At 35.9% G+C, this 71,654-nt stretch overlaps 4 protein-coding genes and 6 non-coding genes across 11 annotated transcripts; 3 read left to right on the forward strand and 7 right to left on the reverse strand.

Annotated features, from left to right (window-relative positions):
- The first annotated feature begins 25,096 nt into the window (after positions 1-25,096).
- Positions 25,097-32,034, forward strand: LOC130976320 (uncharacterized). Its single transcript, XM_057901157.1, has 7 exons — positions 25,097-25,473; positions 25,591-25,667; positions 25,775-25,909; positions 27,053-27,107; positions 27,273-27,360; positions 31,419-31,517; positions 31,622-32,034. Exons 1-7 carry the CDS (start codon positions 25,169-25,171, stop codon positions 31,736-31,738), a joined length of 876 nt encoding a protein of 291 aa, XP_057757140.1. The 5' UTR covers positions 25,097-25,168; the 3' UTR covers positions 31,739-32,034.
- On the reverse strand, positions 28,113-28,184 carry TRNAP-UGG (transfer RNA proline (anticodon UGG)). The gene has a single exon. It is a non-coding gene; the product is annotated as a tRNA-Pro (tRNA).
- Positions 28,608-28,679, reverse strand: TRNAP-UGG (transfer RNA proline (anticodon UGG)). Its single transcript has one exon. It is a non-coding gene; the product is annotated as a tRNA-Pro (tRNA).
- TRNAP-UGG (transfer RNA proline (anticodon UGG)) lies at positions 29,098-29,169 on the reverse strand. The gene has a single exon. It is a non-coding gene; the product is annotated as a tRNA-Pro (tRNA).
- On the reverse strand, positions 29,583-29,654 carry TRNAP-UGG (transfer RNA proline (anticodon UGG)). The gene has a single exon. It is a non-coding gene; the product is annotated as a tRNA-Pro (tRNA).
- On the reverse strand, positions 30,607-30,678 carry TRNAP-UGG (transfer RNA proline (anticodon UGG)). The gene has a single exon. It is a non-coding gene; the product is annotated as a tRNA-Pro (tRNA).
- On the reverse strand, positions 31,127-31,198 carry TRNAP-UGG (transfer RNA proline (anticodon UGG)). Its single transcript has one exon. It is a non-coding gene; the product is annotated as a tRNA-Pro (tRNA).
- Positions 32,035-35,052: 3,018 nt separating the features above from the next.
- Positions 35,053-37,831, forward strand: LOC130976510 (DNA-damage-repair/toleration protein DRT111, chloroplastic). Its single transcript, XM_057901388.1, has 2 exons — positions 35,053-36,078; positions 37,258-37,831. The coding sequence occupies exons 1-2, from the start codon at positions 35,179-35,181 to the stop codon at positions 37,552-37,554; spliced, it is 1,197 nt and encodes a 398-aa protein (XP_057757371.1). The 5' UTR covers positions 35,053-35,178; the 3' UTR covers positions 37,555-37,831.
- A 236-nt stretch (positions 37,832-38,067) lies between these two features.
- On the reverse strand, positions 38,068-40,036 carry LOC130976511 (B3 domain-containing protein Os06g0112300-like). Its single transcript, XM_057901390.1, has 4 exons — positions 39,992-40,036; positions 39,866-39,901; positions 39,501-39,673; positions 38,068-38,722 (listed from the first exon to the last, which is right to left on the reverse strand). The coding sequence occupies exons 2-4, from the start codon at positions 39,885-39,887 to the stop codon at positions 38,345-38,347; spliced, it is 573 nt and encodes a 190-aa protein (XP_057757373.1). The 5' UTR covers positions 39,888-39,901; positions 39,992-40,036; the 3' UTR covers positions 38,068-38,344.
- A 14,512-nt stretch (positions 40,037-54,548) lies between these two features.
- Positions 54,549-57,286, forward strand: LOC130973488 (uncharacterized). Of its 2 annotated transcripts, none has more exons than XM_057898042.1 (6): positions 54,549-54,705; positions 55,217-55,370; positions 55,464-55,647; positions 56,211-56,408; positions 56,639-56,824; positions 56,940-57,284. In XM_057898042.1, exons 2-6 carry the CDS (start codon positions 55,288-55,290, stop codon positions 57,069-57,071), a joined length of 783 nt encoding a protein of 260 aa, XP_057754025.1. In that variant the 5' UTR covers positions 54,549-54,705; positions 55,217-55,287; the 3' UTR covers positions 57,072-57,284. The 2 variants fall into 2 exon arrangements, with proteins under 2 accessions (XP_057754025.1, XP_057754026.1); XM_057898043.1 differs by having other exon boundaries at positions 54,559-54,705; positions 55,199-55,370; positions 56,940-57,286.
- The last annotated feature ends 14,368 nt before the right edge of the window (positions 57,287-71,654 follow it).

Consider the following 71,654-nt stretch of genomic DNA (forward strand, 5'->3'; position numbering starts at 1 on the left):
ATAGAAAACTAGTAGCCTAAGGTGTACATAGATGAGTAAATGACATAAAAATCCACTTCTGGGCCCACTTGGTGTGTGCTTGGGCTGAGCAATGAAGCATTTTTCGTGTAGAGACTCCTCTTGGAGTTAAACGCCAGCTTTTATGCCAGTTTGGGCGTTTAACTCCCATCTAAGTGCCAGTTCCGGCGTTTAACGCTGGAATTCCTGAGGGTGACTTTGAACGCCTGTTTGGGCCATCAAATCTTGGGCAAAGTATGGACTATCATATATTGCTGGAAAGCCCAGGATGTCTACTTTCCAACGCCGTTGAGAGCGTGCCAATTGGGCTTCTGTAGCTCCAGAAAATCCACTTCGAGTGCAGGGAGGTCAGAATCCAACAGCATCTGCAGTCCTTTTCAGTCTCTGAATCAGATTTTTGCTCAGGTCCCTCAATTTCAGCCAGAAAATACCTGAAATCACAGAAAAATACACAAACTCATAGTAAAGTCCAGAAAAGTAAATTTTAACTAAAAACTAATAAAAATATACTAAAAACTAACTAGATCATACTAAAAACATACTAAAAATAATGCCAAAAAGCGTACAAATTATCCGCTCATCAATGACCCGGTGCACTTGCCGGTTAAGTTGTGCGAGTTCTAATTTCGTGCACCAAATTTTTTGCGTCGTTGCCGGGGATTGTTTGTGATTGACAACTACCGGTTGTCTTGCTGTTTAGATTAGATATTTTTATTAGTGTTGCTTATTTACTTTCTCTTTTAAATTTCAAATTTTAATATTATTTATTTTCTCTTTATTTTTGAATTTTGTTTTATTTATTTTCCTATAATTTTTTTATTTTAAGTTTGGTGTTCCTTTAGTGTTTTTCTCTTTTTAATTTTTTTCCAAATTTTTAAGGTCTTTTCTCTTCAGTTTTCAAAAATTTTAAGCTATTTTCTCATTCCTATTTTTGAATTTTTTTTAGTTAGTTTCTTGCTTTAATTTATTGTATTTCTTTTTTTATATGATACCTCACTGGGAATTCTCTACACTCTGACGTAGAGATTTTCACTTTTCTTTATTTTTTGTCTGTGTATGAGTAAAACAGGAAGAAGTCACGGATGTGTATTCTGTAGATACAATTCGTGCTCAGAACGAACTTATGCGTCAACAGATAAGTATTCTTACTCAACAATTGGGTGGCATGCAGAACCTAGTTGCAAAAATTCAGAGCACCTTTCCAGATGTTCCTTATGGTATGAATGATGGCTTTCCTCAAGATGAGCCTTACAACTATAGCCAGTAGACACCTGAGCAGGTTAATTACATGGGCAATTCCTCTAGAAACCCCTATGATACTCCTTATTCTCAGAATTTTAATCAAGGGTAGAAGAATCACTCAAGCTTTGTGTGGAGAGAGCAGCCCCATGGTCAGCAACCGAATTATGCCAACAGCTTTCAAGAAGGCCTTAACCAAAATCCAGTCAACAACTTTCTTTCACAGCCTCCACAATCTCAAAGTACCCCTGACTTGGCATCCATTACTGCAGAACTTGCAAAAAGCCAACAAAGTTTTATCCAAAAAATCAAAGTCTCTTTAAGGAAGCTGGAGATGCAAATATCTGAGTAGATAAGAGAGGAATGTCAGGCTATTCAATTGAGGAGTGGCACAAGACAGTAGTCCCTCAACATCGAAACAATGAGGGACAGGGCAAAAGAAAAATACCAGAGAGTGAAATTGCTGCAGCAAGGGACACCACCAAGGAAGTAGAATGCTCAGGAGGGGGCAAAATGGAAGTTGAATGCCCAGAGAGGGGGGCAATAGACATCAACAAAAATTCAAAAGACATTCCCCCAGGCACCCTGACAACCCTTTTCCAGTCACTCTGGACACTCATCTTGCATTACCCAAGTCCCCAGAGTACAAAGCCAAATTCCCATGCCCTCAGCGACTTTAAAGATCCCTCACTCTTCCCAGTGACACAGTGCTTACCCCAAGAAAAGAGTGCAAGGCTATAGTTGCTGAAGAATTAGAGCAAATAGAAATACCAGAAGAGGCTGAGAGCATTAAAGTACACCCTCAAAAGTCACAAGAGGAGATCAAAGATGAGCAATTTATTCCGTTCTTGTACAATATTCCTTTTACTGTGGTGTTGGAGGAGATGCCTTATAAAGCCCTCATAAAAAGCCTACTCTCTAAGAAAAAGGTCTTGAAGGAAGATGAAATTATGGTCTTGATCAAGGAGGCCAAGTATAAGGAGGTGTATGTTACTGAGGAATTGAAGAAAAAAAGGGCTCAAGAAGAGATTGGAAGGACATTGCTACACACCCCATTGGTGGCACAGGAGCCTGAAGTACCACATCCTCAAAAGTCCCAAAAGAAGACTAAAGATGAAAACCACTCATAGTTCTTAGAAGTCTCTAAGAAGCTGCAAATTAAGATTCCTTTTGCTGAGGCTTTAGAGCAAAGGCCTCTCTCTGCTGTACTTATGAAAGGCTTACTCTTTGAAAAGAAGGCCTTATAGAAAGATGAAACAGAGGTCCTGACTAAGGAGTGTAGTGCACTAATTTAGAATAAGCTACCAAGGAAGATGCTAGACCCAAGGAGCTTTCAGATTCCATGTGCTATTGGAAATATTACTTTTGACAAAGCCCTATGTGATCCTAGCTCAAGTATAAATCTGATGCCTCTGTTTGTAATGAAGAAGTTGGGATCTAAGAGGCACAACCTACAAGAATAGAATTGGAAGCAGGCTGACAAGTCTCAGAAGCAGGCGTATGGGCTAGTGGAGAACATACTAGTCAAGATTGGAGAGCTATTCCTCCCAACAGACTCTGTGATTCTTGACAAGGGAGAAGAAACAGATGACTCCATCATCCTAGGAAGGTCATTCCTAGCAACTGGAAGAGGCCTCATTGATGTTGAGAAAGGAAAAATAGTGCTGAGGTTACATGAGGACTACATGGTGTTCAAGGTTTTTAAACCTCCACTATCCCCTGACAAAGGAGATACTTAGATGCAGAGTGCAATGCTGAAGCCTCCTCTCTTGGTGGCAACTCATACAGTTTCTACAAACATCAAACCTAAGTTTGGTACTGGGCAGTCACCATCCACCAAGGAGGAAGGTCCCAAAAGGAAAATTCCTAAGGGATGGAGGAACAAAAAGATCTATATTGAAGACTTCTCACCTGGGATAAAAGTGGTGTTTACTAGAAGACCAATCCTGCCTCATACAGTGAACAAGATCCTATCTCTTGAGCATATTGAGCTGATCATGAGAGCACAAGAAAGAAGCTCATAGTGAGGGGTGAGGATTTAAGCTTCTACGACTATCTTCTTATTTGAAGGAGCTGACCATCAAGCTAGTGACGGTAAAGAGGTGCTTGTTAGGAGGCAACCCAACCATAAGTATCATTTAGTTTAATTCTGTTTTGATTTCAATTTTCTTTAGTTTGAATTTCTTTTAGTAAATTTTTATTTGACATTAATTTTCATAGTTTTCCTAGCTTTTCTAATGTTTGTGGTCATGCATAGTGCTTAGAACAGGGACAGGAGGAATCAGAAGGAAGAACAGAGTGCCCCGGAGTAGGAAAGCCTTGGCATTAAATGCCAGGCTGGGCGTTTAGCACCAGAAATGAGGCAAACAGTCCTGACGTTTAACGCCAAAAAGGGACCAAGTTTTCTTTGCTTGAGGACAAGCAAACTTTTTAAGTTTAGTATTGCAAAGCGAGCTCTCGGTTTATGTTATCATCAATGGCACCAAAAGGAGGTGAATCATCTTCACAGAAGAGCACAACCTGACCAGCTACCAGCACTGAGGTGATTGAGTTTCATTCTCTCTTTCTTTCTATTTTTTCTTTTGGTATTTCATTCTATTTTCTGTTTTCCTTTCTAGACTTGCATGATCACTCTTAGGATTTCTTTGCTTTAGTAGTTTGTTTTTGAAATTTTTATGGACAAAAGATGTCTTTTGTATTGCCCACTAAGCTTAAAAAGAAAATTTTTGAAAAAGAAGTAGTGAAATGCATGAGATTTGAGTTATATATTTTGAGTTACTCTAGTTATTTTGATGTGGTGGAACTATCTTCATTACTGAATGTATGAACTGAACAATGCATATTTGATATTGGAGTAGAGAATATTGGCTCTTGAGGAACAGAAACTTAGAAAAGTATTATAGTTTCTCTGAAATAAGAAGAAGATTGATTCTTGAAGCAAAACTGGTGCACGAAATTGTGATCATCAATGGCGCCATCAACATGGTACGCTCAATTGCAATCTCAACTCTTTACCACAACTTCGCACAACTAACCAGCAAGTGCACTGGGTCGTCCAAGTAATAAACCTTGCACGAGTAAGGGTCGATCCCACGGAGATTGTTGGTATGAAGCAAGCTATGGTCATCTTGTAAATCTCAGTCAGGCGGATTCAAATGGTTATGGAGGATTAATGATTAAAAGATAAATAAAACATAAAATAAAGATAGAGATACTTATGTAATTCATTGGTGAGAATTTCAGATAAGCGTATGGAGATGCTTTGTCCCTTCCGTCTCTCTGCTTTCCTACTGTCTTCATCCAATCCTTCTTACTCCTTTCCATGGCAAGCTGTATGTTGGGCATCACCGTTGTCAATGGCTACAGTCCCGTCCTCTCAGTGAAAATGTTCAACGCACTCTGTCACAGCACGGCTAATCATCTGTCGGTTCTCAATCAGGTTGGAATAGAATCCAGTGATTCTTTTGCGTCTGTCACTAACGCCCAGCCTTCAGGAGTTTGAAGCTCGTCACAGTCATTCAATCCCTGAATCCTACTCAGAATACCACAGACAAGGTTTAGACTTTCCGGATTCTCAAGAATGCTGCCATCAATTCTAGCTTATACCACGAAGATTCTGATTAAGGAATCCAAGAGATAAACATTCAAGCCTTGTTTGCTTGTAGAACGGAAGTGGTTGTCAGGCACGCGTTCATAAGTGAGAATGATGATGAGCATCACATAATCATCACATTCATCATGTTCTTGGGTACGAATGAATATCTTAGAACAAGAATAAGCTGAATTAAATAGAAGAACAATAGTAATTGCATTAATACTCGAGGTACAGCAGAGCTCCACACCTTAATCTATGGTGTGTAGAAACTCCAACGTTGAAAATACATAAGTGATAATGGTGATCATTGGCTTCGGCCCCAGAGAGGGAACCAGAAGAACCCAGATGAAAATACAATAGCAAAAGGTCCTATTTTATAGAGAACTAGTAGCTTAGGGTTTACAGAAATGAGTAAATGACATAAAAATCCACTTCCGGGCCCACTTGGTGTGTGCTTGGGCTGAGCATTGAAGCTTTCATGTGTAGAGACTTTTCTTGGAGTTAAACGCCAGCTTTTGTGCCAGTTTGGGCGTTTAACTCCCATTCTTGTGCCAGTTCAGTCGTTAAATGCCAGAATTCTTGAGCTGACTTGGAACGCCTGTTTGGGCCATCAAATCTCAAGTAAAGTATGGACTATTATACATTGCTGGAAAGCCCAAGAAGTCTACTTTCCAAGTGTGCACGCGAATTGGGCTTCTGTAGCTCTAGAAAATCCACTTCGAGTGCAGGGAGGTCAGAATCCAACAGCATTTGCAGTCCTTTTCAGCCTCTAAATTAGATTTTTGCTCAGGTCCCTCAATTTCAGCCAGAAAATACCTGAAATCACAGAAAAACACACAAGCTCATAGTAAAGTCCAGAAAAGTGAATTTTAACTAAAAACTAATAAAAATATAATAAAAACTAACTAAAACATATTAAAAATATACTAAAAATAATGCCAAAAAGTGTATAACTTATTCGCTCATCAAAAACAAACAGGAAAAATAAAGAGTGAATACCCCATCCAGCCCCCTGACAATTATCACGAAAGGACAACGTGTCCCCAAAGAAAAAAAAACACCCAACCCGGTCCCTGATGTTTTTTTTGGGACTGATTAGCCCCTGTGCCAAAAAAACAACATTGACTTTTTTTGGCACAGGGGCTAATCAGTCCTATAAAAGTAAATCTCAGGGACCGGATTGGGTCTTTATTTTTGTCAAGGGTCTCATTGTCTTTTGAGGTAATTGTCAGGGGCTATTTTGGGTTTTTCTCAAAAATAAATAAAAAGAAAAATCAAAAGAAAAAGATCCAAGGCTTTGAGCATCAATGGTTAGGAGGATCAAAATTGATGTAAAGCTCAAAAGAGTGGTTTTCCCTAAACATATGCTTGTGGTCTGAAAGTGTCAAGTAAACCTTGAGACCGAACACTTAAAGTCGTGACCCAATGCTGTTACAGAGTATGCCTAAGGCTTTGAGCACCACTGTCTAGGAGAAAAAGCAAGGAAAAATTCGAACCCAAAAGCTTGTAGTGTTTATGTATCAAGTTAAGCTTGAAAACAAAACACGTAGAGTCATGGCTAGGCTCAAAGATGCAAAGCACCAAGAAAAAGAAAAAGCTATATTCAAGAATCAATTAGAGCCTAAAGAAGAGAATCTATAATATCATCCGAGTTCTAGTTCCAAGGGATGCTGATATTTCTGAGTTTCAATGGATAGTGAGATACCAAAGCTATTCAGAAATAGAGTGTCATAAGCCCCATTCCGTAACTATACCCGAGCTTCATTGACAACTCAAAGTCTTAAGCATTTTTTTCTTTTTTGGTCCTATATTGTGTTGGTTGCTTGAGGACAAGCGACAGTTTAAGTTTGGTGTTGTGATATGTGAACATCTTATACCCTTTTTCCTAGCATTTTCAAGTTATTTTTAGTTAGATTTTATTAAGTTTTATCACATTTTAGTGCAAAAATCCTCTTTGGATGTTAATTTAAGTTGTTTTGGTGTTTTTATTATTTCAGGTGAAATTCGGGCAAATTTGGCAGAGTTTTGTGCAAACACAAAGGAAGAAAGTAGATGTTGTCAACCCTGACCTTCTTGCATTCCAATGAGCATGAATCAATCTACAGATGTTCAATCGACACGACTCTAATGGTGTTGGAAAGCCAACTTCCAGGGCTTTCCAATGATATATAATAGTTTATACTTTTTTTCTAGAATCACTATCAAATCTGGCGCTAAATGTCAAGCATGGCGTTTAGCGCCCAAGGGGGACAGATCAGCGCCAGAAACTTCCCCTTGCAGGCGCTGATCGCCCGCCCGGCATTTCACGCCAGCAAGGGACTTCAGCATACAAGCATTTTGACCCCCTTTGGGGCGAATGCCCATTATTGGCGTTAAACGCTAGCAGCAACCCGAATCATTCCTCTTTGGGCCTCTCAAGGAGATTTAGCACTTTTTAGCCTATTTTATTTTCTTTTTGTAATTTTATTTACAAATAATAACATTTAGGTCTAACATTTATTATTAGGTTAGTATTTAAAGGAAAAGATCACCTAGGTTTAGGATCTTCTTCCTTCCGCACTTTTCAGAACCCTATTTTCTTTGTAAGTTATGAGCAACTAAACCTCTTGGTTAAGGTTATGAGCTCCGTTTATTTCTATGGATTAGAAATATTATTCTTCTATTTTAATTAATGTGTTGATTCAATTCTAAGGATTATTTTCGTTCTTAATCTTATAAATAGGGTGGAACAAGAGTATAATCCTTTTTTACTTGAGTTCTTGTGATTCTCGAGAGAGTTGTCTCGCTTGAACTACAGCTTGAAAACAAATTCCTCCTAAATTGCTAATTACATGAACTAATTGGGATATGTGACATAAAATCTTGTTAGCTTTTGGTAATTAGGGTTTTTGTGGCGTCAAACTAGTTTTCTGAACTTAATCCTCTAATCGGAATTGAGTGACCACGAGAGTGGCGTTTCATGAGGATTAGAGGAGATTAAATCACTAAGAGATTTGGGTTTAATCACTTATGGTTTGCCATACAATGAATCATTCATTGTTAAAATAGTTGTAAGACGTTTTAATCCGGAAAAAGTAAACATCTCTGAAACCTTAACTGATTTCTCATCATTGTTTTACACCAAAGCTTTACTTGCTTGTTTATCATCTTATGCATTTACAACAACACCAACTCTTTTTACTATTTGCATGACTAAGTCCAACCTGACAACCATTGCTTGCTCTGTCCGACAATCCTTGTGGGATTGACCCTCACTCACATGAAGTATTATTTGGATGACCTGGTGCACTTGCCGGTTAAGTTGTGCGAGTTCTAATTTCACGCACCAGAAAATCCATCTCATAATCTTTGAAAATTGAATCCATATGGTACACTGGATCAACGAAAGTGCCCCACTCAATGCTTGTTGTAGAACATGCAGCTAAAGCTTGACGACAAGGATAATGCAGGACATGGAAAACTCCATAGCCGCACTGCCGTATGCTGAGCCTAACGCGATATGAAGTCTATCTCCATCCTTTCAAAGACTCTGTCTCCTCCACACTTAAAACTGAATCCCTACGATCATAGTGAGTGACTTTCATCTTTGGTAGTGACTCTCTATTTTTCTCTATCACTGTTAGTAGTTGTTGTGAGAATACCTGACCAAAATTTAGTTGAGCTTGCGCCTCACGACCTTTGCACACAAACAGTTGTTGCAACTGCTCATAAGTTGCCCTCACAATAGCAGCTACAGGAAGGTTCCTCGTTCCCTTTAGAACAGTGTTGACACTTCGAGAGATTCTTTGTCATGTGACCAAACTGACGACCTTCATCACAGTAATAGAGAACATGTGCCTTCTTAAAGTGTCCAATCAAGCATATTCCTTGATAATCCCTTCAACGTGTCCAAGTACCAATCACATCCTTCCTTACTAAGACTATAAGTTGCATCCACTTCTCCTCTGTAAATTTGAATCGAGTATTAAAGTTAGAAGTCATATGACATATGCAATAAGCATGGTGAGCTGTAGGAGGATGCCATCCACTATTGGTAGCATTAAAAGCATTGCGAATAGCTTGAGATCTAACAAATATGAAAACTATGCCATGCTGCGGAGTGACGTGCTGCCTCAGGTTTGTCAGTAAAAAGGTCATGACTCGGTAGACTCAAATTCCATTAGTGCAAAGGCGATGGAAAGAATGTTGTTATTTCCATCTTGGGCAACAACAATTAGCAGCACATGTAACGACCCAACTTCTAGCATGTCATGACCGATGCTAGCCGCCAGATGTTACTTCACGGCTTTCTTTAGAGACTCTAGACCTTATATTAAATATATACACATGAGCCTATAGCACTAGTCGAGATCGCGTGTCAAATATATAGATATAACAAAATAGGTAATAGTCAAATAGATAATATATACATGAAGCATAGAAAATACAAAAAATATAATAATATCATACATATATGCCCGAAGGCTCATTTAGTACATCATAATTCACATCAGGTTATGTCGTTGCTTATTCATGAAAATATTTATTGACTCCATATTTATACTAACAGGTCTTAGCTCACAAGAGTCACTCTAGTCTGGGACCCATTCTAACTTGTTTATATAGGTATTTACAAAAGCACCTAGCCCTCTAAAAGTCTATACAGAGCGAGGGCAAAGACTACTACTACGACTGTTATAACTACTACTGGTAACCGATCCTTGTTAGCTGAAGAATCACGAAAGTGCTGTGTGGAAGTAAAAGAAGTCGCTCTGACCTTCCAATAATACTACTGCTGCTCGCTAGTCCCAAGGCTGGAAACTCAAAGAAAATATCGCTGGTTTGCATTTGTGGAATGGGAAAGTAAGGGGTGATAACCTAAGGTTTTCAGTAGGGCACTACACAGGTATCCTAAGGGGCTCTGCAGCCTAAGTCTAAGACTTCGTGTAGTTAGGTCGGTAAGTCACACAAACAAGTACAAGCACAAGCATATAGTAAAATAGTAACCAAGCACGAAATACAAGAAGCAGAGACAAAATACAATCACAGGTACAAGTAAGTAATCACAAACATAGAGAATGCAACAACCAAGTATGATGCATGTTTAGTCCTATGCAGGTCATGAGCTCATGCGTCAGTTGGCTACCTGCAGTCCGACGTTACCCAGCACAAGTCCAGATATGGCTACTCCACTGGGTCGGTCGCGCACCGGTGCCCGAAATACAATCGCATCACTAATAAAGAATGGCCCAAAAATACAAGGTGCTCCAAGTGAGTAGCAGTCCATATAGCGGACGTCTCCACGTTCATATAGTCTTTGGCCAGGTGATGAGCAGATAATTTATACGCTTTTTGGCATTGTTTTTAGGTAGTTTTTAATAAGTTCAAGCTACTTTTAGGGATGTTTTCATTAGTTTCATGTTAAATTCACATTTTTGGACTTTACTATGAGTTTTTGTGTTTTTCTGTGATTTCAGGTAATTTCTGGCTGAAATTGAGGGACTTGAGCAAAACTCTGAAAAAGGCTAACAAAAGGACTGCTGATGCTGTTGGAATCTGACCTCCCTGCACTCGAAATGGATTTTCTAGAGCTACAGAACTTCAAATGGCGCGCTCTCAACGGCGTTGGAAAGTAGACATCCAGAGCTTTCCAGCAATATATAATAGTCCATACTTTATTCGGAAATTGATGACGTAACTTGGCGTTGAACGCCAAGTACATGCTGCTGTCTGGAGTTAAACGCCAGAAACACGTCATGATCCGGAGTTGAACGCCCAAAACACGTCATAACTTGGAGTTCAACTCCAATAAAAGCCTCAGCTCGTAGATAGATCAAGCTCAGCCCAAACATACACCAAGTGGGCCCCAGAAGTGGATTTATGCATCAATTACTTACTCATGTAAACCCTAGGAGCTAGTTTATTATAAATAGAAGTTTTTACTATCATAATCTCATCCTGGATTGTATTTTGAATCCTGTGATCACGTTTTGGGGGCTGGCCATTTGGCCATGCCTGAACCTTTCACTTATGTATTTTCAACGGTGGAGTTTCTACACACCATAGATTAAGGGTGTGGAGCTCTGCTGTACCGCAAGTTTCAATACAATTATTATTAATTTCCATTCAATTCTCTCTTATTCTTATTCCAAGATATACGTTGCACAACACTTTGATGAATGTGATGATCCGTGACACTCATCATCATTCTCACCTATGAACGCGCGTGACTGACAACCACTTCCGTTCTACTCTAGGCCGGACGCATATCTCTTAGATTCCCCAACAGAATCTTCGTGGTATAAGCTAGATAGATGGCGGCATTCATGGGGATCCGGAAAGTCTAACCTTGTCTGTGGTATTCCGAGTAGGATCCTGGGAATCCGGAAAGTCTAACCTTGTCTGTGGTATTCCGAGTAGGATTCCGGTATTGAATGACTGTGACGAGCTTCAAACTCCTGAAGGCTGGGCGTGATGACAAACGCAAAAGAATCAATGGATTCTATTCCAACCTGATTGAGAACCGACAGATGATTAGCCATGCTGTGACAGAGCATTTGGACCATTTTCACTGAGAGGATGGGATGTAGCTATCAACCAAGGGTGATGCCTCCAGACGATTAGCCGTGCAGTGACAGCGCATAGGACCATTTTCCCGAGAGGATTAAAAGTAGCCATTGATGATAGTGATGCCCTATATACAGCTTGCCATGGAAAGGAGTAAGAAGGATTGAAGGAAGAGTGAGTAGTGAAGTAGAGTTTCAAAAGGATTCTAGCATCTCCACACGCCTATCTGAAATTCCCACTATTGATTTACATAAGTATTTCTATCCCTTTGTATTTTCTATTTATTTATTAATTTTCGAAACCCAAAATCAATTTAATCTGTCTAACTGAGATTTACAAGGTGACCATAGCTTGCTTCATACCAACAATCTCTGTGGGATCGACCCTTACTCACGTAAGGTATTACTTGGATGACCCAGTACACTTGCTGGTTAAGCTGAATGAAGTTGTGTCCACACATAGTTGAAAAAGCAATGAATTTTACAAAATACAATAACAAAGGAATCACAATTTCGTCCACCAAGTTTTTGGCGCCGTTGCCGGGGATTGTTCGAGTATGGACAATTGACGGTTCATCTTGTTGCTCAGATTAGGTAATTTTCTTTTCAAAAACTTTTTCAAAATTTTTCTTTTCTTTTTCGTTTTTCCTAACATTATTTTCGAAAAATTAATAAAAATACAAAAAAATTAGAAAATCATAAAAACTAAAAATATTTTATGTTTCTTGTTTGAGTCTTGAGTCAATTTTTAAGTTTGGTGTCAATTGCATGCTTTAAAAAAATTTTTCTTGCATTTTTTCGAAAATTCCAGGCATTCATAGTGTTCTTCATGATCTTCAAGTTGTTCTTGATAAGTCCTCTTGTTTGATCTTGATGTTTTCTTGTTTTGTGTTGTTTGTTGTTTTTCATATGCATTTTTTGTTAGAGGCCATGCATTAAAGATTTCTAAGTTTGGTGTCTTGCATGTTTTCTTTGCATCAAAAATTTTTCAAAATTATGTTCTTGATGTTCATCATGATCTTCAAAGTGTTCTTGGTGTTCATCTTGACATTCATAGCATTCTTGCATGCATTCATTGTTTTGATCTAAAAATTTCATACATTGAGTATTTTTGTTGTTTTTCTCTCTCATAATTAAAAATTCAAAAATCAAAAAAATATCTTTTCCTTATTTTTCTCATAATTTTCGAAAATTTGAATTGACTTAGTCAAAATTTTTCAAAATTAGTTGTTTCTTACAAGTCAAGTCAAATTTTCAATTTTAAAAAAATCTTATCTTTTCAAAATCTTTTTCAAAAATCATATCTTTTCCATTTTTTTTTCTTATTTTCGAAAATTTAAAAATTATTTTTTTCAAAATCTTTTTCTTATCTTTATATCATATTTTAAAAAATATGCTAACAATTAATTTGATTGATTCAAAAATTTGAAGTTTGTTACTTTCTTGTTAAGAAAGGTTCAATCCTTAAATTCTAGAATCTTATCTTGTAGTTTCTTGTTAGTTAAGTCTTTTTTTTTTAAATTAAATCTTTTTCAAAATATCTTTTCCTTAAAATTTTTATCTTATCTTTTTATCTTATCCTTCTCAAAATTTTATCTTCTTCAAAATTTGATTTCAAAATATCTTATCTAACTTCTTATCTTCTTATCTTTTTCAAATTTGATTTTAAAATCTTTTTCAACTAACTAATTTACTTTTTGTTTGTTTCCTACCTTTTTCAAAACCACCTAACTACTTTTCCTTCTCTAATTTTCGAAAATACCTCTCTCTTTTTCAAAAATCCTTTTTAATTAATTAATAATTTTAATTTTAATTACAATTTATCTCTAATTTTCGAACATTACTAACTCCTTTTTCAAAATTATTTTCGAAAATTCTCCCTCTCTTTTCTTATTCTATTTAATTATTTAATTACTAACACTTCTCTTCACCTCTCTTCATCTAAAAAAAATCTGAACCATTCTCCTTTCCTTATCCCCTTTCTTCTTCTACTAACATAAAGGAATCTCTATACTGTGACATAGAAGATTCCTCTTCTTTTCTTGTTTTCTTCTCTTTCACATGAGCAGGAACAGGGAAAAAGGCACTCTTGTTGAAGTTGATCCTGAACCTGAAAGGACTCTGAAGAGAAAATTAAGAGAAACTAAACTACAACAATCCAGAAACAACCTTTCAGAAATTTTCGAACAAGAGAAGGAGATGGCAGCCGAAAATAATAATAATGCAAGGAGAATGCTTGGTGACTTCACAAAGCCAACGTCCAAATTTGATGGAAGAAGCATCTCCATTCCTGCCATTGGAGCCAATAATTTTGAGCTGAAACCTCAGCTAGTTGCCTTAATGCAACAAAACTGCAAGTTTTATGGACTTCCATCTGAAGATCCTTATCAGTTTTTAACTGAGTTCTTGCAGATCTGTGAGACTGTAAAGACGAATGGAGTTGATCTTGAAGTCTACAGACTCATGCTTTTCCCTTTTGCTGTAAGAGACAGGGCTAGAATATGGTTGGATTCACAACCTAAGGATAGCCTGGACTCTTGGGATAAGCTGGTCACAGCCTTCTTGGATAAATTCTTTCCTCCTCAAAAGCTGAGCAAGTTAAGAGTGGATGTTCAAACCTTCAAACAAAAAGATGGTGAATCCCTCTATGAAGCTTGGGAAAGATACAAGCAGCTGACCAAAAGATGTCCATCTGACATGTTTTCAGAATGGACCATATTAGATATATTCTATTATGGTCTCTCTGAATTTTCGAAAATGTCATTGGACCATTCTGCAGGTGGATCTATTCACCTAAAGAAAACGCCTGAAGAGGCTCAAGAACTCATTGATATGGTTGCAAACAACCAATTCATGTACACTTCTGAGAGGAATTCCGTGAATAATGGGATACCTCAGAAGAAAGGAGTTCTTGAAATTGATACTCTGAATGCCATATTGGCTCAGAACAAAGTGTTGACTCAACAGGTCAACATGATCTCTCAAAATCTGAATGGATGGCAACATGCATCCAACAGTACTAGAGAGGCAGCTTCTGAAGAAGCTTATGATCCTGAGAACCCTACCATGGCAGAGGTTAATTACATGGGTGAACCTTATGGAAACACCTATAACTCATCATGGAGAAATCATCCAAATTTCTCATGGAAGGATCAACAAAAGCCTCAACAAGGCTTTAACAATGGTGGATGCAATAGGCTGAGCAATAGCAAGCCATATCCATCATCTTCTCAGCAACAGACAAAGAATTCTGAACAAAACACTTCTAATTTAGCCAATCTAGTCTCTGATCTGTCAAAGGCCACTTTCAGTTTCATGAGTGAAACAAGATCCTCCATCAGAAATCTGGAGGCACAAGTGGGCCAGCTGAGTAAGAAAGTCATTGAAACTCCTCCCAGTATTCTCCCAAGCAATACAGAAGAGAATCCAAAAGGAGAGTGCAAAGCCATTGACATAGTCAATATGGCCGAATGCACAAGGGAGGAGGAGGACGAAAATCCTAGTGAGGAAGACCTCCTGGGACGTCCCTCAAGCAAGAAGGAGTTTCCTATTAAGGATCCAAAGGAATCTGAGGCTCATATAGAGACCATAGAGATTCCATTAAATCTCCTTCTGCCATTCATGAGCTCTGAAGACTATTCTTCCTCTGAAGAGGATGAAGATGTTACTGGAGAGCAAGTTGCTCAATATTTAGGAGCTATCATGAAGCTGAATGCCAAGTTGTTTGGTAATGAGACCTGGGAAAATGAACCTCCCTTGCTCATTAGTGAACTGGATACCTGGATTCAGCAAATTCTACCTCAAAAGAAACAAGATCCTGGCAAGTTTTTGATACCTTGTACCATAGGCACCATGACCTTTGCAAAAGCTCTGTGTGATCTGGGGTCAGGGATAAATCTTATGCCACTCTCTGTAATGGAGAAGCTGGGGATCATTGAGGTACAACCTGCCTTGTTCTCATTACAACTGGCAGACAAGTCATTGAGACAAGCCTATGGATTAGTAGAGGACGTGTTAGTAAAGGTTGAAGGCCTTTACATCCCTGCTGATTTCATAATCTTAGACACTAGAAAGGAAGAGGATGATTGCATCATCCTTGGAAGACCTTTCCTAGCCACAGCAGGAGCTGTGATAGATGTCAACAGAGGTGAATTAGTCCTTCAATTGAATGGGGACTACCTTGTGTTTAAGGCACATGGCCATCCCTCTGTGACAAAAGAGAGTAAGCATGAAGAGCTTCTCTCAGTTCAGAGTCAAGAAGAGCCCCCACAGTCAAACTCTAAGTTTGGTGTTGGGAGGACACAACCAAACTATAAGTTTGGTGTTAAGATCCCATATCCAAACTCTAAGTTTGGTGTTGGGACTATACAACATTGACCTGATCACCTTGTGGCTCCATGAGAGCCACTGTCAAGCTATTGACATTAAAGAAGCGCTTGTTGGGAGGCAACCCAATTTTATTTATCTAATTTTTATTTTATTCTATATTATTGTTATTTTGTGTTATTAGGTACATGATCATGAGGAGTCACGAAAAAAAATCATAAAAATTAAAAACAGAGTCAAAAACAGCAGAAAAAAATTCGCACCCTGGAGGAAGCACAGGCTGGCGTTCAACGCCAGTGAGATGTATCTGGCTGGCGTTCAACGCCAGAACAGAGCATCATTCTGGCGCTGAACGCCAGAAACAAGCAACATTCTGGCGCTGAACACCAGGAATGTGCCTAGAGAAGAAAAGCTGGCGCTGAACGCCAGTAACAAGCATGAAACTGGCGTTCAACGCCCAGAATGTGCACCACACGGCGTTTAAACGCCAGAATGGTGTGCAAAGCAATTTACATGCCTATTTGGTGCAGGGATGGGATTCCTTGACACCTCAGGATCTGTGGATCCCACAGGATCACCTCAGGATCTGTGGACCCCACAGGATCCTCACCTACTATATTCCCACCTTACCTCCTAATCCTATTTTTGTGATTTGTATTCCCCATGTCACACTTCCCAATCACCACCTTCACCACTCACATCCATCCACTCTTCCCCATAAACCCTACCTACCTTCAAAAATTCAAAAACATTTTCCCACCCATTCCCACCCTAAATGGCCGAACATTCACTACCCCCTCTCCCTATAAATACCCTTCCATTCTACTTCATTTTCACACAACACAACCCCTTCTTCTTCACCTAGGCCGAACCTACATCTCTTCCTCTCTACCATATTTTCTTCTTCTTTTTCTTCTTCTTCTTCTTCTTCTTCTTCTTCTTCTTCTTTCTTCTATTGCTCGAGGACGAGCAATATTTTAAGTTTGGTGTGGTAAAAGCATAAGCATTTTGTTTTTCCATTACCATCAATGGCACCTAAGGCCGGAGAATCCTCTAGAAAAAGAAAAGGGAAGACAAAAGCTTCCACCTCCGAGTCATGGGAGATAGAAAGATTCATCTCCAAGAGCCATCAAGACCACATCTATGATGTTGTGGCAAAGAAGAAGGTGATCCCTGAGGTCCCTTTCAAGCTCAAGAAAAATGAGTATCCGGAGATCCGACATGAAATCTGAAGAAGAGGTTGGGAAGTCCTAACCAAACCCATGCAACAAGTCGGAATCTTAATGGTTCAAGAGTTCTATGCCAATGCATGGATCACTAGAAACCATGATCAAAGTATGAACCCGAGTCCAAAGAATTATCTCACAATGGTTTGGTGGAAATACTTAGATTTTAGTCCGGAAAATGTAAGGTTGGCATTCCACTTGCCCATGATGCAAGGAGATGAACGCCCCTACACTAGAAGGGTCAACTTTAATCAAAGGTTGGACCAAGTCCTTATGGACATATGTGTGGAAGGAGCTCAATGGAAGAGAGACTCCAAAGGCAAGCCAGTCCAACTAAGAAGACTGGATCTCAAGCCTATAGCTAGAGGATGGTTGGAGTTCATTCAACGCTCCATCATTCCCACTAGCAACCGATCTGAAGTTACTGTGGATCGGGCCATCATGATTCATGGCATCATGATTGGAGAGGAAGTAGAAGTTCATGAGGTCATCTCCAATGAAATCTACAAAATAGCCGACAAGCCCTCACCCATGGCACGGCTAGCTTTTCCTCACCTTATTTGCCATCTATGTTACTCAGCTGGAGTTATCATAGAAGGAGACATCTCCATTGAAGAGGACAAGCCCATCACCAAGAAAAAGATGGAACAAGCAAGAGAGACCCTTCACGGTTCTCAAGAGATGCATGAGGAAGCTTATCATCAAGAAATCCCTGAGATGCCTCAAGGGATGCACTTTCCTCCCAACAACTATTGGGAACAACTTAACACTTCCTTAGAAGATTTGAGCCACAATGTGGAACAATTAAGGGTGGAACATCATGAGCACTCCATCATTCTCCAAGAAATAAGATAAGACCAAAGAGCAATGAGGGAGGAGCAACAAAGGCAAGGAAGGGACATAGAAGAGCTTAAGGACATAGTTGGTCCTTCAAGAAGAAGACGCCACTAAAGGTGGATTCATTCCTTGTTCTTTATTTCTTTCTGTTCGGTTTTTAATGTTGTGTTTATCTATGTTTTGTGTCTTTACTTCATGATCATTAGAATGTAACCATGTCTTAAAGCTATGAATAAAATCCATTAATCCTTCACCTCTCTTAAATGAAATATGTTTTAATTCAAAAGAACAAGAAGTACATGAATTTCGAATTTATCCTTGAATTTAGTTTAATTATATTGATGTGGTGACAATACTTTTGTTTTCTGAATGAATGCTTGAACAGTGCATATGTCTTTTGATCTTGTTGTTTATGATTGTTAAAATTGTTGGCTCTTGAAAGAATGATGAACAAGGAGAAATGTTATTGACAATCTGAAAAATCATGGAATTGATTCTTGAAGCAAGAAAAAGCAGTGAAAAGTAAAAAGCTTGCGAAAAAAAAAGGTGGCGAAAAAAATAGAAAGAAAAAGAAAAAGCAAGCAGAAAAAGCCAATAGCCCTTAAAACCAAAAGGCAAGGGTAAAAAGGATCCAAGGCTTTGAGCATCACTGGATAGGAGGGCCCAAGAAAATAAAATCCAGGCCTAAGCGGCTAAATCAAGCTGTCCCTAACCATATGCTTGTGTCATGAAGGTCCAAGTGAAAAGCTTGAGACTGAGTGGTTAAAGTCGTGATCCAAAGCAAAAGAGTGTGCTTAAGAGCTCTGGACACCTCTAACTGGGGACTTTAGCAAAGCTGAGTCACAATCTGAAAAGGTTCACCCAGTTATATGTCTGTGGCATTTATGTATCCGGTGGTAATACTGGAAAATAAAATGCTTAGGGCCACAGCCAAGACTCATAAGTAGCTGTGTTCAAGAATTAACATGCTTAACTAGGAAAGTCAATAACACGATCCAAAATTCTAAGTTCCTAAAGAAGCCAATCATTCTAAACTTCAAAGGAAAAAGTGAGATGCCAAAACTGTTCAGAAGCAAAAAGCTACAAGTCCCGCTCATCTAATTATAATTAATATTCATTGATATTCTGAAATTTATAGTATATTCTCTTCTTTTTATCCTATTTAATTTTCAGTTGCTTGGGGACAAGCAACAATTTAAGTTTGGTGTTGTGATGAGCGGATAATTTATACGCTTTTTGGCATTGTTTTTAGGTAGTTTTTAGTAAGTTCAAGCTACTTTTAGGGATGTTTTCATTAGTTTTATGTTAAATTCACATTTTTGGACTTTACTATGAGTTTTTGTGTTTTTCTGTGATTTCAGGTAATTTCTGGCTGAAATTGAGGGACTTGAGCAAAACTCTGAAAAAGGCTGACAAAAGGACTGCTGATGCTGTTGGAATCTGACCTCCCTGCACTCGAAATGGATTTTCTAGAGCTACAGAACTTCAAATGGCGCGCTCTCAACGGCGTTGGAAAGTAGACATCCAGAGCTTTCCAGCAATATATAATAGTCCATACTTTATTCGGAAATTGATGACGTAACTTGGCGTTGAACGCCAAGTACATGCTGCTGTCTGGAGTTAAACGCCAGAAACACGTCATGATCCGGAGTTGAACGCCCAAAACACGTCATAACTTGGAGTTCAACTCCAATAAAAGCCTCAGCTCGTAGATAGATCAAGCTCAGCCCAAACATACACCAAGTGGGCCCCGGAAGTGGATTTATGCATCAATTACTTACTCATGTAAACCCTAGGAGCTAGTTTATTATAAATAGAAGTTTTTACTATCATAATCTCATCCTGGATTGTATTTTGAATCCTGTGATCACGTTTTGGGGGCTGGCCATTCGGCCATGCCTGAACCTTTCACTTATGTATTTTCAACGGTGGAGTTTCTACACACCATAGATTAAGGGTGTGGAGCTCTGCTGTACCGCAAGTTTCAATACAATTATTATTAATTTCCATTCAATTCTCTCTTATTCTTATTCCAAGATATACGTTGCACAACACTTTGATGAATGTGATGATCCGTGACACTCATCATCATTCTCACCTATGAACGCGCGTGACTGACAACCACTTCCGTTCTACTCTAGGCCGGACGCATATCTCTTAGATTCCCCAACAGAATCTTCGTGGTATAAGCTAGATAGATGGCGGCATTCATGGGGATCCGGAAAGTCTAACCTTGTCTGTGGTATTCCGAGTAGGATCCTGGGAATCCGGAAAGTCTAACCTTGTCTGTGGTATTCCGAGTAGGATTCCGGTATTGAATGACTGTGACGAGCTTCAAACTCCTGAAGGCTGGGCGTGATGACAAACGCAAAAGAATCAATGGATTCTATTCCAACCTGATTGAGAACCGACAGATGATTAGCCGTGCTGTGACAGAGCATTTGGACCATTTTCACTGAGAGGATGGGATGTAGCTATCAACCAAGGGTGATGCCTCCAGACGATTAGCCGTGCAGTGACAGCGCATAGGACCATTTTCCCGAGAGGATTAAAAGTAGCCATTGATGATAGTGATGCCCTACATACAGCTTGCCATGGAAAGGAGTAAGAAGGATTGAAGGAAGAGTGAGTAGTGAAGTAGAGTTTCAAAAGGATTCTAGCATCTCCACACGCCTATCTGAAATTCCCACTATTGATTTACATAAGTATTTCTATCCCTTTGTATTTTCTATTTATTTATTAATTTTCGAAACCCAAAATCAATTTAATCTGCCTAACTGAGATTTACAAGGTGACCATAGCTTGTTTCATACCAACAATCTCTGTGGGATCGACCCTTACTCACGTAAGGTATTACTTGGATGACCCAGTACACTTGCTGGTTAAGCTGAATGAAGTTGTGTCCACACATAGTTGAAAAAGCAATGAATTTTACAAAATACAATAACAAAGGAATCACAATTTCGTCCACCACCAGGCGGGATGGAAGTTCGCTCTGCCAGGTACTTCTTAGCACCTTGGGGTTTACAGTTTCTTCTTCCGCAGCACATCTCTACAGAATTTATTTCTAAGGGACTTCTCCTCCCTTCTTTTATAAAAACTTGTTTCCGACTCTTTCTTAAAATGTCTCAGCCTTGTCACATTTTACCATTTTGTCCTTTTATTTAACTTTTCTTTTTACCATTTTCATTAGGTTTTTAATGACGCTTTCACCCCTAATGTTATTATTTTACCATTGTATCTTCATATTTTTTCTAATATACCTTTTCTACTTGGTTAAGTTAATTATTCATTTTAATTTGACTTTATACCCGAAATTACTAATATGCCCCTAAATACTCTAGTTTTACCATTTAACCTTATTTAGCATCGAAATTTTCCCGGATTAATCCAAATAGTTGCCTATGATTAAAATTATTCCTAATATTTTTATTAAATGCCAATTTTCACCATAAGGGACCTAAAACCAAATTTATCCTTTATTAATTTATTCACTTATTCTAGTTACCGCTTTTTACCGTTTTACTTCTAACTTTTTTACTAAAGCTTTTATTTAGGCCTGAAGATTTTTTATAATTATAATCTTTATCCAAATAATTTATATAATTACTATTTTACCCCTAATGACGTTAAATTCATAATTTTATTTATTTTTCATTTAAATTATATTTTTAACTCTCTTTTTATCCAAAAATGACCATAACACCCTTTTTATCTTTCCATCTTTGTTTTATAGGATTACAACTATTTTTCTAGCTACCTTTTAACTCTTTTCTATCATAATTTTTGTGCTCTTAGTGACTGAAAATTTCAGAGGTGTAGTTTTTATATTTTTTTTTACTTTTTGTGACGTTTAAAGCTTGAACTTAAACCCCAAGAGCTTCTATGCTTCCGGATGTTTTCACACAAAATCCAGAGGCAATACAATAGTATATTACACATATTTAATAAGCCAAAACAGTGGTAACTCACAAAATTTCTAGAAATTCAAAACAAGTATAATTTCACCACAAAGTGGCTCATATAAGTACCGAAAACAAGCACAACCATACTCTAACTAATCCTAAACCTTACCTCCTATGTAATTTAGTTAGTAAACCTTTCTCACACTAGAAAACATGCATACAAGGGCAGAAACACAGTTGGTGGTGGTGAGTTTTGTTTTTGGGCCTAAAGTGTCGCAAAATGTCGAAATTTAACCACTGTGAGCTCGAAACTCCTTAACTCCTAAGGCGTGCTCCATGGGTGCTTCAAGAGGAGTTCTCTATACATGGAGGAGAGTAAGGATTCATCATGGCTACTATTTTTTAGAAGAAAAAGAAAAAGAGAAAGAACAAGAGTTTACCTAGCCGAAATTCGATATAAACGCAAAGATTGGCGAAAACGGACAAGAGTTTGTACTTATATGGTTTGAGTCCTTGAAGAACACTTGAAGAATAGTATATGAATGGTGAGATAAGGGGTTGAAAATGCAGGTAGTATGTGCAGAATTTCCTCTGTTTCTCCTCTCTCACTCACAGTACTTATCTCTCTCTTTATGGTAAAATGTTATTGAATTTTTCGCTTGGTAATTGTCTTAAATAAAATTTGAAGTCTAACCTAATTAAATGTGGTAAAAGAGGGCTGGAAAAATTAGAGATAAATTGGCTGATATCAAGAGAGAATGGGCATGATTTTGAGAAAACACAGTTAGCATCATAATGACGTGTTTATCTGCAGTTAACCGCGATTAATTACTCGTAGTTAAGAACACAGCAAAGAGGGATGAGAGGCTGAGATAATCTCAGCCCATAGGCTAAGAGAGGGAGGCTGATTTACTTGGGTAGCAAGCAAGAAGATTTGGGGTCTCTAGGAGTTGTTTGCAGAATACTAGCTAAAAATTCGGTTCGGGTAACTTTTACCGTGTGGTAAAATAATTAATAACTAATATTTATTCTTAAAGGAGTAAATAATGAATGGATGACTAATATAAATCTTGAGGCACATTTAGTTGGGTAGAAATTATTTTGACCACTGATTTTGAAGTTTTCAGTTACTAGAGTTTTTCTCGACGCACGCAAAACTGTCACTAAAAGTGAATTTCTGGCTCAAAAAGTCTCTAGTGAGTAAAATAAACCAATGCTAAGCTAATAATTATTATTTACTAGTTAAATTTGACTTAGGAGATTAATTACCCTCATAAAGTCAATTTTAACCTTATTAATGGTCTTTTTCTATTCAATTTTTTATTTTTTTCTTTAATTAATTTTTTTTATCATTGGGCTAACCTCACTATTTCTTGTTGGGCTGTGAGTCCTGATTTTGTGAAATAAATTTTAAAATAACCAGAAAAATCTATTTACCAAAAATCGGGTTCTTACAGCACACCCCTGTATTTGCCATATAAATGCGTCCCGTCGACCGAAACAAACGGTTAAAAGTTTTGATACACGGGAGAAGGCCCAAAACACCTTATCAAGCTGGCTAAAATCTCTGTCAATCATATTTTCATTGTAGTGTGGAATTGCGACACAATCATGTATGGTACAAAGAAGGCAATCGGACAAAGCTTGTAACAGAATGAAAATCTTGTTATACGACTCTTTCCAATCGCCATAAATCTGAGCAATTGTCTTCTACTTTGCCATCTACATCTTTTGATATGATGGCTTGAAATGTAACTTTGTTGCACTGCACTTTGCAACACTAGGATGGATATAGATGGATCATCATGTATAATTGGTAGGATAACAGTGCAAATCAAACTGCCATCCAATTGAGTGTGATCTTGAGACGTAGTTGAAGGCAAACAAGTATGTGCCCCCCAAACCTCCGCACCTCCCTACAAGAGAACTCATAAATTTAAACATCTAAGATATACCATAATATACATTAATTTAATTCTATAATCTGTTAATACAACATTTACCAGTAGTTCAAATTCTATCGAAGTGCTACACGAAGACTCCATGGACACTCAGTAAAAGATTGCTTACATCGACAATGGTATTTTAGCCTATCCGACTCCAAGACCCTGTACTCAGCATTTTTTCGAATACTGTAATTCTTCACTGCCAAGAGAACATCTCTACCCATAAACCATTGGCCCACTCGAAATTCTATCTCTCCATCTGAGTTGTAATCCTCATCATCGCCAAAATTGAAAGAGTCCTCTAGTTGCATCGTATACAAATTAAGAGTGTGATAATGGCTGAAAACTTTTGATAACTATGGAACAATCAACAGGGGAGGAAGAAGAAATCGAACACCTCCACCGCCTGGAGTATCTGGCACATACTCTTTTGACGACTTACTATCGTTGGACGACCTGGTGTCGACAACATAATCTGAATCAGACTCGCTCAACTTTACATCAACACTATCCCACGGATCGACAAAGTGAATTGGCCTCGCCGAGACCGGGACTACATGGGATATTGAAGAAGATGGTCCAAAACCACTAATCATGTCACGAATCTTTGCATACAACTCCATCACATGTTGTGGTATTAGTCTACTATGCACATCAAACATTATACTGACGTGCTTATCGGCTTCAACCCAAAACGTCATATTATTAAGACCTCCATTAGATAGCACTGATAGGAATCTATATACTACTCGGCCAACCTCTTTCGAACTAATTGCTCCTATGTTGATCAAGATGACATTCTTAAATATATCTAGAAAATCAACACGAAAAATGCACATCATTGTAATTAAATTGCACTCAAATTTTACTCTTTTATTACCGTTTCTAATGATTCCATTGAGATAAACTACAAAAAAAATGATTACTAGCTTCTTTTATTTGTTTTTTTTTTTTTGGAAGAAAAAAAGAAAAAATAAATAGAATAAAGATAAATGTAAAATGAATGAGCCAAAAAATTACTTATATAGATATTTTCTATTATGTATCTAAAGTGCAAAGACTTCTATTTATTTAAGCACGTACCCAAATACAATGTCACCATACTTATTATGGTGGTATTTCGGATACAGTACCAGAAAATTACTTAAGGTGATATCCTAGATACAATACACCTGGCTTATGCACATGTTTTCAAAGTATTTATATCTTAGGTATAGAGTATTTGGATTGTGCTTTTTTAGGTTTTGGTTCTTCTGTACTCAAAATGTGTAAGATTAATACAAATACATAAATACATTATAAATTACACATAAAAATATATTTAAATAATTTAAATAAAAAAAATCCAATTTAATTGGAGTTAGTTAAAAAATTATTCGAGTATCTAACTCTCTTTCAATATTAGCATTACCCCCCAAAATCCTGCCTATCACTCTATAAAAAGTAGGAGCTTGAGGAATGTCGGGAGATATTTAAAATTAGTAAATTACTTTGGAACCTGAAAAACCCCTTGCAAGTTGCGTTAGCTGCAATGGAGGGAACCTTGCTACCCCTATCCTCTCCAACCCCTACCAAACCCAACAATAACTTCATTCTCTTCCAACGCTTCACTTTCCCTTCTTCACTTAATCACTTCCAAAAAACCCTCTCCACTCCCAAACGCACCGTCTTGACAGCTTCCTCTCGAAACTCACACCGTAGCTCTGCACTCGCTCTCCACGAAACCGCATCCGTTTCGGAGAAAACCGACGCCTCTTCCTTTGCCGCTTCCGCTTTGCCCAAAATCGACAAGACCGGCAGGTTCTGCAGCCCCAGAGCCGCCAGAGAACTTGCTCTGTAAACTGAAATTACTCCAAGTTTATTCTCCTTGCATTTTATTTATTTACTCGTGTTGCTTCTGAAATTCTGATTCTCAAAGTTCTTTTTTTTTGTTTTGGAATGTTGCGATTTTAGGTCTATAATTTATGCTTCTTGCTTGGAAGGTTTGGACCCGGTTCGGTTGTTCGAGAAACGGATGAATGAGCGGCGAGGTAACGGTTGGCGTTTTGTTTGGTTTGAAGTTGGGACCTTGGTTATGTCATGTGGTTGAGTATTGTAAGTGGAATGTGTTTGTTTTTTAACTTTTGGTTGGTTTCAGAACCCGGTTATGACTTTGACAAGGAGAAGTTGTTGAAGTATAATCATATGAGTTTTGGAGGGCCACCTGTTACTGTTGAATCTGTTGAAGAAGAGAATGAACTGCTAAGTGACATTGAGAAGGAGTCTGCTGTTGGTAAAAATTGTTCAAAGCCATTTTCCCTCTTTTTTCCTTTCTTTTTAAAAATTAAAAAACAGTGATAAAAGATAATTGAAGCTTGCCTGTGGCCTAAAATTAAACTAGCAGTAGTTGTTTTTGTTATTGTCAATAACTCAATATAGATATTGGAAGTGAAATTCTTGCTGCTGCATTGAAATTGAATTGTGTTGGACATGCTTGTCATAACTTCTAAGTTGTTTGCCAGAATTGTAAAATCAAGTATTTTCGTGATTTGTAGATTTGATATCTAATCTTCACACTTTTTGTGGCTCTGGGAAAGAAGGCAATCATTTTGATTTACTGTGAATGTGCAATTTAATCAGTTTTCATGGTGAAAAGTTTATATTTCTTTTCTGGTTCTTAATGTTGCTTTAAAACCAGGCATCAGTAGCTAACCTCCTTGATATTTCTTATGATAATTCAATGTTGAAAGTCTAGCATGTTCACATCACTAAAATACATTAATACAATAACAGGATTTTTATTTCAATGTAAATAGCAGTTTAACTTGGTTGTTGCTGCAGTAGTTTGGATGTTTAGCAATCCAAGTATCCGATGCATGTCTTAAGCTATTCTCAAAATGTTAGGATGCGTTTGGTTTGCGTTTTCATTTTCTGTTTTTATTTTCAGTATTTTTTATTTTCTGAATTTTGTGAAGAAAAAAGAGAAAACACCGAAAACAGTAAAATCCTATTTTTTTGTTTTGTTTTCACTTCCTGTTTTTTCTTTTTTCTTCACAAAATTTTGAAAATAGAAATCACTGAAAATGAAAATGCAAACCAAACGCACCCACACCCTTATTTTGAGTTGTTGACAGTATGTTTGTATGAGGGTTTATGTGGTCATTAAACCCTCTGTGAATTAGAACTTTGGCACTCAAGCACGACAACTTTTTATTTAACAGCTTTTTGTTCAGGCACCAAGTACTGGTGAAAGTTTTACAATTATGGTATAAAGTAAGAGTTTTCATAAATTCAGCAGGGCCTTCATTATTTCTCTCGCATTTTGCCCAGGGAACTTTTCACCTGGCTGTGTTGCATTTATTTCCTGTTCAGTTTCTATATTTTGTCTTGTTGCTGCCATCTCCAAACTGTTTAAAACATGTTTTCCGCATGCCAGAAGCTGAAGTCCTTGCAGCTCCTCCAAAGCTAGTATACAACAAACTGATATTGAGGTAAAACATTTTCATAATAGTGCTATATCAAACTTGAAATGTTAGATAAAGCTTCTAGTTTGTATCCCTTTCTCCCCTCCTTCCTAACATTGCAAGATTGATTGCTCCTAAGTGTGTGAATGCCATGAGGGAGGATAATAATGTAAGACCATGCTTTATTTGCAGGTTCACTAGGAAATTATTAGTTGCAGCGAGGGATAGATGGGATGCTAATGTTGATGTCATTAACGAAATTGTCCCACAAAATTGGAAGGTATGGAGTAATATCTCTTCTGTTCAATTTATTATCCCCCCCCCCCCCCCCCTCCCTTTCAAAATTCATGCAAGTACTATTCATAGTTTCTTCTGGCAGTTGGAAAACTTATATCTTATTAATCATGATCTACTTATTCATCCATGTGCCACATTGAACATCTTTAGGAAGAAGGGACAATATATTAAGAAAAGGGTAGATGATTAACTTTATTTATTCCTTCCTACATTTGATCATCCTTGGGAACAAGTAATAGTTTTAAGGATTTCTATTTGAGGGAATGAGAAAAAGAATATCTCATGCAAAAGTACCACAAAGTTTTATAATACATTATACAGTGCTGTTTGTTTTGCTTCCTCCATTCTCTGGTTAAATCTTCTATCTATTGCAGTCGATACAAGAGATTACTTTTTGTATCTGAACATAAAACCTATAAACTATAAGCCCGTAAAAATTTGGATGGTTTCTAATATAAAATACGAGATGCTTTTCTTCTTATCTGTGAGATTAAATAGTCTGTTTTTCTGCAAATTACTTATATTCTTTGGTTCACGACCTATATGGAGAGAAGGATTGTGTCAATGATTCCGATTTTTGAGAGATGCCATCTTTCCCCTTTTACAGGCCATCCTTTCCCTTCTTCATTTTTAGATCTGAACATGAAACAACTCCTAGTAGAAGTTAACACTTAATATTATTAGTCTTGAAAAAAAAATTATTTTTTTTACAAAGGGAAGAAAATTTTGAAAAATGGGGCATTCCGAGAATCGAACTCGGGACCTCTCGCACCCAAAGCGAGAATCATACCACTAGACCAAATGCCCAGTTGTCAGTGGTATCACATCACTATTATTTTAGTGTGCAGTTTTTAAAAATTGACTTTGACTTCTTTATTCATGTTTATTTGTTAGCTGCATTTCACATACTATATGCAATGAAACTCCTGCTTCACTTTAGATCCAGAACATGAAACTCTCCCTATTTAAAGCCAAGGCTTAAGTAAGCTTGTCAACCTAGGTCGATTATAATCCAGTTACCCCTGAATGCTTTCACACTATACAAAATCTTGGCTTGCACATTTACACTGGACAGAGTCCCCTGCACAATTCCAGTCATAAAACCATTATGTTTTTGTATGATGAATTGATACGATGATAGAACAAAGATCTCTTTTAAGTTTCAAAGAGAAGAAAAAGGAAAAGAGAAGAAATAGATCTCTAATATCAAGGGAGGAAAATATTAAAAATGGGGCATTCCGAGAATCGAACTCGGGACCTCTCGCACCCAAAGCGAGAATCATACCACTAGACCAAATGCCCAGTTGCCAATGGCATCACACCACTATTATTTTAGTGTGTAGTTTTTCATATTGACTTTGAATTCTTTATTCATGTTTATTTCTTAGCTGTATCTCATATAGTATATACAATGAAACTCCTGCTTCAGTTTAGATCCAGAAGCTGAAACTCTTCCTATTGGAAACCAAGGCTTAAGCAAGCTTGTCAACCTAGGCAGGTTATGATCCAGTTATCCCTGAACAGTTCACACTACACAAAATCTTGGCCTGCACATTTACACAGAAGAGAGTCCCCTACAGATTGCCCGTCACAAAACAATTATAGTTTGTATGATGAATTTATATGATGATAGAATATAGATATCTTTGAAGTTCCAAAACAAGGAAAAAGAAAATGAAGAAATAGATCTCTTATATGAAGGGAACAAAATATTAAAAATGGGGCATTCCGAGAATCGAACTCGGGACCTCTCGCACCCAAAGCGAGAATCATACCACTAGACCAAATGCCCAGTTGCCAAGGACATCACATCGCTATTATTTTGGTGTGTAGTTTTACAAATTGAGTTTGAATTCTTTATTTATGTTTATTTGTTAGCTGTATCTTATATAGTATATACAATAAACTCCTGCGTTTAGATCCAGAAGCTGAAACTCTTCCTATTGGAAACCAAGGCTTAAGCAAGCTTGTCAACCTAGGCAGATTATGATCCAGTTATCCCTGAACAATTCACACTACACAAAATCTTGGTCTGCACATTTACACAGAAGAGAGTCCCCTACAGATTGCAAGTCACAAAACAATTATAGTTTGTATGATGAATTTATATGATTAGAGAATATAGATATCTTTGAAGTTCCAAAACATGGAAAAAGAAAATGAAGAAATAGATCTCTTATATGAAGGGAACAAAATATTAAAAATGGGGCATTCCGAGAATCGAACTCGGGACCTCTCGCACCCAAAGCGAGAATCATACCACTAGACCAAATGCCCAGTTGTCAGTGGTAACACATCACTATTATTTTAGTGTGCAGTTTTTCAAATTCACTTTGACTTCTTTATTCATGTTTATTTGTTAGCTGTATTTCACATACTATATGCAATGAAACTCTCCCTATTGGAAACCAAGGCTTAAGTAAGCTGTCATCCTAGGGAGATTATGATCCAGTTACCCCTGAACACTTCACACTATACAAAATCTTGGCCTGCACATTTACACACAACGGAGTCCCCTACAGATTTTCAGTCACATAACCATTATAGTTTGTATGATGAATTGATATGATGATAGAACATAGATATCTTTGATGTTCCAAAAGAAGGAAAAAGAAAATGAGGAAATAGATCTCTTATATGAAGGGAACAAAATATTAAAAATGGGGCATTTCGAGAATCAAACTCGGGACCTCTCGCACCCAAAGCGAGAATCATACCACTAGACCAAATGGCCAGCGGCCAATGACAAAACATCACTATTTTAGTGTGTAGTTTTTCAAATTGACTTTAAGTTCTTTATTCATGTTTATTTAGCTGTGTTTCATACAATATATACAATTAAACTCCTGCTTTACTTTAGATCCAGAATATGAAAATGAAGCTCTCCCTATTGAAAATCAACGCTTAAGCAAGCTTGTTAAGCTAGACAGATTACGATCCAGTTACCCCTGTGCGGTTCACACTATCCAAATTCTTTTTGTAGCGAAACCGATTGCAAAAGAGGATGTAGGTCCCCTAAGAAAGGACGTGTGTAATGTAAAACAAAAAATTGATTGCTCTATTGTTTGTGCCTTGCACATTTACACTTTACTGAGTCCCCTGCAGATTGCTAGTCACAAAACTATTATGTTTTTATATGCTGCATTGATGATGATAGAAAATAAATCTCTTTAAGTTTCAAAAAGAAAGAAGAAAATGATCTCTTATATGAAGTGGAAAAATTAAAAATGGGGCATTCCGAGAATCGAACTCGGGACCTCTCGCACCCAAAGCGAGAATCATACCACTAGACCAAATGCCCTGTTGTCAATGACATCACTTCATTTTTAATTTAGTGAGTAGGTTTTCAAATTGAGGTTAACTTATCTGTTCATGTTTATTGCAAGCATGTATTTCATATTAGTATGTATATTATATATAGCTTTTGCATTTTTTTATTGATTTTTCTTCTTTGAGATCTGTAATTTTAATGATTTAGTAATCTAAAGATATTATTGTATGCTGTTTTTGCTTTATCTATTAAATAATCTTTGAATTCCTTTTTGTTTAGTTGGTGCTCATTTTAGATCTGGAACATGAAACTCCTATTGTGAAAGTCAAGGCTCAAGCAAGCTGTCACCCTAGGCAGATTTTTTTTTTTTTTTTTTACCAAAGATAGGAAACTCGAACCCGCGACCTTATATTTTAATCGTATTGATTTCACCTCTTAGCCTATTTTAAAAACCTTGGCTTATACAATCTAAAAATTTGGGGCATTCCGAGAATCGAACTCGGGACCTCTCGCACCCAAAGCGAGAATCATACCACTAGACCAAATGCCCTATTGATAGTGATATCACCATTACCACTAAGTAATCCATGTTTATCACCTTATTTTCAGCGGATATTCATGTAATATATAAATAACTCTTTTTTTGGGGAGTTCTGCGTTTGTAATCAAGTTGTTAATAATCTTACTATAATTTTGTATCTTATCTCTATTGTATCCCTTATATAATAATATGCTTATAGTAATTTATCTTGTCTATTGATACATGTCAGAACGAGCCAGCAGGCAGGATTTTAGAGCTTTCTATTCTTCATTTGGCAATGTCTGAAATGACGGTGCTCGATACAAGACACCAAATTGTCATCAATGAGGTTCATCCTTTTCTTTTTCCCTTCTTCTCTCCACTCTCCAGCATTAGCCTTCTTTATTTCTTCACACATTATATCTTACCAATGTGTGTATGTTTGTTTTGAAGGCTGTGGATCTTGCTAAACGGTTTTGTGATGGAGCAGCCCCTCGTATCATAAACGGTTGCCTCCGTACATTTGTCCAAGGCCTGGAGCTCGGGGCATCAGAAACTGAGTTTAGTTGATTTCTATGGATATTTCATATTTATGTGTTCATTGCCTTCTGTTTCTTGAAACTCCCAGTATAGATTCAAGGGAAAATTGATCACCCATGATTGGATACAGTTATGTTGAAGCATTATGTATGGGTTGGTATCGGTTACGGAAGGCAATGTTTGACGCAGGTGACTAGGTGTTATATTTGATACAGGTCACATGACTTTGAAATGTTGCATCATGTGTAGTGTATGTTATTTTAATATTTTTGTTGTCCAATTGTAATAATAATTTCATAATTTGTTTAAGTTAGATGAATTGATTATCTCATGGGATTTCAACAGATGTATAAAATTTTTTGTTAATTAATAAAATGATTTATCTTCCCAAACAACAAATACAAAAAAGTAGGTTCTTCTATTGCCTACTAACTGCTGTCCATTTAATTAAAATACATAATTAGATAATCATGAAACTATAATCTGGTGATTCAACTCTTCAATTTTTTTAATCACTTGCTAGAATTTAAATCCTTAAATATTCTCTTTTTTGTTTTTATTGTCGGAACCTTAAAATATTCCTTAAACTTCAACTTATTTTGAGGGGGGAAAATTTTGAGGGGGAAAAAACACTAAACCAATCATCCAAACTAAGTAATAAATTTCAAACTTAAGTATTTTTTTTCCTACAAAATCTTAGAAATTTTTATTTAAATGAATTAAAAAATATTTTATTTATTGTAATAAATAATTTTAAAAATTATTACGAAAATTTGTAGGAATTTGTACGTAGCTCGTTTAACAGTGCACGTAATATGTGTGTATCTTGTTTACAGCGAGGTTTTGGGCTCCATTTCCAACCATTCTACCATTTTCTCCTATCTTCTATCATTTTCTAACCATATTTTTTAGTAAGACGAAGATGGTGCACGTAGATGCACGGCTGGGACAGCCGACTTCGCAGTTAGTTTTGTTATCTTGACGTTTAGGTTATTTCATATATGTATAGCCATGGTTATGATACTTGACGATAACTAAAATACAATTCATGATTTAGGTGGCCAAATGTATCGCTAGCAACAGATCATTGATAGAGTATAATTCTAGAAATGTGGTTCTTATTTTTTTGTAATTAAGTTTTTAACTACATAATTATTAATGTAGATATTAAATATTAGGATAGATATTTTTAAACCGTTGAAGTTAATTTATTGGTTACATGCTTATTAATTTATTAATTTAGTTATTAACTATTTAAGTAAAAGTTATTTTTTAAATTAAGTGAACAATTATGTAATTTTGTAGTTATCTAAATTAAATTATTAAGTAAAAGTTTGTGGATTAGATTATTAGTTAGTTTAGTCAATGTTTTTATTTTAAGTAACGTATTGAAGAAATATTTATTAATTAACTAAGTAAATATTAATGTAAAAAGTTTTATTGACATAAATTCAATTAGTACATATGTGTAAATTTCTATTAAATAAATGTATATAATAATTAACTCAGTTTGTTATGTCGATGCACGTGTACAATTTTTTTCTAATTGTGATCAGTTATTTTTTATCAGAGGCCTTACTTACTTCTGCCTCGGCGAATGAGTCACACGCTTCCATTACCGAATGCCATCGTCCCGTATTTGAGGGAAGTTGGCTTCCGCGACATGGTGCCTCTCAGGGACTTCGTCTTTGACAATTCCCTGATCACGGCATTCGTGGAGCGCTGGCGTCCGGAGACCCACACGTTCCACCTGTCATGGCATGATGGGTTAGACTGTATCAACGGCATGATGACCTTGCAGATGAGGCTGTTGTCCAACTGTCGATGGTCTTGGGACATGACTGGTGCTAAACACATATGCGCTTCACCAATCCTCCGAACCTCCCTGACGAAATAAACCATTCATGGTTGGAAACTACACCAAATATAATAATCATAAGTGAGTAAATACGCCACAATTAAACTTGACGTCACCACTATCCGAGGTTCTGTCGAAGGGCTACACGGAGACTCCAATTACATCCAGTTGCAGCTTGGCGGCAATGCACATGGTAATTTAATTGGTCCGATTCGACCACCCGATACTTAGTACTTCCGCGAATGCTGTAGTTCTCCACACCCTGTATTACTGCAGCTCTGCTTCTAAATCTGTGACCGACCTGGAACTCCACCCCATCGTCTAGGTTGTAATAGTCTTTTCTGGTGTTGGAAAACATAGATTTCTCATGCATCGCGTCCAGATCCAATGCATGATAGTGACTTGGTACATCGGATAGCGCTGAAATCTGGTGGGGGAGGGGGGAGGCAAAACATAGCATACCGCTGCCTCGGCTGGCGTTTCTAGTACAAACTCCTCTTCCTCATAAAGGAATCACTATCGTTACTATCTGCAACGTATTCTTTGTTGGAGTCTTCATCACTCACGTTCAAGTCTTCCACTGGACTAGCAACATGAATTGATGGTGGTGCGAGAGGTGGGTAATCCTGCACAAAGGTTGAGAGGATGGATCCACTGCCACCAACATCACCTAACTCGACAGAAAACTCCATCACTTGTTCCGCTATGATTCTTTCATAGATGTCAAATATGAGTCGCACATACTCTTCACACTGTATTCAAAACAGATGAAATCGAAAAACTCCATTACCCAACGATGCTAGCTCTTTTCTCCCTAAACCACCAAGGTTGCTCAATATCAGACTCTTCAACTTGGACAGCAAACTTACGCGCTGGGTGCGCAACAATAATGGATTATTACACTTAAATATCACCCCATTGTCACTGTTCCTCATACTGACAATTAAGATATACACACAACCACATATCCGTTATTAGTGGACATATTGGCCTATTTTTTGGAAGAAAAACACAGGAGAAAAAGATATGAAATGTATGTGGAGAATGCCAAAGACACATCCTTTTATATCTATTCGAAATTTATCTTAATGTATCTCGTTTATACTGTAAACGTTATAATTTGACACGTATCTCATTTAGCTTATACGTATCTCGTTTACACTGTAGTGTAAACGAAATAAATAATTCTACGTATTTTCACAATAATTTTTAAAATTATTCATTTCAGTAAATAAAATATTTTTTAATTTATTTAAATAAAAAATTTCAGAATCTTCGAATTACACCAGTTTTATTTTATATTTTTTATTGACATAAAATTACATAATTTAATATATGTATAAAATTTATTAAAATTAAATTCTTTAAAAAATATAAAATGAACTGATTATTCACAAATCACAACTCACAAGTCACACCAAACCGGCTCTGTTACCAAAATAAAACCAAACCGGTTCATCTTCTTGCTATCTATGTATGCCCTAATCAAAGGTCATCGAAACACTGTATCTGCATCTTCGGCTCGAAACGAGGACTCTGAATTCAAGCTTCCACAACCCTCTTCCGATCGAAATCAGTATTCGGAAGTCATAAAGGGTTTTTAGTTCTTAAAATGCTGGGTGGCCTCTACGGCGACCTTCCTCCACCATCCTCGGCGGAGGAAGAAAAACCCACCACCAACTCCACCGTCTGGTCCACCAGCACCAAGATGGCCCCCGCCACCCTCCGCAAACCCGCCACTGTCTCCGCCCCTCCCGTCACCCTCCTCCGATCTCAATCCAAACCGAAACCCCTCCCCACTCCCTCCTCCTCCTCCAAAATCCCCTCAATCCCTGCCGCTCCGGCACTTCCACCGCCGCCGGTCCTCCCCGACGACCCAGCGCACCACCAGCCTGCACTCGTCGGCGTCCAGTCAACGGTGATAGAGGAGTACGACCCCGCCAGGCCCAACGACTACGAGGAGTATCGCCGCGAGCGGAAGCGAAAGGCGAGGGAGGCGGAGATGATGCGTGAGCTGGAGCGGCGGCGCCAGGAGGAGGAGGAGAGAGAGAGGAGAGAGAGGGAGGAGAGAGAAAGAGAGAGGGAGCGGGAGCGGGATTACGGCGATTCCAGGTTGAATATTTCCGGCGAGGAAGCATGGAGGAGGCGTGCTGCCATGAGTAGTGGAGGTGGCAGCGGTGGTGGTGGCGGCGCTGTTCCGCGATCGCCGTCGCCACCAGGGAATTCGGATGGTTTTACCATTGGGAAGTCGGAGACTGGCGGGTTGGGGCTGGGGGCAGGCGGGCAGATGACGGCGGCGCAGAGGATGATGGCGAAAATGGGGTGGAAGGAAGGACAGGGACTTGGGAAGCAAGAACAAGGAATCACTACTCCATTGATGGCAAGGAAAACTGATAGAAGAGCTGGTGTTATTGTGAATGCCAGTGAGAACAGTAGTAATAAGCCTGAGAAGAAGGTGAAGAGTGTTAACTTCCATGGGGTTCCTACTAGGGTGCTCCTACTTAGGAACATGGTATGTATATTCAATAGTTCATGCTGCATTTTTTTATTGTGATTCATTTAATATGATTTGGCTATTATTTCCTTCTTATTAGTCTTTGAGATAAATGCCAGTGTCATGTTTTTGTGCTAGAGGCAGAGGGCTCAAAAGACCATAGTTGAAATTGTTATGGAGATTTATATATACCCGTTTGATAAGTTTAAGTGACAGAGAGAGTAGTTTAGATTTAAGTATGATTTATGCCGCTATCCATGGAATCAAGGCCAGGGAGAGCTTAGTTATTGTTGCTATATTATGGGCAACTAGTTTGAGAGCTAGGGAGCCTATTCTATTAGAATTGTTTGGCTATGCTGTGTTGCCTTGCTGTTCTCATTACCTGCATCTTGTATTTCTAGCTGTCTAGGCCTAAGTATCTTGTTATTGTTGTAATTATCATCGTTTGTTATTGTTGATCATTTAATAGGAGTAGTCAATTCACTCAATTGTCATAGTTGTTAGTTTTGTTATGATGGCCGTATAGACATAGAAGTATAGCTGAGATGATCTCAAGGGATTCATTTAGCCATTCCAATTTAATTACTAAGTTGCTCTCTGCTGCTGGCCATTTTTCTTGGTTGTCTTGTTTGAAGGAGTTTTTGAAGGTGCATATTCTTTTTGGCAGTTTTTTCCATATAAGCTTTCACTATGTGATTGAGGATGTCGTATCTATAATTTAAAAACCTTGGGAACTGATTCGAGTAAGTGTGGACAATGTCAATATTGCAATTTGAAGCCAAAATGCATTTTGCTCCCCCCTCCCCCCCCCCCCCCCCTCTCTCTCTCTCTCTCTCTCTCTCTCTCTCTCTCTCTCTCTCTCTCTCTCTCTCTCTTCCCAAAAAATTAAAATAATTGTAATTTGCAAATTATGAAACTATCTGCATTACATACACAATTCCATCACAATTATGGCCGAGTTAAGAAGGAAAGGTGTGTGTTGGCATCATAACAAACAAAGCATACTTTTGAGTGTTGTATCATTAGGGAAGCCACTGATTAAGTGATTATTGTATATCTAGCATGCATAATTTTCTGATTAATTAGTTTGATGTGCCCAGATTAAGCTCTTTCCATTTTCTCCCGCTAAAGTTGAATATCTTGTTTATGAAGCATTCTTTCTAAGTACTGTGTCATGTTTATGCTTTCTTGTTGAAGGTGGGTCCTGGTGAGGTAGATGATGAACTAGAAGAGGAGGTAGGATCAGAATGTGCCAAGTATGGAACTGTAACTCGGGTTTTGATATTCGAGATAACAGAGCCAAATTTCCCTACTGATGAAGCAGTAAGAATTTTCGTGCAATTTGAGAGATCAGAGGAAACAACCAAAGCTTTAATTGACCTTAATGGTCGGTACTTTGGAGGTAGAGTGGTGCAGGCCTCATTTTATGACGAGGAGAAGTTCGGCAAGAATGAGTTAGCTCCAATGCCAGGAGAAATTCCTGGTTTTTCCTGACAGGAAAAGACTCGTTGATTTCCATACAGTTGACCCTGGTGATTGCTCTGAAATCTTGAAATTGAAGGTTCAGTGTTTCATTACATTATAAGATAATTAAGCATTGTGTTGTACTTCGGATTCAATCATGGTCGAAGTGTGTTGTAAGGATGACAAAGGGTTGCTGCTCAAAGAATTATTGTGATGAAAAAAGAACAAACTTCACTATTAGCTAGCTAGTTCTAACGATTTTCATTGTACATTGTTAGTTCCTTGATGTGATGATCGAATTTTGAAATTGAGATCCTAATGATTAGTTATTACGGTGTCAGATGCTATACTCTGATACCATGATACATTAATCACTATTCGAAAAAAAACTAGGATTGTTTCATTTCCCTTTTGAGATTCAACTTTGTATTCATTGTCTGCATTGCACGATTCTTGCAATCCGCATGGTTGAATATTTTGTATTTGGTCATTTTCAATAAAATATAAGAACGATCACACTCCAAAAGATTATCCAACCCAGAGAGTAAATCAAGAAAAACTGTATACAAATTCCAAATCTCCTGCATTCATTTAGCTAGAGAGTTGATATGGAGAATCATAGCACACATAAACTCCGAACAAGTCGCAGAAATCTATGACCCGATTCCACCTCTGAACCATCTCAGAAATGAGGTTTCCACGCCTAGAAGGCTAACTTCTAGTAGTTACAGTTAGTGGTGTCTTGTACTCATTCTACTTCATACACCAAACTGAAAGCTAATAACATTGAAAAGTAAATGAAATGCATTGTAATGCTACACTAGTCAATGAGAATTGGCATTTCTGCACTGTTGCGGTTTTCTGCACTTTTACCTCCTGGCTTTTCTGCAATCTTGGCCCTGGCCTTTTTCTTTTCCTTCTCTTTTTCTTTCCTTTTAAGAAAAGTTTCAGGGAGGTCACCTCTAAGAATTTGAACTTGGAAGACAAGTTTCTCTTCACTCGACTCCTTGAGTTCAAAGACGCAAGCGTCCCCAACCTCCAAATGATTATCAACAGCAAATTTTTTCCAGCCTCTGTGGTTAAAGAACTTGTTGTAACTTTTGCCTAGTCCGCAATACTGTATGTCCCAGCTCTTGCTTCCATACTTGAGAATAGCTGGGACTACAGCTGAAGGAAGTGCTAATTCTTTTGAAACCGGCTACATACCAACAATACAAGATGTAAATAATTCTACCCCAGCATTTCAGAAAAAACATAGTTTTGTTTCTAACAGTGTGAAATAATATTATCAATATTGGTCTCCAACATAAACATTACGTTGTCTTGTCTGAGCTCAACGCTTCTTAAGGCAGAGTAAAGAAGCAAATTTCCAGTGAGTAAAGAAGCAAATTTCCAGTATAGTACACAAAGAAATGTAACTTTGAAACAAGGAAGTAACTTTTAAAACACTGTTCATCTATGTTTCACCAAAATACATGTGTGAAATTTGGTCTAGTGTTGAATTTTGTTACCTTATGCCTTTCTATGTGTAAAGTTGTGCATCTTTTTATTTGAATATTTGCACTTATTTTGGCCTTGTTTGTACATTAAGCCAACATACATCTCTCCGTTGCTGATTGGGGTGTGTGATTCCTTTTATGTGAATCTCACACTCTATCTAATGACATGCCACAGAAGTGTATGTCGACTTGCTATACGAAACAAAATAAATACACAAAACCTTTGTCATATTTATCCACTCCAAATCCAGACAAATAGTTTTTAGGTTTTCGCGTTGCATAACGCCAACATGACTCACATCCTCACCATCATTGAACTCACAATCATGGTGAGAATGTGAGTTGAGTTTGTCTAAGACGTACATTTATATTACTATACCTAATTATGGCCATTTGACATCTTAATAAGATGTCTTTATATTAGAGAGGCAAATGCAATAATAACATATTTGTGTGTAACAAAAAATATGGGATTACCATGCTAAAAGCAGGATAAATATGTGATTTTGAAATAATCACATGATAGAATGGGCATCCTGAAAGTGGTTGAATGTCTTCATCCCCCGGAAAATTTGTTGTAGGACCGGACACGGTTTTCAATGGAGCTATGTTTTCTATTACAACTCCAGAACTACTTGCAATGAAGTTCACTGCAAAATTTGAATTAGATGAAGTTAGTTTTGGAAAAAAGAAAATTAATTCTACTGGGCCACCAGGACATCCCCATTCTCATATATTATTAGGAGTTAAACTTAAGAATATTTATAGTTAAAGGTAAAATTTGTAAAAAAAAAGGATCTTGTTTTTATGTCAACCTAAGTAACTAACCCTAAAAGTTTTACCTTTTGAGTTTGACGTACTCATTTTGTGCTGCAAGTCTAGACAAGAAACAAAGTGAAAATTAAAAATAACAGGTGCAGGAGAAGGATCTACATGCCAAAAGAGATTCAAGGTTAAGTATCGCGCACCTGGAGGAGATGGTGTAAAATAAGAGATACTGAGCCTATATTTGTTTGAAGAGAAAATAGAAGAAAAGAAAAAGAAAGAAAGAAAATGAGAATAAAAATAATTATTTTTTATTGTTTGATTGAGGAAAAAAATTAAAAAAAAAAAAAAAGAATAAGACTTGAAAGTAAAGCTATAGTTCTCACTTTTTCTCATGGGACAAGACTAGTGTTGTAAGAAAATACAATAATAATAATAAAGATATTATTCTTTGTTACTTTATATGTTAATTATTAATTATAGAGTAAAGTTATCATTTTTTTTGCTACTGAACTATATTTTTTATTATTTTATATGCTAATTATTAATTATATAATAAAAATATATTAAAATTTTATTAATATTATTTTAATTTTATATTTACTTATATTTAAATTAATTATATTTTTATTATTCATAATTATTAATATAAATTTTATTAAACATATAAATAAAAATATCATTTTTATTAACTACAGTATCATTATTCTTTTTATGATTTTATGATATTTATTAAATATTATTTTTTAATAAAAATAATATAACAAATATAAATTAATTAATTAGTTATTGAAATAAAAAATAATTATTTTAGTATCAAAACAAAATAAAAAAATTTATCATAAAAAGATACTAGAATTTTATATATTCATTTAATGATAACTGGATTATAATTTGTTGATTATAATTTGAAATTTGATTGTTTTTAAAATATTAGTAAAGATTCTTTTAAATTTTAATTTTACACTTTCGACTATTTTATATTTTTTATTTACGTAAGACCAGTTCTATTGGTTCAACCAGCAACTTATCGGTTGAATTAATAAACTAGTGAACTAATAACTTGACTGGTTCAATCAACGGTTCAGTTCTTACAACTATGGACAAGACTAATTGACTAGAAAAATTCTATAAAATTGATGTTATAATTAAACAGATCTACTACATATCCAAGTCTTATTGCCATCAAACTCCAACCAAATAGGTCCAACACCAACAAAAATTACCCTCATTAAAAGAGAGTGTACACGCACCTGAAACCCTAGAAAACATTACTTATCTCTTCGCGCTCTAATATGAAAAACCGTTCATATCTCCTACTCAAAACTGCAACAAAAGAATTTAAAATCTCTCTCAAAATCTTTCAAAAATTTTTTCGAATTCTTTGAGGAAACTACTACAAAATCCGGTGGTGCATTTGAGATCAACAACAAAAATACATAAAAAGAACAATAAAGATTCCTCAAGGTACTTATAAAACTATGTGTTCATTATGTTCAGTTTTTTCCTTTACATTTCTTGCATTTCTCACATTTCTATTAGTTCGATTTAGGGTTTAGTGGATCGAGTTCGTTCATTTAGTAGATCGAGTTTCTCTAATTCAAATTTTCTTGTTTTTCTGTAACTAGGGCATCTAATGAAACTGTGTTGTTAATTTATTGGTTCTAATAAATAATTTAGCTTTATTTCTTAGATTAATTGAGATTCATTTGGATCCAGAAATGAATTAGACGTGTTTTTGTTGATGATTGAGTCTTTTTTTACTACTTGTTCAAAACTGAACTGATTTTGGTTTATTTGTGTGTTAATTAAGGTTCATTTGATGCTACCGATAAGTATTGACCAAATTTTTTATTCCTTAAGTAATTTCGGTTTATTTCTTAGTTTAATTAAGTTTTATTTGGATCCATAAATGAATTCGACGTGTTTTTATTGATGATTGAGTCTTTTTGACTGCTTGTTCAAATCTGAACTAATTTCGGTTTAATTGTGTGTTAATTGAGGTTCACTTGATGTTGTTGATAAGTATTGACCAAATTTTTTATTCTTTAAGTTATTTCGGTTAATTTCTTAGTTTAATTGAGGTTCATTTTGATTCAGAAATGAATTCGATATGTTTTTATTGATGATTGGGTCTTTTTGACTGCTTGTTCAAATCTGATTTAATTTTTGTTCATTTGTGTGTTAATTGAAGTTCATTTGATGCTGATGATATTATTGACCGAATTTTTTATTTCTTAAATAATTTCGGTTCATTTCTTAGTTTAATTGAAGTTCATTTGGATTCAAAAATGAATTCGATATATTTTTATTGATGATTGTATATTTTTTATTGCTTGTTCAAATTTGAACTAATTTCGATTCATTTGTGAATTAACTGAGGTTTACTTGATGCTGCTATTTAAGTATTGACCAAATTTTTTATTTCTTAAATAATTTCGGTTCATTTCTTAGTTTAATTGAGGTTCATTTGGTTTCGTTTGGCTTGACTTTGCTAAACTTGTTCATGTGTGCTTATTTAGTAGTTATAGCTTTGATTTTTGTCAGTTGTATATATTTAATGTGTTTTTATTAATGATTGAATCTTTTTTACTACTTGTTCAAATCTGAATTAATTTCGGTTCATTTGTAAATTAATTAAGGTTCAATTCATGTTTTTGTTAAGTATTCACCAATTTTTTTATTTTTTAAGTAATTTCGGTTCATATCTTAGTTCATTTCAGTTTATTTTTTAATTTATTTTAATTCATATGAATAAATTTCTTTCAATTATAGGAATAAGTCGATGCTTTTAGGTATCAATACGGTCCAACAATTCTCTTGGACAAGATAAATAAATTGAGAGACAAAGTCATCAAGAAATTTGAAGACATAAGAATCTTAAAATCATCTGCTTCTCAAGTCCTTTTTGTAGATTCTCATCTTGGAATATAAAAAGTAAATAGGATCAATTTTCTAAATTATAATGAATTTCTATTAACATTCTTGAACACTATTTTGTAAGGAATTATAAATGTTAATATATATATATATATATATATATATATATAAATATATAAATCTTTTTTCTTAAATTCCTTTTCATTTATTTGTTGAAAATGTATCGATTGTGTTAAGATCCTATTAAGTTGAATGAATTTAGGTTCACACTGAATAAATTAAATGTATTTATCAAATCTCAACAGTGACAAAAATACAAATGAACCAAAATTCAGTCAGAAATAAGTCAAAATGTATTTTAATAAGCACATAAACTGTTTACTACAACACAATTGCAAAAGCTAATTTAAAAAACCAAAAGTGATTATTCAATAAAAAATAACACAAATAAGAAATTAACCCTCATTTTCATCAAAAAAAAATATTATATGAGTAAAACATCAATGAATCGAAATTTATTTTACTAAACACCGAAACTTCTATCATCATCAGAAAGTAAAAGTGCTTCTGAAGATGAGTCTGATTCTGAATATGATTCGGAGGAGACACCAGAAAAAAAAAAAACAACTTGTAAGATTGGCAAAGACGTAAGTGTTACTTTTTGGTATCTTTTGTAAATAATTATTCTATTTATTTATCTCATGTGTTTGTACTTTTTAAGGATGGAATCCAAAAAGAGAAAGCATGTTATTGTGGATTCATCTTTCCAAAAAGAGACTGAATTAGATGATGAGTAAGATACTATTATTGTAATACTATGTTCTATTTTTTTCATCAATTTTTTTTTATAAATAGAATTTTTTGTATGTATTGTCAGAAGCGAAGAAATTGAGAAAAAAAAAACATAAAGAAGGTTGAAGAAAAAAATGATAAGCCTGCAGGAGAGTATGTATTAATTTTTGGTATTTTTTAAATATTTCTTATGATTATTTACCTCATGATACTTTTCTTTTCCAATATGCGGGCGAAAACCAAATATATTCCAAAAAAGACAACACCCCTAAAAAAGAGAAAGCTTGTTCACCCTGAACAACCAAAAAGTGGGCACGACTCGACAAAAGCTCACTATTAGTCTTCACAAACGTAAGATTCGATACCTTATTTTGTTTCTTTGCTAAAATTTTTTAAAAGCTGATGTAATTACTCTAGTTTTACTGCATAATGTTTATTTTGTCCTTAGAGTATCACCTGTAAATCTGTCAAGTAAAAAATCATCCTGTGTTTCAAACACAGTCAAGTTTTCAGAGGTCTGTTAATGCACCAAGTGATCTAATATAATGTCTCTTTGTCTTATCATTTTTTTATTTTTTGTACTACAATAATATTCTTTTTAATTCCATATATTTTTTTAGAAAAAAATTCCTCCAAGATTATTCTCAAGAAAAAAAGGCATGGAAAAAAAAGAAAAAAAAGAGTTTGCAGCTTGCAACTATGTAAGTTTACTTATAGCAAAAATTTGTTATTGTTCAATGATTGAGGTACTTTTTGACATGATTTCAATGTATTTTAAGTTCAACATATAAGAAGACACAGTGGATTATGCCAATTCTGTTTCAAAAGATATCTTGGTTAAACAAACAACAGTAGAGAAAGAATTCCATCTGCAGAAAAGGATGGAAGATTCACCAAAATCTAAAAATGAGTAAAGTATTGAACTATATTATTTTGACTTAATTTTATTTCATTTAATTTTGTGTATTTAAATGACACCATATTTTATTTAGTATGAGTCATACAACTATTAATCTTGGGACTAACCCCGAAGATCAAATGCTTATGCTGCGAAAATATTCTCAATCTAAATCACTTAATGTAAGAACCTGCGTTTTCATGTAAAATTATTTTAATAAAGTAATTTTAGTGCATGGAATAGATTCAAATTTTAGAAGTTTTAATTTGAAAATATAAATGTGAAATTTGATTTCAGTGAATTTTTCTGAGTTGAAAACTGTATTTTCTTTCGAAAAGTTTCTGTGAAAATGCATACTGGAGCTTAAGCTAATAGTACTGGCTCTAGTCTATCCAGTACCACGTATTTTGGAAAATAATATTTTAAAAAGTGATTTATTATTTTGAAAGGATAAAAATATTTTAGAATCGAAAATCGGACACTAATCTTAAAGGTTTTGTCTCAAAGTGGGCCAAACGGACCAAAAACACTAACGAATTGGACCGGGCCCAAACCGGACCCAAGTCCAACATATATAAGCTCACTTAATGAGCTTTTCAGCTCATTCATGCGCTCATTTGATAAGAGGGGCGCAGCTGCAATGAGAGGGGAGGGAGAAGAAAGAGTACTATTCACCCTCACCTTCTCTTGCTTGTAACTTGAGCTACGGAGCTCCGATTGATGAGCCATTTGCGGCCACGTGAAGCTCTCGACGAGCTCTTTCTTTTTATCTAAGTTTTTCTGGTAAGAACTTGAAGCTCACTCCCCAATTTTCTGCCCTAAGTTTCTGCGTATTTTGGGTTTAGTTCTTGAGCAAGTTTTGTGGTTTTGCTTGTTTAGGTGATCTCTAGTAGCGGATAAATATTGAATTTTTTCCTTAATCTCATTGGGTAAGGTAAGGTTTCACTAAACCCTCTAAGTTGGTTGTTTTGTGATTTCTAGGTTTTGATTTTGGTGATATATGTGTTGTTAATTTGAGTCTTGGTATTTGTTGGAGTTGGTTGAGGCTTTGGATCAAGTTTGGTGGCTTCGTTTTGGTATTTGGTGCATTTGGGAATCGGCCAAGGTATGATTTTGGTTTCCTTTATGTAATATGTAATGTTCATGGACACTTAGGCTAGTGGCCCATAGGATAGGATTGAATTGAAAATGTGGTTGTTGTGGTATATGTATGATGATGGTGATTGTTGAGGATTATTAGTGCTAATGATGTATTATGATGTTGGTTAGTATTAGTTATTGTTTGGTGATAAATTGTTGGAATTGATGAGGATTTATAGTGGTTGTTGATGTTAGTTGGTTGATGATGCTTGATGAATTAATTTTGTAAATGTTGTAAATAATGATATTGAGATATGAGGTATATTGAATTTTGAATGAGTGTATATTGTTGATTTTTGGTACAAAGCATGAATGAGGTTGTTGATGAAGATTGATAGTGAAAGAATGATGATTGGTGAAGGTGTTGGTGGAAGATTGATTTTAGTGTTTTATATTTGATGTTTGGATTGATGAGTGTTGAAGGGGTTGATAATTTGAGATATTAAATATTGGATGTGGTATAGTTGAATGATGATCGAAGTGGTGAGGAGTCATGTTGATGTTAATAAGGTTAATGAAAATTTGGAAAATGTGAATTAGATTGGATTTAGAATTGTTGGATGGCTTAGAAGGTTGTGTGAGCGAGGAAATAGTTGAGGTAGTGTTTGTATGAATTTTGGACTATTTTAGTATGGTTGATATGTAATTGAATTGGTATTGGTTTGAGGTTTCGTCAAAAATTGAGTTTGTGAGATTTTGGGTAAAAGTTAGTTTTTGATGAACTTTGTCTGATCGTAACTTTTGCCTCGGTTTTCAAAATCTGATGAAACTTGCCTAGAATTAAAGATGTTTGAAAACCCTTTAAATTGATATAAAGTTTGTGAAATTTGGAATTTTGTAGAGGAAGTTATGATCATTCAAATTTGGTATTAAAAATCTAAAATTCTGCAAAGTTGCAGAATTTCAGGATTTTCTGATATGTGTGCACGCACGGCCTGGTGCACACGCACAACCCTGCAAAAATCATGTTCTGTGCGAACGCACAGACCTGTGCGTATGCACAGGCAGGGAAAGGCTTACTGCTTGCAGTGTTAGCACAACTTGTGCGCGTGCACATCAATGAGAAATTACGACCTGTGCGGACGCACAGCCCTGTGCACACGCACAAGTCAAGAAGGTACGTCTGTTAGGGGCGCTCGCACAGCTTGTGCGAGTGAACAGACTTTAAAAATTTTAGTGCCTATGCGTACACACACTTTCAAAATCTTCCTGGGCGTCCGCACGCTGTACGGACGCACACGCCCTGTTTCATAATTTTAAACTTTATTTTTAAGTATTTCACCTTCCCGACAAGGTTGTAAGCTTCTATAACACCATTTTAAGACTCTTTGACTTATTTTTGGGTACTAGAACATGGAAAAGGTCCTAGGGGGTTTGATTTGGGTTTTTCTCTGAAAAGCTAGCAAATGGAGGTTTGGGTTTCTGGCGTATTGTAGAAGAGTTAGTGGAGAGGGAAAGAAGAGTGGTGCATATGGTGGTTGTTGACAATGAATTGGGAAATTGATGAACTAATGAGCTCAGAATGAAAGTGATGAATTGATGATGGTTATGATGAGTTGAAGACTCAAAGAGGAATGATGATCTTGTTTAATAATGAGAGTGTACTAGGCACTATATCCTTGGGTTAAGTATGATAGTGTGCAGGGTAGAATATCCCTGGGATTGAATTATGATTGATAATATTTTCTGCTACAAGAGTGTGCCAGGCACTATATCCTTGGGTTATGCATGCAAGTGTGTCCGGCACTATATACGTGGGTAAATAGCGTGTGCCTGGCACTATATCCGTGGGTCAATAGAGTGTACCCGACACTATATTCGTGGGTGCGGCAGAAAAGCGACATCCGAAAGGATGTGTCGGGTTGGCATTTATGGACCGACAAGTGATATCACAAGCCAATAGGATAGACATTCATCATGTGCATTTTCTATATGTTTGTATGCTTTGCCGACTTGTAATTGTATGCCTAAATGAATAACATGCCTATTTGCTTACTTGAACTACTTGCTCTACATGCTTTTACTTGTGTTTTACTTGCTTGCATTTGTATTGTGATTGTCTGGTGCTGAGGAGGTTAGGTAGGCGGTGGCGATGGAATCGCACGGAGGTTAGGTTGGCGACGGCTGTGGAATACAGCAGTGTGAACAGTTTTAGTTAGAATTCCCCTAGGTTTAGACAACCCTGGTTTATGGTTTAAGTTCTTTATATATATTTATTTATTTTATTCTAAACTTGAATATCAGTATGTGATGTGAAGTTCTAGGATTGCCTTCGGCGTCCCAGAGCCTTACATCTTACATCATTGGGGACGGTTACCATACTGAGAAACTCTGGTTCTCATTCCATACTTTGTTGTTGTTTTCAGATGCAGGTCATAATTCACCTTGCTGAAATTGCGGATATGGTGACAGAGCGGAGTATGGTTCTTTATTTGTATGTTTCTATTTTACTTTTGTCATAGTATACTCTCATCTTTTGTATATTTATCTTTATGGCCTTAGAGGCTTATTTGAGAGATAGCTTGTATAAGCTGTTTTTAATTCTAAAACTCTGTATCTGTCTATTTGTAACTAGTCGGCTTAAACTCCGCAAGCTGCGGCTAGTTCTCTATGATTATTATATTCTTATATTTATATATGTTTATTCTCTTATACCTATACCTTGTACCTTATGCGTTAGCTCATGTGATCGTTTCCGCGCTTTCGTAATTCTGTTTTTGAGTTCAATCCTTCATCAGGCTTCTAGAATATATTACTTCATTCTCTCTCTCTCTCTCTCTCTCTATATATATATATATGTGTGTGTGTGTGTGTGTGTGTGTGTGTGTGTGTGTGTGTGTAAGTCTTAGAACTGTCGTAAGCTTTGATTAACCTTTGATTTACGGCTAGAGGTAAAGTTTAGGGTAATTGGGGTGTTACACTTAATATGTGAGTATCCAATTTATTTTTCTTTTTCAATCATTGAGTTAATAAATTGCACCGAAAATTGTTAATATTTACTGCGTATTAATTTCTTTATTGTTTATCTTCATTAGAGTGCCACTCCGAGCAATTGCTCCTTCAATAGAAATCTCTGTCTTCAGCCATCCACATACTAAACAAAAACCTGATCCGCAGTTTCCAACACAAGAATCTCTTCCACAAGAACCTGTTAATGCGTAAGTTCAACTTAAATTCCTCTTCGGTGCATAATTTTTTTGTTGCTTTCTTAAACAATTTTATATCTCATTCTACAGCCCTCCACAACCACATCAAGAAGCTCCTGAGGTAGCTCTCACAAAGGAAACTCAACATAAAGTTCCTCTTAACGCATAAGTTCTAATTAATAAATTTCTCTTATAATAGTTTCGGAATATTCTTAAATATTTGATGTGTCATCCTGCAATCCTCTACCGGCTCAAGATCATAAAACTAGCCTGTTGATTATTGCTAATGCTACATTAAATGATGATTTTGGTACATCATTCTTTGACCTTGGCATTAGTCAATCAAGCAATGAAGTTACACTCACCCAAGAGGATCAACCACCAACCAACAGTGGAAAATTTCAAGCAATTGGAAACCAAGAGAACCCACTGTTGGTTGAAGATTTGGTTGAGGTTATGGATGCTCGGGTCACATTAGCTTTCAAATATGCTAAGGAGACAAGTCCACAACCAGTTGTGCAGCCAAATCTGAGCTTCCTTGAAAAGATCAAGACTCTGTTCAAGAAAAAGAAAATTACAAAAGAGCTTAAAAAAAATTATTATTGGGCAACAATTATCAAGACTTATAGGGATGACAACAACAATGAATGGAAAGTTATGTTCAAGTACAACCTTGAAGCTGAATTGGTGGGAAATAGATTTTACTTTGCAATTTTAATACCACAAGAATATATAGAAAATGTGATCATTTCTTCTTTTATAACATTAATGATTTTTCTTATGAGTTATCGTGTCATATATGTAATAAATTTGGGTTATTTGCTTTTTTCATAGGTGATCTCCGCAGTGTGTCAAATTCTCAACAAGAAAAATGTAAAGGATTTGAAGAACTCATATACTGCATCCCATCGAATATTGTGGTAAGCTCTGCTACCATTAAACTTTAACCTCAATGTCAGTGCATTTTGTAAATATATTGTGTGTTAAAGGTGATTATTTTGGTGCAAAATAATATGTTGATGAAGTTTAAGGACAAGTATATTGATCCAGCAACTAAGAAGGCCTACAGTGTCAATGTATATAAGGAGTACCTCCCTTTTCTAGATAAGAATAAGCTAGCATCCCATCTATTTTTAAGTTTTTATTTCTAAAACTTTTTAAATAATTCTTTCATTCAATTTTATTTAGACTAAAAAACTATCCTATTTGTCCAAACTTCACCTATTTGCTCCAATTTGCCATAGTGGACATTGGTCGTTGTGGATTGCGGATGTGAAAAAGAAAATAATTTATGTGCTTGACCCTATCCACAAAGAATCTCCAAATGAAGATAGCACAAAAATGAATAATTTTTTGTCAGTCGGAGAAAAACTTTTGGTAGACAATCCAGAGGGCATTAAAGTGCCATATATTACCATTAGTGGTCAATAAACAAGGTATTGATCCTTACCATTTAAGGATCTGTCGCTGGCCAATGTGTTTCTGCATGCACAATGCAGAATTCGAACCCTGACACTTGCTTAAGCGGACGAGTGAGCTGACCACTCGACCAACCTAAGTTAGTTCTGTTAATGTCGTATTAAATTTGTTTTACTGTGTTGTTTAATTTTTTATCAGCTGGAACTACGGAATATATGTAATAAAATGGCTGGAAATAATCGATCCAAAAAGAAAAAAAAAGAGAAATATATATGCATGGAAAAATTGGAAACAGGTAAGTAACAATAAACGTAGTTGGTTTTTCTACTTCTAAATTAACACAGATTAATAATATTGAGTCAATTATAGGAAGAAGTTGATGGTTTCAGGCGAGAATATGCTTTGATTGTTCTCTTTGATGAAATAAATCAATTGAGAGATAAAACAATTGCTGAATCTGAAGCCATAAGACTCTGAAAGCCTTCCGCTGCCTTATCAAGTCCTTTTCGTAAATTTTCATTAGGAGATATTGATAGTAGATAGTTTGAATGTTATAAATTATTATGAATTTCTAAAATGGTTGAGTACTGAATTGTGTGTGTACTGTATAGTTAAAACAATTACATACTTTGCATCTTTGTAAATATTCGATCCAAGCTTTTGATAAATTCTTTTGCCATATTAAACTTCTATGAAATTGTCTCTACTATTTTGAAATCCTGTTAATTCTAATGAATTCAGGTTCAAATAATTGCAGAAAAGAAGAACATTATTAGAATTGCACCGAAAATGCTTAAACGGAACACCAAAAATTATTTAAATAAACATAGAGAATGCTTACATTTTTTTTGTAAATTTTCATCAGTAGATATAAAAAGTGTATAGGTTAAATGTTGTAAATTGTTCATACTTTCTATACAGGTTAAGCATTGAATTGTCTGTGTATTATATATTTAAAACAAACACACCCTTTATATCTTTGTAAATATTTATTACAAAGTTTTTGATAAATTTCTATGGACTTGTCTTTACTGTATTAAAATTCTATTAATCTGAATGGATGAATGAATTGCCCCGAAATGCTTACAACAAAACACCAAAACTAAATCAACTAAATACCGACAAATCTTTATTGTATTGAATCTCTAAATTGATAATTCATAATCTGTCCATGATAAAAGCTGGAATTTGACTGCACCACTGTTCCACCGTCTAAAAAGTTCAACTTAAAAAGTAAATCATGTATTAGCACAATTATTAACATGCAAAAAGACTATTTTACCTAATTAAAGCACATCAATTTCACCTCACTTAGAGCTTTTTTTTTTCTTTGAAGTATTTGCAATCTGTTTTGTAGTATTCGATCCCAATCTATTTTTGGGACGTCCTCTTGTTCTCACACGTGGCGGGTTTTAAAGCTCGTTAATATCTTCCAACGAAGTATCTTCGTGTGATAACAAATATTTTTCTTTACTTTTGGCTTTTTATTCTTGCATCTCAACCATCGCATTATCATATACGCGATACAGAATCATGGTCAACTCCTTAGATTCTGATACAAATTTACAAATATTGTGTGACCAAAACACCAAATCATCAAATCTCCTATTTCTTGGCTCTAATAAAGGTTTATTGTGGCTGCTCTTGATATGTGTTTGCCCCCTCTTTATATTCTCACTCCATCGTTCTAATATATATCTTGGTGCCACTTTATCCATTCGCCCAAAGCTTAACACGCTAAGAAAATAATGGCACAATATACCACTTGACTCAAATAATTAAGAAGCACTGGCATTTTACTTCGTGTGATATTGCATCATATGTAACCACAAACTTATTAAATTTTGAGTTTGAAACCTGTTCTACAACTTCATATGCTGTAAAACCTAGGACAAACTCCGTTAATTTTGTGATACAATTCACCTTTCCTCTAAAGTGTGCTTGAACTTTCCTAAACTTTTCATGAGTATACACATGCTGAAATTGAGTTTCTATTGATGATTTTGTTGCACAAGGTATCCCAGCATAAAAATCTGTAGCATCAGATTCTCTCTCTTTTTGCTCTCTACTTCATAGATAATTATCATATTGTTTCACAAATTGGATCAATGAGCTATTGCGCGTCATAAACTTGTTAAAAAATGCATGCATGCTCTTACTCCTTTCTGTGCTTCTCATCCCAGCCCAAAAATGGTGATCAAGATAAATTAGGATCCATAAATGATCATCTTCAAAAACCTCTAAAAAATGATGACATACGTAAATCAGAATGCGAATGCACCAAAACGTATACCATTTTGCACCTTTATTACAGAAGCAAAACACAAAAATATCCAATTAATTATAATAAAGCCATCCTTACCTGAAAGCCACTTATTATCTCCAACACCATACTTCATAAGAAAATCATTCCAATTTCTATCAAATGCATCTTTTGTAAAAGATTTCCAAACAACATGACTCATCTCTTGTTCTATTTCTTTATGTCCCTTGTAGCCATTTAATTTCTGTGAGCTCTTCTTCATAATATGCCAAATGCACCACCTGTTAATTGTTCTGGGCATACAACTCTCAATAGTCCTTTGTATCGATGCACATTGATTGGTAAGGCCTTTTGGAGCCTTTGCACCCATGTAACGAAGCCAACATTCAAATAACTATTTAAATAATTAAATATCTTCATTTTGCATCAGAGCACATCCGAAAAGTGTAGAATGACCATGGTGATTCACACCAATAAAAGAACCAAAAATCAATTATACCTAAAGTAAAAAAATGCAGAAACAAAATCAGGATTGCACCAAAACAAGAGTCTGATATGCACCGAAAGTTATTTCACAAATCACATAAACCAGAACAGCAAAGATACTTGTTTGTATTGTAAGTGGTATCGAATGAAACATCATCTCCTAAATACGCACAAGCATCCCTACTTATTGTATCAGCCCAAAAAGCATTTTTGATTGAGTGATCAACCTCAAATTCAAGCTCATAAAAGAAGTTATGATTCTTCTATTTCATTCTTAATAAGTATTTCCTAAATTCTTTGGCATCATCTAGTTCAGAAATATTACGGACTTCTCTTGTAATATAATTTCACACATCTTTCTCAATAAAACTTAATTCATGATGATCCCCTACTGCTGAGACAAATGATTGATATATTTTACTTGGTCTAATTCCAACTTCATCATTATTCTCAATTATACGACGTACAAACATGCTTAAGTGCTTGTGTTGTTTAAACTTCTCTGCTTGATTTGGACAGCATGGATGTGAATAATGCAAAACAACCTACAAAATAACCCAAACAACAACTTCCTTCAATATATGTATATAAATTCTTGCAGTACAATTTAAAACTAGTCGAGGGATTTGTCTTCTTAGTTAGAGATATGTTCGATTTCCATTTTTTCTCTTTGTTACATGTAATCAATTGGTTCTTAATTTTGTTTCTTTTTTTTTATTTGTGTTGCTAATTTTGGTAAAAACACCTGCAAATTTAGAATAATCTTTGTAGATTTTTTCAGCTTCTTCAAGTGTATTAAAAGTCATCCCAACCTTTGGCACAAACTGCTCATCAAAATCACACAAAAACTACAAAAAACACTGAAAGCAGTTCTGCATTAAACCAAATTGTCTTTATAATGCACCGAAACTAGGAACGAAACAGATTCACCGAAATAATAATTCAAAACTCTTATGTTACATTCAAATTCAAACTTTCAACTATGAACATCAATTTTCACAAACAAAAATAAAATCATTCAACTACAGAAGCATCAACTACTATTGAACTCCATTAATAACTAGGTTCGAATCAAATCTCATCCTCTTGAACCGATTCAAAAGAATAATCCAATTCGTCCTAGTTCAACTGATAGTCTGGACTTGCATCATTCATTGTCTTCGAAAACGAAATACCTAATCAAATTAGATTTCACTGCTTGATTTTAAAAAAATTTAATCCAAATCTTCAAATCAGATCAAAGAGACTTGATTGTGAACGAACAGACCGCAGAGATCACAGAGAATAAACATAACACAGAAAAAAAAGAGAATGAAGTGAACGCAGAAAATACAGACAGAGAAAATTTGAAGAAAAAAAATCTGTAGAAAAAAGGAAACTATATATAGTGGCAAGTTTAGTCAAAAGTTAATTAAAAATAATGGCGCGTGTATGTAAATTAGGCTATACCAATTTGGTTAGATAATTAATTTGGTTATTGAGTATTATTAAATAAATGAATATCTTACACAATTTTACTTGAGAGCAGTGGTTGGGGACAATATGTTTTATGATTTGTGGTCATTAATTAGTCATTATTAATATTTTTAATAGTGTGAAATTATATTTAAAGATGTAGAATTATTTACTTTTCTTTTACAAATTAAATGTTCGCCAAATTTTAATAGAAGTGCTAGTATTAGACTTTCTTTATACATTATTTCTATGTTCAAATTAAATAAGTAAAAAAATACTCTTTAAATCCAAGGAAAAAGAAGGAAAGGGATGTGGCCAAGTAAAGTCTGTTCCCAGATTCCAATAATTCGTGTCCCTTCTCAACGTTGAGTTATTGATCTCTTCTCAGCGTTCCACCAATTACACGCACCTCCTGCTACCTCTTCAACATCTACTTCGGTATCTACAATATGCAAATACTTCATTTCATCTAATTCCTTTTCTGAATTAACTTATTTCAGTTTATTAATGACTCTGTTAATCTGGAAATTGTAGTCAATATTATGAACATTTGATTGTTTCAAGCTTGAAATTTGATCAATACTCGAAATATGTGTGCGCCAAAGGACATCTTTACATGAAAGCTTATGATCTATGTTATGTTAATTTTCTATAAAATCAACGTCGACTAGGAGCTTGATTTTTCAGTGATGCTTTTCGCAAATTAAATCTTTTGATGGATTGGAGCTGGATAAGGTTAATTACTGGTTATCTGAATTGTCCTGAAGCAAATATGAAATTATCTTACTATTTTATCTGTATGCTTTTTTCTTTTGGTACTTTTTCGGAAATTGATTTTATCTTAGTATCAAATTAAACACTGGTCAGTTTCACAATCGAATTACTGAACTCAATTATCTTGTTTGTTTTTGTTTTGTTTTTTTTTAATAAGAAATTATCACAATTGCAGGTGATGATGTTATTGTTAAATAAGCATTGGATGCAGCTGATGTGAGTTTCAACAAAGGGAAATTCAGAGGCATGTGTATCGCAGTGTTCATGTGGCAAGCTCATACAAAATACCCCTTCATTCTCTTACACAACCGGGACGAATTCTATTACCGGTGAGTGCTTGTGTTGGTTCCTTTTTTTGTAACAAACATGTGATTGATTTTAACTTGGGTGACTAACGAAAACCATTTGTTTATTGCTGACAGGCCCACAGAGCCGTTAGGATGGTGGGCCGGCGACATTATATTGGGCGGAAGGGATGAGCTCGGCGGTGGCACATGGTTGGGCTCCACCAGAGATGGAAGGGTAGCTTTCCTCACCAATTTCAGGGAAGTTGAAAGCCTTCTGGAACCCAAGACCAGGGGAGACTTGCCTCTGCGATTCCTTCAGGTCACACACTCCATCTGTTTGTTACTTTGTTTCTTAAGATCTTGTTGCTTTGCAAATTCATGTGACTATTTTCATATGGTACCAATTTCAAACATAATCTAATAACTTCATTTATATATCTTACGCAAACTGAGGAAATGTTGGTGATTTAGTTCATGAGTGCAAGAAGAAGCCGAGAAAAATAGAGCTTGCGAGAGATAATTCTCTTAGATTCATAGAGTGATGAACTAGAAAACTGAAATGTACAAGGGAACTAACTAGTTATACTACCATCTAATCTAGCTAGCTATAGAATAAATATCTTGGTTCACGTTTTCTAACCATGCTAACCAACTTGCTGACTAAGCATTCTTCCTAATTAACTCTGATGAGATTAAGTTACAGTGCTGCCAATGTTTATGCTATGCCATTTACATGCAGTATGTCAACACAAACACCTGAAATGATGTATGGAAATCATAACAGTTAAACAGTTATTTATATCATCCATTACATATTTACATCGCGTAATCTTAACATATTTATTTATAGAAATAACAAATGAAAATACTGCAACATGACAGAGTAAGAAGAGTCCTCAGGAGTTTGCAGAGCAAATTGTTGAAGAGGCACATGTATATAATGGCTTCAATCTAGTTTGTGTTGATATTTGCAGCTCAACCATGGTTTATGTCTTCAATAGGCCTAAGCCAGGTTATTTTTCTGTAACACCAGGAATTCATGTCTTGACAAATGCAGCCCTGGATGCTCCTTGGCCCAAGGTAATAAACAGTTGAATTGTTGTTGTGTAATTGTAGTTACTGAGAAATCCACACAGATTGGCAAGATTTTCAAATTATTTCTGAACTTTTTGTACAAAATCCCAGTAGCTCAACTATATGTTAGTTATATCAACTAGATCATTGCATATTTTCTTTTTGTCTGAGTACTTGAGAATTTCTTCTATGCAAGTTACCATTAACTGGAACTGAAATCAGAGCTCATTTTTCAGGCAGAACGACTCCGCCATAGTTTCAAGGAGCTTGTTGATCGCTATGGTGAAAGCGAATTTCCCATCAAAGAAATGGTTGAGCAACTAATGACAAACACGATTAAGGATGAGGACAGCAAGCTACCTGGGATTCATCCTCCAGAACGAGAACGCCCCATGAGTTCCATCTTTGTCAAAGAGGATTTGGTAAAATATTAACCAACACTTTCCTCGTGCTTTCATGCTTCCTAGTTCCTAGCTCTATTTAGTGCTGGTTTTGCATGTGCAAAGCTGAAACTTGTTTGTTTATATGCATTCTCAGACACGTTATGGCACTAGAAGCACTTCTGCATTGCTTGTGAAATCGAACAAAGAAGTTAGCTTCTACGAGAAATATCTGGATAAGGAGCAATGGAGAGAGAACACGATGGCCTATCAGATAAATGAGACATAATGAACAGCAGGGATTTATTCTAATTCTGCTAGTCAATCTCCTTCTAAAATGTCAAATTTCGTAAAGCCAGGCAGCAACTAGATTGATTTTTCTATATAAATCTAACCAATGTAATCTAATATTCTTAACTGTTAAGTTTGTACTGGATTAGTTGATTAATATTGGCAAAAACGAAATATTTGCAAATACATTTCATCATTCTCTTTAAACTGTACTATAGCCCATGATTCATTAAAGACTTTTGAAGAGTTACTGGTTTTCAATTTTTTTTTTTAAATCACCCTTAAAGAAACACTAAACTGTAATTTTTTTTTTGAGAAATAAAATTGATATTTGGTACTATTTCTTTCTCGTTTAATTTACTTTTGAGTTTTGACTATGCAAACTAGCGGTTTCACCAATTTCAGCCAATTAGCTAAAAAATAGGTTTGTTAAAAAAAACATACTATCATAGTTTTTTAAATTTTAAAATAAAAAATTAAAGAGAATTAGTTTAGTTGGCTTATGTTGTAGTTGGTCTCTAAATTTTTTTAAACATAAATTTATTATTGTCAAAATAGAAATATATTTATAGGTGGGTAGTTATATACGTATTGACATAAAAAAATGAGAATACAAAATATAAGAACTAGAATAACATTAATGAGCTTGAAGAAAAATGAACTAGCAATAAGAAACGAAAAAAGACTTGAATAAATTGATAGGAATAAAACATACAATTCTCTACTTTCAAGAATTAGAAGAGTAACAATATCCACTCACAATAAGTATTAACACTAGCACAATAATACCCAATAGCAGCGGAAAAATCATATAAACTAGAAATTAGAGACAAGCTAACACACCAAGATTTTTAACGTGAAAAATCTTCTCAATATGAGAAGTAAAAACCACGAGCCACCAAGGCCAGGAAATGGCTTCATTATGATGAAAAATAGGGTACAAAAGAGTCACAAATTACTACACAAAATGTGCATACAACAAGCCAAATAACCCAAGCTTCAAATCTTACAAACAAGAACAAGAAGATGAAAATACCACAAAAACAGAGCTGTTGTGCGTCGCTAATATCTCTAGCTACAGATTTCAAATCAAAGATGCGAACGGTGAAAATAAAGAACCAAATATGTGGAATACACTGTCCAAATTTGAGCTTGATCCAACGGTTAGTGAATCTGCAGAGACCAATTTACAGAGACAATTTTGTATATGTTCGAAAATGACTTTTTCTCTTCTCTTCTCTTTAGTGTTTAGTGTTCTTCTTTTAAAATGAGATATCTCTCACTCAACCCTGACTCACCTCAGCCACTTCAATTATTCATGGGTTTGGATACTAACATTTGGGCTTTTTCTCCACATAGGAAGGGATCCCAAAAAATCCAACAAATCTCCCTTTCACGATTATGTGGAGGTAATCACCAATCCGGCGATTAGGCAACAAACTTCAAAATTCCATCTTGGTAATGCTTTGATCATCATATCAGAACTATTCTCATCAGTATGAACCTTTTCAAGTTCCAACAACTCAGCATCCAAAACATCACATATCCAATGATACCTCACGCTAATATGTTTGGATCGAAAATGAAAAGTAGAGTTTTTAGCAATATGTATAGCACTTTGACCATCACAAAATAACACATACCTCTCTTGAGTAAACCCGAGTTCCTTAAAACATTTCTTCATCCAAAGCATCTCTTTGCACGCTTCGGTAATGGCAATACACTCGGTCTCGATAGTAGACAAAACAACAAATTTTTGCAATCTAGATTGCCAAGATACAGTTCTACCCGCAAAGTTGATCAAAAAGCATGAAATGAATCTTCTAGAATTAATATCTCCTGCCATGTCTGAGTCAGTGTAACCAACTAGAATAGGCTTATCACTTCCATAACACAACTTCATATTAGAAGTATCACAAAAATATCTCATTCCAATGCTCTCTTTCTGGGTTTGAAACAAAACGGCTAACACAACCAATAGCATGAGCTATATCCGATCTTGTGCACATCATAGCATACATTAAACTACTCACGGCTGATGCATATAGAACTTTTTTCATGTCTTTCTTCTCTCCATCACATGATGGACTTTGCTTGCAACTCAATTTGAAGTGTGTCGCAAGAGGAGTAGTAACGGCCTTTGCTTTCTCTATTTGAAACCTGTGCAACATTGTTTCTATGTAGTACTATGACAACCAAAGTTTCTTCTCCTTTCTATCACGATTGGTTCTTATACCAAGAATCTCCTCTACCAGCCCAAGGTCCTTCATTGCAAATGACATTGCAAGTTATATCAATTCTAGAAGTATTTTGAGTTTTTGACCAACTATAAGCATGTCATCAACATATATCAAAAGGATAATAAAATCATTACTAAGAAACTGTTTAACAAATACACAATAATCAGAAGTAGTCTTCTTGTAACCTTGTTTTGCCATAATAGACTCAAACTTTTTTAGGAACATAATGAATTATTTAGGATTACAAGTTAATTTTTTCTTTTATAATATAATTTGTCAGTATTTAAATCTTTCAAGATCAATGACATCTTTAATCCTCATGAAACTTGACCTCCAGAAAAAGTGATTTGTTGGCATTAACTTCAGAAAAGGAGTTTAGAAATATTTTTGAATTACAACGTATGTCCCTTCCCTCAACTCTAAATGGTTTTTGGAATCCCCCATCCATTGATACTTTCAAGATTAATTGTGATGCTAGTTATGTTGGTTCGGGTGATAGTGTTGGTTTTGCTTGTGTTATTAGAGCTTGTAATAGGAGTTGGCAAATGGGGTGTTTGGGAATGATTAAGAGTAATAGCATTCTTCAAGGGAAATTATTTGCTATTTGGAGAGGATATCTCTTATCTTGGGATGTGGGTCAACGAGATGTTATTTGTGAGACGGATTGTGTGGAAGCATTTAATCTTGTTACTAATCACCAATATGGTTTTGGGTTTATTGATCCATTGGTGCTCAAAATAAAAGATATCACGCATTGGAATTAGCGTGTTGACTTTCATTTGATTATGAGAGATGCAAACATGGTGGCAGATACTATAGCAAAAATGGCGATAAAGTTACAATTTTCTCATGTAGAGCTTCCTTCACCTTGGGATGAGTTTATGAGTAGTCTTAAAAAGGGCTGTCTCTCTATTTAAGTAGATCCTTTGTTTTGTTTTTCTTTATTTAGTTTATTTCAGTCACAAAAAAATTTTCAAGTGTTGTGATAAGATCTTATGTGGATGCCCATTTCCAATGTAGCTTGGTTTATCAAGGATGACTCCATTTATTGTAGTTTGAAAAATGTCATCATGTGCACCTATAAATAGAGGCTTAAGCCTCTGAATAAAAACACACAACAACAATAAACATTCTCTTCTTTCTTTCTACACTATTAATATCTCTCTCTTTATATTTCTTTATTTGTTACCTCTTCCTTATTTATTTATTTAGTTATCTTATAACACGTTATCGGCACGAAGCTCTAACGAAATTTTAGGAAGATATCAGGTAACAATTTTTTATTATGTCGAAACTCTTTCATCTTGAATATAATATTTTTGATATATCTGAAAACAATTATTTATCATGGATACTAGATGCTAAAATCCATCTTGATCCAATGGATCTTGGAGATACCATTAAGGCTGAAAATAATACATCCCAGAAGGATAAAGCCAAAGTTATGATTTTCCTTCATCGTCATCTTGACGTATGATTGAAAAATGAATATCCCACATTAAAAGATCTCACAGATCTGTGGAAAGACATTGAAGAAAGGTACAATTATAAAAAAACGGTGATACCTCCTCAAGCCCGATATGTTAGAGAAAACTTTCTTGACCTTCCATGCCTCGAATGTGCTTCTGTAGTAGCAATCGAGAAAAAGAATTTAAAAATATTCTGAGTTAATTTTTTGCCTTCTTGTTGCTGAACGCAACAATGAATTGCTTTTAAAGAATCATGAAGCGCACCCAGTTGGCACCGCCCCATTTCCTGAAGCAAATGCGGTAAATTATAACTCTAGAAGAGGTAAATGGAAAGATTTTGATAATAAGAAAAATTATAGAAGGAAAAGAAATTATGTTCACAAGAAAGGATTTCATCAGAAGTGGGATAAGGAAAGAAACAATGGGTAAAGTAAATCAATTGAGGATAAATGCTTTTGTTGTGGTGGAAAGGGGCCATTGGTCACGTACCTGTCGTACCCCAAGGCACCTAGTTGATCTTTATCAAGCATCCTTGAAAAGGGATGACAAAGGAAAAGAAACGAATTTTGTTTCAAATGATGAAAATTCCACCACTCATTATGATGTATCTACTTTCTTTAAGGATTCTGAAGGAAATATTGGCTATTTGATAAATGATGGAATAGTTTAATATGTGTATGTATTTGTTAAGTATTCATGTGAATAATTTTTACTCTGCATGTACTTTTGCTCATTTTATTATTATTATTATTTGTTTTTGAAGAAAAATGGCAATGACATATTGTGAAGATATTTACCTTGCGGATACTGCAAGTTCGCACATTATTCTTAAAAGTGATATATATTTTACCCATCTTGTGCCAAAAGAAGAGTATGTTAATACTATTATTGGCTTGGGCAATGTGATAGAAGACTCTGGAAGAGCTACAATTTGTTTCCTAGAGGAACAAAATTTATAATAAATAATGCACTATTATCTACCAAGTCTCTGAGAAACTTGTTGAGTTTTAAAGATATTCGCCGAAATAGATATCATATTGAGACTATGAATGAGAAAAATCATGAGTATTTATGTATCACAACTCATGATTTAAATAAAAAGGTTATATTAGAAAAGTTACCCTCACTTTCATATGGGTTGTATTATACCAACATTAGTGCAATTGAATCACATGCCATTATAAACCAGAAGCTTACTAGCCCAAATGAATTTATAACTTGGCATGATAGATTGGGTCATCCGGGAACAACCATGATGAGGAGAATTATTGAAAACTCTCATGGACATTCACTAAAGAACTATAAGATTCTTAAAACTAGTGAATTTTGTTCTGTTGCATGTTCTCAAGGGAAGTTAATTTTAACGTCATCACTAGTAAAGATTGGATTTGAGTCCCTTGAATTCCTAAAAAGGATTCAAGGTGATATATGTGGACCTATTCATCCACCATGTGGATGTTTTAGATATTTTATGGTCCTAATAGACGCATCTTCGAGATGGTCACATGTGTGCTTATTGTCTTCTTGCAACCTGGCGTTTGCGAGATTACTGGCTCAATTTATTCGATTAAAAGCACAATTTTCAGAAAATCTAATCAAAGCAATTCGTCTTGATAATGCTGGTGAATTTACTTCCCAAGCTTTTGATACTTATTGTATGGCTAATGGAATAAGTGTTGAACATCCAGTAGCTCATGTTCACACACAAAATGGGTTAGCAGAATCACTTATTAAATGCCTCCAATTAATTACTAGACCCTTACTTATGAGAACAGATCTCCTAACCTCGGTTTGGGGGCATGCTATTTTACATGCCACAGCACTTATTCGTTTGAGGCCAACGAGTTACCATTAGTTCTCTCCTATGCAATTAGCATTTGGCCAGCAACCAAATATTTCCCATTTAAGAATATTTGGGTGTGCGATATATGTTTCCATTGCACCACCTAATCGCACCAAAATGGGACCCCAAATAAAATTGAGGATATAAGTTGGATATGATTCTCCCTATATAGTGAGGTATCTTGAGATACAAACCGAAGATGTATTTAAAGCCCGGTTTACGGATTGTCATTTTGATGAATCAAAATTTTTAACATTAGGGGGAGAGAATAAGCGTCCTAAAAAGAAACTTAATTGGAATACATCATCCTTGATGCATTTAGATCCTCGATCAGGGCAATGTGAACTAGAAGTTCAAAAGATTATACATTTGCAAAGAATAGCGAATGAATTTTCTGATACAAAGAGGATAACTAAATCTTATATACCAGCAAAAAATGCCCCAATTCGAATTGATGTCCCAATTGGACAAATTGCCACCGAAGCAAATACACGCCAGAAGCGTAGCAGGCCAGTCGGTTCCAAAGACAAAAATCCTCAAAAGCGAAAAAAGGTAAATACTATTCCTGTTGGAAAAGACATAGTAGAGACACCTGCAGTTGTCCAAAATTCTGATATAATTTTAACGCCAGAAGACGTTCAGGTACCTGAAAATTGTGAAAATGATGAGATCTCGATAAATTATGTCTTTACAAGAGAGAAATGGGACCGAAATAAGACAATTGTCAATGAAATATTTGCATATAATGTGGCATTAAATATCATGCATGAAAGTAAAGATCTTGAGCCAAGATCAATTGAAGAATGTCGACAAAGAAATGATTGGCCAAAATGGAAAGAAGCCATGAAGGCTGAATTAGACTCACTTGCAAAACTTGAAGTCTTTGGACTTGTAGTTCGTACACCTAAAGATGTAAAACCTGTTGGATACCGATGGGTATTTGTGAGAAAACGAAATGAGAAAAATGAAGTTGTGCGCTACAAAGCCCAACTTGTGACACAAGGTTTTTCACAAAGGCCCGGTATAGATTATAAAGAAACGTATTCCCCTGTAGTGGATGCGATAACATTGCATTTTTGGCCAGATACTCAGTAAGACGATTATACCACATTCGTCTAGATTGCTTTAGACCGTATAAAGATCTTTGCAATTTGACTGAGTATAACCCTTGTGAATATTCATTGGATGGTTTAGATATCTTTAGTCCTTCAGGGACTTTCATATAGATATCCGATCTAATGAATCGTTTAAATAGAGAACACAAGTATTAATATTAGCTAATAATAATCTCACTATAATAGAAATAATTTATATATCTAAATTAAAGGAGAGAGAGAAGTGCTAGCAGTGTATAAGAAGAATATTATAATAAAAGAGGAGAGAGGAATGCTTTATTGCTGTTGTGTGAAATGCATCAGATGATGCCTTCTATTTATACATGTAAAGTGTCTTCATTTTCAACCTTCATTTATTAGATTTTATCTTGTAAAATGCTTCCTTCAGTATTGAGAAAGATAGCCACCCAAGACGTACGTGGTCATCCATCTTTATCACAACACTCCCCTTGGATGACCATTTAGGATTATGCCTCGTTAAAACCTTACTAAAGAAAACCCAATGGGAAAAAAACTTTAGTGAAGGAAAAAGAGTACACAATCCTTTGTGATGGGACTACCTCATTAAAAACCTTGTCAAAAAAAACCCAATGGAAAAAAAACCTGACCAAGGAAAAAAAGTACAGTCTCCCCTTCTTGCCGACATCATTTAATGTCTCGAAATTGGCGCATCCCAATCTCATGTACCAATCTTTCAAAGGAGGATTTTGGGAATGAATTTGTAAATAAAACTGTCAGATTATCACTTGAGCGGATCTGATAGATATCAATTGTCCCTTGATTTTGAAGATCATGAGTGAAGAAGAATTTAGGAGAAATATGCTTTGTTCTATCACCTTTGATGTATCCACCCTTAACTTGAGCAATGCGTGTTGTATTATCTTCAAAGAGGACAGTTGGAGCTATCTTATGATCAATCAGTCCACATGATGACAGAATATATTGAATCAGACTCCTCAACCAAAAACACTCGCGACTAGCTTCATGTATCGCGAGTATTTCAGCATGATTAGAGGAGGTTGCTGCTATCGTCTGTTTTGTGGACTGATGAACGGATAATTTATACGTTTTTCGACATTGTTTTTACATAGTTTTTAGTATGTTTTAGTTACTTTTTAGTATATTTTTATTAGTTTTTATGCAAAATTCACATTTCTAGACTTTACTATGAGTTTGTGTTTTTTTCTGTGATTTCAAGTATTTTCTAGCTGAAATTGAGGGACCTAAGCAAAAATCTGATTCAGAGGCTGACAGAGGACTGTAGATGCTGTTAGATTCTGACCTCCCTACACTCGAAGTGGATTTTATGGAGCTACAGAAGCCCAATTGGCGCACTCTTAATTGCGTTGGAAAGTAGACATCATGGGCTTTCTATCAATGTATAATAGTCCATACTTTACCTGAGATATGATGGCCCAAACTGGCGTTAAACACCAGCTAGAAACCCTTTTTTGGCGTAAAACGCTAGAACTGGCACCAAAACTGGAGTTAAACGCCCAAACTGGCACCAAAACTGGCGTTTAACTCCAAGAGTGGCCTATGCATGTGAAAGCTTCAAAGCTCAGTCCAAACACTCACCAAGTGGACCCCGGAAGTGGATTTCTGCACTATCTGCATGTAGTTACTCATTTTCTGTAAATCTAGGTTACCAGTTTAGTATAAAAACTACTTTTAGACTTCCATTGAGAAACTTATGACATTTTAGCATTTCATATTATATCTTTGACGGCATGAGTCTCTAAACCCCATAGGTGGGGTGAAGAGCTCTGCTGTGTTTCAATAGATTAATGCAATTACTACTGTTTTTCACCCAATTACGCGTGCTTCTATTCTAAGATATTCACTCGTACTTCAATATGATGAATGTGATGATTTGTGACACTCATCATCATTCTCAAATCCATGAACACGTACTTGACAACCACTTCCGTTCTATCTGAGCTCAACGTAGTCATTGGGCGACAGCTTGAGTGCGTATCTTTTGGGCTCCTGATCCACGAGTTTGACTGCTTCTCTTGACAACAGAGCATTCAAATCCGTGAGATCATAACCTTCGTGGTATAGGCTAGAAACAATTGGCAGCATTTCTGAGATCCGGAAAGTCTAAACCTTGTCTGTGGTATTCCGAGTAGGATCTGGGAGGGGATGACTGTGACGAGCTTCAAACTCGTGACTGTTGGGCGCAGTGACAGTGCGCAAAAGGATCAATGGATCTTATTCCAACACAAGTGAGAACCGACAGATGATTAGCCCTGTGGTGAGAACCGTAGCCGGACCATTTTCACTGAGAGGACGGATGGTAGCCATCGACAACAGTGATCCACCAACACATAGCTTACCATAGAAGGAGCCATGCGTGTTTGGAGAAGAAGACAGTAGAAAAGTAGAAATTCAGAGGGCAGAGCATCTCTGAAACCCCAACCTGTTCTCCATTACTAAATAACAAGTATCATTTATTTCATGTTCTTTTACTTTTTGCAAACAAAACTCTTTTTATTATTAAACTCCTGACTAAGAGTTACAGGATAACCATAGCTTGCTTCAAGCCGGCAATCTCTGTGGGATCGACTCTTACTCACGTAAGGTATTACTTGGACGACCCAGTGCACTTGCTGGTTAGTTGTGCGGAGTTGCAAAAGTGTGATTGCAATTTTGTGCACCAAGTTTTTGGCGCCGTTGCTGGGGATTGTTCGAGTTTGGACAACTGACGGTTCATCTTGTTACTTAGATTAGGAATAATTTATTTTTGTTGGTTTAGAGTTTTCTGTTTGAGTCTAGTTTCATGTTTTAAGTTTGGTGTCAATTGCATGTTTTTTGTTTCCTTCATATTTTCGAATTTTTGTGTCATTGTTTGATCTTCAGTTTTTCTTGTTTTGTGTCTTTCCTTATTTTTCTTGTGCATTTTCGAATTATTAGTGTCTAAAGTATAAAAATTTTTAAGTTTGGTGTCCGGTGTGTTTTCATTTTCTTAAAAATTTTCAAAATTTGTTCTTGGTGTTCATCTTGACATTCAAAGTGTTCTTGGTGTTCATCTTGACATTCAAAGTGTTCTTGCATATTCTCTTTGTTTTGATCCAAAATTTTTGTGTCTTGAGTTATTTTGTTATTTTTCTCTTTCTTCATTAAATTTCAAAAATAAAAAAATATATTTTCCTCTAATTGCTCATAATTTTCGAAATCTTTAGGTTAACTTAGTCAAAAAATTTTAAAATTTAGTGTTTCTTGTTAGTCAAGTCAAAATTTCAATTTTAAAAATCTTTATCTTTTTAAATGTTTTTCAAAATAAATTATTTTTTCAAAAATTTTTTATATTTTTCGAAAATCTTTTATAAAACTTTTTCAAAATCCTTTTTCTTTTCTTTTTAAATTTTCGAATTGCTTGTCCCATTTTGTAGTTTGATTGAAAAATTTTAAGTTTGGTGTTTTCTTTTTAAGAAAGTTTCAATCTTTAAAATTTTAAATCATATCTTTTTCAAATCTTTTTCTTTTATTTTCTTACAAGTGTTGATCATCAAGTATCTTTAATTTTAGGACACATCTTTTTAAAACTACCTAACCACTTTCTCTCTCCTCTTAATTTTCGAAACTTACATTCAATTTTTTATTTATTTTATTTTATTTTTTTTCATTTTTTAATTCGGTTTTCAAAAAAATTTAATAAAAATAAAAATATTTATTGTTTATTTACAATTCACACAATCTCCCTTTCTCCATCATGGACCTAAGTGGAAATGAACAGTCCAGAAAGACTCTGGGGTCATATGCCAACCCCACTACTGCTTCATATGGAAGTAGTATCTGTATACCCTCCATCAGAGCTAGCAGTTTTGAGTTAAATCATTAGCTCATTATCATGGTGTAGCAAAATTGCTACTATTCCGGTCTTCTACAGAAAGAACCTACTGAGTTTCTAGCACAGTTCTTACAAATTACTGACACAGTACGTGATAAGGAAGTGGATAAGGATGTCTACAGATTATTACTATTTTCATTTGCTGTAAAAGACCAAGCTAAGAGATGGTTAAACAACCAACCCAAAGCCAGCATAAAAACATGGAAACAGTTGTCAGAGAAATTTCTGAATCAATATTTCCCTCCAAAAAGGATGACACAGCTAAGGCTGGACATCCAAGGCTTTAAACAAGAGGATACTGAATCTCTTTATGATGCCTGGGAAAGGTACAGAGAGATGCTAAGGAAATGCTCCTCTGAAATGTTTTCAGAATGGGTGCAGTTAGATATCTTCTACTACGGGCTTATAGAAAAGGCCTATATATCTCTAGACCACTCAGCTGGTGGATCTATACACATGAGAAAGACAATCAAAGAGGCTCAAGAGCTCATAGATACAGTTGCTAGAAATCAACATATGTACTTAAGTAGTAAGTCTTCCAAGAAAGAAGAGGCTAAAACAGTATCCACTGAACTTAGTCCTCCAGAACAAGTTGTTGAACTCAATCAGCAACTATTTTCCATAACTAAATAGTTAGCAGAATTTAAGGAGATGCTACAAGAGACCAAAGATGCTAACCAGAATATAGAAAAATAATTAAATCAGATAAAATAGCAGTTATCCAAACAGATAACAGAAGAATGCCAAGCTGTTCAATTAAGGAGTGGAAAGACATTGAATGCCTCAACTCAAAGCAACAGGAAGCAAAGAAAGGAACATCTGACAGAGGATAACAAATTTACTGCCCAAAATCTCTTTGAGGACAGTAAGAGCCCAGAGAGGAATAATTCTGGCATTCAAATGCCAGAAAAGGGCAGCAACTTAGTGTTAAACGCCCATTCAGCAGCCAATTCTGGCATTCAAACGCCAGAACAGGGCAGCAATCTGGCGTTAAACGCACAAAAAGCACCCAGTTCTGGCGTTCAAACGCCAATGAGGGATCAGACACATGCAAGTGCTGATAACAACCCCCTTAAGCAGGCTTCTCCAACCACTTCTGTAGGTAATAAACCTGCAGCAACTAAGGTTGAAGAATATAAAGCCAAGATGCCTTATCCTCAGAAACTCCGCCAGGCAGAACAGGATAAACAATTTGCCCGCTTTGCAGATGGTGAGCGAAATTGTTACTCATGCTTAAATTGTTGTTCGAAATTGATTGTCCCTGGTGATGGCGCCAAAACCTGGTGCGTAATACCATGGTCCAAACATAACTTCACAACTTCGCACAACTAACCAGCAAGTGTACTGGGTCGTCCAAGTAATAAACCTTACGTGAGTAAGGGTCGATCCCACAGAGATTGTTGGTATGAAGCAAGCTATGGTCATCTTGTAAATCCCAGTCAGGCAGATTCAAGTATGATTGGATTAGATATTCAAAAGATAAATAAAATAAATAAGAAATAAAGATAAAGTTACTCATGTAATTCAATGGTGGGAATTTCAGATAGGTCCTTGGAGGTGCTGTGTTCCTTCCGAATCTCTACTTTCTTATTACATTCATCCAAGCCTTCTTACTCCTTTCCATGGCAAGCTATATGTAGGGCATCACCGTTGTCAATGGCTACATCCCATCCTCTCAGTGAAAATGGTCCAAATGCTCTATCACAGCACGGCTAATCATCTGTCGGTTCTCAATCAGGTTGGAGTAGAATCCCTTGATTCTTTTGCGTCTGTCACTAACGCCCAGCCTTCAGGAGTTTGAAGCTCATCACAGTCTTTCAATCCCGAAATCCTACTCGAAATACCACAGACAAGGTTAGACTTTCCGGATTCCCATGAATGCCGCCATCAATCTTAGCTTATACCACGAAGATTCTGATTAAGGAATCCAAGAGATATGCGCCCGGTCTAAGGTAGAACGGAAGTGGTTGTCAGTCACGCGTGTTCATAGGTGAGAATGATGATGAGTGTCACGGATCATCACATTCATCAAGTTGAAGTGCAGCGAATATCTTAGAACAGGAATAAATCAAATTGGATAGAAAATAATAGTAATTGCATTGAAACTTGAGGTACAACAGAGCTCCACACCCTTAATCTATGGTGTGTAGAAACTCCACCGTTGAAAATACATAAGTGAAAGGTCCAGGCATGGCCGAATGGCTGGTGCACGAAATTGTGATTCATTCTTTTCACAACTCAAACAGTCCCCAGTAATGGCTCCAAAAACTTGGTGCGCAATACCATGGTCTTAACATAATTTCACAACTTCGCACAACTAACCAGCAAGTGCACTGGGTCGTCCAAGTAATAAACCTTATGCGAGTAAGGGTCGATCCCACGGAGATTGTTGGTATGAAGCAAGCTATGGTCACCTTGTAAATCTCAGTCAGGCAGATTCAATTGGTTATGAATGATACATGAATAAAGCATAAAGATAGAGATAGAGATACTTATGTAATTCATTGGTGAGAATTTCAGATAAGCGTATGGAGATGCTTTATCCCTTCCGTCTCTCTGCTTTCCTACTGTCTTCATCCAATCCTTCTTACTCCTTTCCATGGCAAGCTGTATGTTGGGCATCACCGTTGTCAGTGGCTACAGTCCCGTCCTCTCAGTGAAAATGTTCAACGCACCCTGTCACGGCACGGCTAATCATCTGTCGGTTCTCAATCAGGTTGGAATAGAATCCATTGATTCTTTTGCGTCTGTCACTAACCCCCAGCCTTCAGGAGTTTGAAGCTCGTCACAGTCATTCAATCATTGAATCCTACTCAGAATACCACAGACAAGGTTTAGACCTTCCGGATTCTCTTGAATGCCGCCATCAATTCTAGCTTATACCACGAAGATTCCGATTAAGGATTCCAAGAGATAAACATTCAAGCCTTGTTTGCTTGTAGAACGGGAGTGGTTGTCAGGCACGCGTTCATAAGTGAGAATGATGATGAGCGTCACATAATCATCACATTCATCATGTTCTTGGGTACGAATGAATATCTTAGAACAAGAATAAGCTGAATTGAATAGAAGAACAATAGTAATTGCATTAATACTCGAGGTACAGCAGAGCTCCACACCTTAGTCTATGGTATGTAGAAACTCCACCGTTGAAAATACATAAGAACAAGGTCTAGGCATGGCCGTGAGGCCAGCCCCCAAAACATGATCAAAAGACTCCAGATGATCAAGGATCCAAAGATTCAAAGATCTAAAGATTCAAAGATCTAAAGATTGGAAATACAATAGCAAAAGGTCCTATTTGTAGAGAACTAGTAGCCTAGGGTTTACAGAAATGAGTAAATGACATAAAAATCTACTTCCGAGCCCACTTGGTCTGTGCTTGGGCTGAGCATTGAAGCTTTCATGTGTAGAGACTTTTCTTGGAGTTAAACGCCAGCTTTTGTGCCAGTTTGGGCGTTTAACTCCCATTCTTGTGCCAGTTCCGGCGTTTAACGCCGGGCAGTTTTGAGCTGATTTGGAACGCCAGTTTGGGCCATCAAATCTCAGGCAAAGTATGGACTATTATACATTGATGGAAAGCCCAGGATGTCTACTTTCCAACGCCGTTGAGAGCACGCGAATTGAGCTTCTGTAGCTCCAGAAAATCCACTTCGAGTGCAAGGAGGTCAGAATCCAACAGCATCTGCAGTCCTTTTCAGTCTCTGAATCAGATTTTTGCTCAGGTCCCTCAATTTCGGCCAGAAAATACCTGAAATCACAGAAAAACACACAAACTCATAGTAAAGTCTAGAAAAGTGAATTTTAACTAAAAACTAATAAAAGTATACTAAAAACTAACTAAAACATACTAAAAACAATGCCAAAAAGCGTATAAATTTTCCGCTCATCACAACACCAAACTTAAATTGTTGCTTGTCCCCAAGCAACTGAAAACCGAATAAGATAAAAAGAAGAGAATATGCAATGAATTCCAAAAATATCTATGAAGATCAGTATTAATTAGATGAGCGGGGCTTTTAGCTTTTTGCCTCTGAACAGTTTTGGCATCTCACTCTATC

This window comes from Arachis stenosperma, chromosome 4, assembly GCF_014773155.1.
Source record: "Arachis stenosperma cultivar V10309 chromosome 4, arast.V10309.gnm1.PFL2, whole genome shotgun sequence".
Taxonomy (NCBI): Eukaryota; Viridiplantae; Streptophyta; class Magnoliopsida; order Fabales; family Fabaceae; genus Arachis; species Arachis stenosperma.

What these genes read in the sequence shown, in the direction of transcription:
- LOC130973488 (XM_057898042.1), top strand. Translation starts at nt 55,288, where the DNA reads ATGTGTATCGCAGTGTTCATGTGGCAAGCTCATACAAAATACCCCTTC. An exon ending in CGGGACGAATTCTATTACCG is followed by an intron (nt 55,371 to 55,463) that starts GTGAGTGCTTGT and finishes TATTGCTGACAG; the next exon opens with GCCCACAGAGCCGTTAGGAT. An exon ending in TGGATGCTCCTTGGCCCAAG is followed by an intron (nt 56,409 to 56,638) that starts GTAATAAACAGT and finishes CTCATTTTTCAG; the next exon opens with GCAGAACGACTCCGCCATAG.
- LOC130976320 (XM_057901157.1), top strand. Translation starts at nt 25,169, where the DNA reads ATGGAGGGAACCTTGCTACCCCTATCCTCTCCAACCCCTACCAAACCC. An exon ending in TTGTCCCACAAAATTGGAAG is followed by an intron (nt 27,361 to 31,418) that starts GTATGGAGTAAT and finishes GATACATGTCAG; the next exon opens with AACGAGCCAGCAGGCAGGAT. An exon ending in ACCAAATTGTCATCAATGAG is followed by an intron (nt 31,518 to 31,621) that starts GTTCATCCTTTT and finishes TTTGTTTTGAAG; the next exon opens with GCTGTGGATCTTGCTAAACG.
- LOC130976510 (XM_057901388.1), top strand. Translation starts at nt 35,179, where the DNA reads ATGCTGGGTGGCCTCTACGGCGACCTTCCTCCACCATCCTCGGCGGAG. An exon ending in TGCTCCTACTTAGGAACATG is followed by an intron (nt 36,079 to 37,257) that starts GTATGTATATTC and finishes TTCTTGTTGAAG; the next exon opens with GTGGGTCCTGGTGAGGTAGA.
- LOC130976511 (XM_057901390.1), bottom strand. Translation starts at nt 39,887, where the DNA reads ATGAGTACGTCAAACTCAAAAG. An exon ending in GAGTACGTCAAACTCAAAAG is followed by an intron (nt 39,674 to 39,865) that starts GTAAAACTTTTA and finishes CAAATTTTGCAG; the next exon opens with TGAACTTCATTGCAAGTAGT. An exon ending in TTTATCCTGCTTTTAGCATG is followed by an intron (nt 38,723 to 39,500) that starts GTAATCCCATAT and finishes GTTGGTATGTAG; the next exon opens with CCGGTTTCAAAAGAATTAGC.